General features: G+C 43.4%; 1 protein-coding gene across 3 annotated transcripts; it reads left to right on the top strand.

Annotated features, from left to right (window-relative positions):
• The first annotated feature begins 24,919 nt into the window (after positions 1-24,919).
• Positions 24,920-63,613, top strand: LOC116979626 (urea transporter 2-like). 3 transcript variants are annotated; one of them, XM_033031270.1, is made up of 9 exons: positions 24,920-25,222; positions 28,485-28,675; positions 35,924-36,113; positions 39,113-39,241; positions 53,214-53,403; positions 58,665-58,812; positions 59,203-59,337; positions 61,868-61,917; positions 63,197-63,613. In XM_033031270.1, exons 3-9 carry the CDS (start codon positions 35,980-35,982, stop codon positions 63,362-63,364), a joined length of 954 nt encoding a protein of 317 aa, XP_032887161.1. In that variant the 5' UTR covers positions 24,920-25,222; positions 28,485-28,675; positions 35,924-35,979; the 3' UTR covers positions 63,365-63,613. The 3 variants fall into 3 exon arrangements, with proteins under 3 accessions (XP_032887161.1, XP_032887142.1, XP_032887152.1); XM_033031251.1 differs by having other exon boundaries at positions 24,921-25,222; positions 28,528-28,675; XM_033031261.1 differs by lacking the exon at positions 61,868-61,917 and having other exon boundaries at positions 24,922-25,222; positions 28,528-28,675; positions 63,197-63,373.
• The last annotated feature ends 8,476 nt before the right edge of the window (positions 63,614-72,089 follow it).

Below are 72,089 nucleotides of genomic sequence, written 5' to 3'. Positions count from 1 at the left end.
TTCTTAACTGAATGTTTTATTCCTTTTTATTTTTGAGTTTGAGACCCCTGGTACTAGAATTTCCAGCTATGGCAAACATCAACTCAAGTGCTTTGAACATTTTGAAGAAACAAGATACTGCTAATGCTGATTTACAAAAGAAACTAGACCAAGTGCAGACCCGTTGGGTCTGTTCCCCGAACGTGCGGTTGTGGGGGGGGAGGCAGCATGCAGCGTCACACACACTAACTATCCCCCCCCCCGCACTCGCACTAATTACCCCCCTTGATATTATATTAATATTATTAATTTGCTCCTTTTACCCCATAACCACCCTATCTACTGACGCATAGCCCCCAACTTGCAGTCACATCTAGAGAGAGGGGGGTGGGGGTAGAGAGTGAGGGCAGAGAGAGAAGGGGCAGAGACAGAGAGAGAGAGAGACACAGAGAGAGAGGGGAGGAGGGGAGAGAGAGAGAGGGGGGGAGAGAGGGGGGAGAGAGGGGGGGAGAGAGGGAGAGAGAGGGTGTGCTGAGAGGGGGGTGAGGTGAGGGGAGGGGGAGAGGTGGGGAACAGGGAGTGGGAAGGAGGGTGGAGGGAAGGGGGTAGGGGTGTGTGGAGGGGAGGGGGTTTAGGGGAGGGATGGTGGGGGAGGGGATGGAGGGCAGGAGGGGGAAAAAAGAGGGGAGAGAGAGAGAGAGAGGGGGAGGGGAGAGGAGAGGAGAGGGGGGAGAGGAGAGGGGGGAGAGGAGAGGGGGGAGAGGAGAGGGGGGGGAGAGGAGAGGGGGGAGAGGAGAGGGGGGAGGAGAGGAGGGGGGGAGAGGAGAGGGGGGGAGAGGGGGGAGAGAGGAGGGGGGGAGAGAGGAGGGGGGGAGAGAGGAGAGGGGGAGAGGAGAGGGGGGGAGAGGAGAGGGGGGGGAGAGAGAGGAGGGGAGAGTGAGAGAGAAAGGGAGAGAGACAGGGGGGAGAGAGAGAGAAAGAGAGAGGGATAGGGAGAGAGAGAGGTGGGGAGAGAGAGGATGGGAGAGAGAGAGAGAGAGAGTGCCTTTTTACTTCCCCAAACCCAAACAACCATTTGCAGGCAGTGCTTTTTTACTTCAAACTAACCATATATTCATTTTCAAACCACATTAAGGGTACTCACAGTGGTGTAGACATTTGTTCAGTGTCATTCAGAGCTCAGAGTGACAGAGACTAATTGACAGAGCTCCATCTTGCAGAGACTAATTGAGGCACACCACTTCCTGGTTTTATAGTCCCTCCCCCTCCCTCCAGCAGGGGCAGCAGAGAGAATGTGAATTTTGTAAAAACATTAATATCTCTGTCATTTTACATCGACGGGAAAAATCATCGGCACACATGTGGCGGAGGGGGGCTCTGAGCGAGGTGGCCAAAAATGACGGCCGTAGGTGGCGGCGTTCTCTTGGAAATCGCAGCACAGACGGCCAAAAGCGGTCAAGAACAGAGATTTAGTTATATAGATGACACAAAGTGCTAGATTAATTCAGTGTGTCAGACTTTATGTATCGCTTGCCTTAAAAATGTGTTGGTTTCAATTAGACGAAACCAACACATTATATGACCATTCAGCGGTGCTGCTTCTTCCTGCACAGGCAGCAACTGACCACCCCAGAGTGCACCCCAGAGGTGGTCTGGGGAGGCTGAGGAACAAGTACAGGACTGCTTGGAGTCAGTAGACTGGGCAATGTTCAAGGACTCAGCAACGGACCTGAATGAATTCGCCACAGTCCTTAGAGACTTCATAAGGAAATGTATGGATGACTGTGTTCCAACAAGAATCTTCCGAGTGGTTCCTAACCAGAAGCCTTGGATGAATAAGGAGATCCACATACTTCTGAAGACATGATCCTGGGCAATCAGGTCTGGTGATGCAGAGGTCTATAAGAAGTCCAGATACGACCTTGACAAGGCCATCAAAAGGCCAAAAGGGACTTCTGCTCTAAGCTGGAGGATGAGGCGGATGTTCGGCAACTGTGGCAGGGTTGAATGCTGTCGCCTCCTACAAGGCAAAATCAGGAGGCAGCTCAAGCGACAGCGAAGCATCACTCCCTGTCGAGCTCAATGCATTCTACGCACGCTTTGATAGAGAGAACACTGATGTGCCTTCCCGAGCCCCCAATCGCCCTGATGGTATTACAGTCACAGTCACAGAAGCTGACGTCAGAAGATCCTTCAGGGGGGTGCACCTTCGGAAAGCACCTGGACCTGATGGTATACCCGGTCGATTTCTCAAAACCTGTGCGGACCAACTGGCTGGGGTTTTTGCAGACATTTTCAACCTCTCACTTCTGAGGTCTGAGGTTCCCACCTGCTTTCAGGGGGCATCAATAATACCGGTGCCCAAGAAAAGTAAGGTGACGTGCCTCAATGACTATCGACCAGTGGCACTAACGTCTGTGGTGATGAAGTGCTTTGAGAGGTTGGTTATGGTGGATATCAACTCCTACCTCGACAAAAACCTGGACCCACTACAGTTTGCCTACCGTCACAACAGGTCAACGGAGGATGCGATCTCACTGGCTCTCCACTCCACTGGGCCACTTGGACAATAAAAAAACTGGCTGGAGTTTGTTGACTACAGTTTGGTGTTCAATACCATCATCCCCTCCAAGCTAGTTACCAAACCCTCCATCAGATCCAAAAGGGCAAATCCCCTGGCCTGGACGAGCTGACAGCAGAGTTCCTCCGCACTTTCTGGGGGATCCTGGGGAGGGTGAGGACTACATCATGGTACTGAGGGAGAGCCTGGCGACCAGAGAGATCACCTTGTCTTGGCGGAGGGGTGTCGTGGTCTTTCTGCCCAAGAAGGGCGATCTCCGCCGTCTAAAAAACTGGCGCCGTGTCTCCCTCCTCTGAACCAACTACAAGGTCTTTGCCAAGGCAATGGCCAACCATCTGGGCCCAGTGCTGGCTCAAGTGATCCACCCTGACCAGTCTTACACGGTCCCGGGCCGGTCCATCCAGGACAATATCCATCTGGTCCGGGACCTGGTATACCTGGCTGTATCCACTGCCTTTCTCTCCCTCGACCAGGAGAAAGCTTTTGACAGGGTGGATCACGAGTATCTGTTGAGGACTCTGCTGGCGTTTGTGTTCGGACTGCACTTTGTGGCCCGCATCCAGCTTTTATACACCGCCAGGGAGTGTCAAAGTAAACGGATTCTTGATGGCCCCATTCCCTTCCGCAGAGGAGTACGTCAGGGCTGCCCCATGTCAGGCCAACTGTACGCCATATGCATGGAGCCATTCCTTAGTCTGCTTCGGACAAGGTTGACGGGCATGGTCCTACGCGAGCCGGACCTGGAGGTGGTCCTCTCTGTCTACGCCGATGGCCTGCTTCTCATGGTCACCAACCCCGTCGACCTGCAGAGGATACGTGAATGCCAACGAGTCTTCTCGGCCGCCAGGATCAACTGTGAGAAATGTTCTGGACTCTTGGTGGGTCCCTGGCAGGTGGACTCCCTCCCGGAGGAGATGAGGTCTTTCATGTGGGGGACCATGCACCCACTCTACTTGGGAGTCTACCTGAGTCCTGGTGCGGAGACCTGGCTGGCGAACTGGCAGGAGCAGGAGATGAAAATCGTCGCCCGGCTGGGGCGCTGGTCGGGTCTCCTCAGAGTACTTTCCTACAGGAGCAGGGTGTTGGTCATTAACCAACTCATGGCCTCCATGCTCTGGTACAGATTGACCACATTGGTCCCATCAGCCACCTTTGCTGGGATCATCCAGAAGAAGTTGGTGGACTTCTTCTGGGGTAACAGAAAGCACTGGGTCTCTGCAGTGGTCCTGAGTCTCCCAATCGAGGAGGGCGGTTAGTCGCTGGTGTGCATTCGCACCAAGTTGGCGGCTTTCCACCTCAGGACCCTGCAGAGATCCCGGTATTCAGGGTGTCCTCCCAGGTGGCACGTACATTTTTCCAACGGGGCCGCTGCCTTCAAGGTGGTACGCGGATCCCGATGGTGGGCGTCAGTCATGTCGTCCTGATGTGGATGCCCGGCTTCTACAGGGACTTGTTGAGAGTCTGGAACCTGGTTGCCATCGACCGGGCCCCCCCCCCCCCTCCGCCGGCGGAGGGCAACGGCCCGGACGCGAGAGCAGCCGGCCCTTGTCCCGCCCCACCGGGTGTCGGGGACCTCAAACGTGTGCAGTATTTGCAGTTGAGCAAACCCCCACTCAGCCAGAAGTATTCTTCAGACCCAGGCGCCGTAATCCTTCCCGGGAGCCGGTCCCACACAACTTGAGCCGTCTTTCCTCGAGACCCTTCACCTCCCACCGAGACGCAGGGAGGCGTGTCCTGTATGGGCTCCTGCTCCACACCCTGCACTTCTTCACCCTGGTCCACCATCCGGACACCAAGTGGTGGTCGGCGTTGCCTTCCGGTCGCGAGGGGGGCCCCCGCTGGGGGTCTGGGGTGGAGGGTGTTGCACCAAGAAGTTCCCTACAACCTGTTTCTCTCGTGGTTCACAGACTCGCCAGCCGCCTGCCACTTTTGCGGGCTGGAAGAGTCTGTGTACCACGTGTATATGCAGTGTATGAGGCTGCAGCCACTGTTTCAATACCTAAAGGGGCTGCTCCTTGCCTTCTGGCTGCATTTTTCACCCATCATCCTCATCTTTGGACACTCTGTGCATAGGGGAAAGGGTAGGGCTGAAGATGATCTCGACGAGGAAATTGAATGCAACATCACCTAGTTTGCGGATTACACGAAGCTGGGGGGCAGTGTTAGCTGTGAGGAGGATGGTAGGAGGCTGCAAGGTGACTTGGATAGGCTGGGTGAGTGGGCAAATGCATGGCAGATGCAGTATAATGTGGATAAATGTGAGGTTATCCACTTTGGTGGCAAAAACAGAAAAGTAGACTATTATCTGAATGGTGGCCGATTAGGAAAAGGGGAGACCTGGGTGTCATGGTACACCAGTCATTGAAAATAGGCATGCAGGTGCAGCAGGCAGTGAAGAAAGCGAATGGTATGTTAGCATTCATAACAAAAGGATTTGAGTATAGGAGCAGGGAGGTTCTACTGCAGTTATACAGGGTCTTGGTGAGACCACACCTGGAGTATTGCGTACAGTTTTGGTCTCCTAATCTGATGAAAGACATTCCTGCCATAGAGGGGGGACTTGATAGAGGTCTTTAAAATGCCAGACTGATTGCTGGGATGTCAGGACTTTCATATGAAGAAAGACTGGATAGACTCGGCTTGTACTCGCTAGAATTTAGAAGATTGAGGGGTGATCTTATAGAAACTTGGTTGGACAGGCTAGATGCAGGAAGATTGTTCCTGATGTTGGGGAAGTCCAGAACAAGGGGTCACAGTTTAAGGATAAGAGGAAGTCTTTTAGGACCGAGATGAGAAAAACAGTTTTCACACAGAGAGTGGTGAATCTGTGGAATTTTACTTCGGAGTCACGTGAGTGACTACGTGAAGAACCCCGCTTCCAACGCATGCGTGTCATATCGCTACACGCATTGCACGAGTCAACAGGAGGGGGGTGGACGTCCCCCAGTAGCGGGAGAAGACAAAAGATACAGCAAAAGGCAGGTAAGGCACTCTGCATTTTTATTCACAGCAAAATGGACAGAGTGAAAAGGAAGCGGGCTGCTAGAAAGCTGCCCGAGAAACGCGTTGAAAGCGTGGATGAAGGGCAGAGACAGCAGCCGTCGGCACTAGATGCCTCGGTAGAGGAATCAGCTGTGCCAGAAATCGTTCTGGCACCAACGAAAGCTACTTCCCGGCCGGGAGGCAAAGTGCAAAAGAAAACTCACCATCTAGAAGAGCCCGGCTTGGAGCAGCAGCGGGCGACCAGTCCGTATCAATATCGGACCAGGGCTGAGCGGGTGCGGGAGACAGAACAAACCCGCTATGAGTGGCTGCATACGGAGCAGCCAGGAGCAACAGCTGACCGGGAACAGCGGTGGACCTACAGACAGGACCGGTGTGGCCAGCGGCGGGACGAGGAAAGCCCGCAAACCAGCACCCGTGAGTACCGGGGACGGGAACAGCGGGATGCAGGAAAGAGCAGCACACTGCTGAAAGGCTGCAGGAATGGGAGCAGCCAAAAATGGCAAGTGCAGCTCAACATAAAGACCGTCTAAAGGAGCTGCTGGAGGAGCTCCTTCACAGTGGCAGTCCCATGAATGTGGAGACTAGCCACAGTGGGCAGGCAAGCCCCATATGGGTACCCCGTGAGGGACCCCCTGATATCTCAAACTCTTCGGAGGAGAGTGGGCAGGACCCTGATGGGCCAACCCTGATCATACAGCTTCACATGATCCTGAATCTGCAGAAAAAGATACACTGCTGCACATGGTGGCAGATTATTTCAAACCAAGTCAAACAGGGGCAGACTTGGATTCCAGGATGGCAGCCAGTATTAATTACATGTCTGGCCATCAACTCCAACAGCAAATATTCACAGAGACACTGGCCAGACATCAGCCACCTGGTAACTGTGATGCGTTACAAGTCCCCAGTGTCAACCAATGCATTTGGAAGCATATGGGGAGGGACATCAGGAACCATGATCTCAAAATCCAGAAAGCCTTAAAGGGGCTTACGGCAGGGATCACAGCTTACACCCGCACCCTGGACAAAACAGAGCTAACTAAAGACCACCAAGACGCACTAGCCCTGTTTTGTAATGTACAACATGAGCTGAATAGCATGCGGAAGGCTGCTATTCAGCCAGTACTGGATCCTAAATATGCAACAATTTGCAAACAAAGAGCCGTTAAAACCCCAACCCTTTTGTTTGGGCAAGACTTGTGCAAACAGGTCAAAAAACTGGACGAAGAAGCCAAGACACTGGGGCTCATCAAAGCCAGCGCAAAGGCTTATTTTGGATCACGGTACCAGCCACATGGAAGACCGAAAACTGTGGCTTATACCAGTGGCAGTGCCAGAACCCAATATAACCCGCAGCAGCCTTTTTTAGGGTATGGCCAGGGACGGCCACCCTGGAAGATGCGGAAGCCTCAACCTCCAGTACAACCACGAACACGATCAATAAAAACAGAACCCCCCTTTTTCAAGAAACAAAGAAAATAATACAACCACCAGTAACCATGGAGGTAGGTGGGTGTGGTTCTTTTGTAAAAAAAGGGACCCACGACGGTGGGGGGGAGGTTGCAATACTACAGTGACGAATGGTGTAAAATCACTACAGACTCGTATGTTCTAAGCAGTATTCAGGGTTATCTGATAGAATTTACTCATTCCAATAACCCCCCAGTACAACATACACCAGAAAGGCATTTCGTCCTTACAAAAAACGAACAATCTAAAGCCCACAGGGAGCTACAACGATTGTATACAAAAGGTGTAATTGAGCATACTATTCATGAACAATTAGAATTTGTATCAAACATATTTATTAAAAATAAAAAAGATGGGGGTTGCCGGATTATCATTGACCTTTCACCCCTAAACACATTCATTCAATATGTTCATTTTAAGATGGATACCTTTATCACTGCTAAAGAATTAGTGTCAGCTGGGTTCCATATGGCAAGCATTGACTTAAAAGATGCATACTATACAGTACCCATCAGAAGGGAACACAGACGGTATTTGAAATTTAACTGGATGGGGGAACTTTGGCAATTAGAGCCTTACCAAATGGGCTAACATCAGCCCCCAGATTATTTACTAAAATTCTGAAACCAGCTTTGGCATTGTTACGTAAACAAAGCCATAGGGTGATGGCATATTTAGACGACATTTTTATTGTTGGCACAACTTACAAATTGGCACATCAAACAGTACTTGCCACAAAACAATTGTTTGAACATGCTGAGGAGTTGGTCGCCCATAACAGCATTATCACTTCGGAAACTGACCATGAAGATGGTTATGCTCATGGCGTTAGTTACCGCACAACGAGTCCAGACATTAAACAAACTGAGCCTGGACTGCTTGATCATCTCACCCGAGAAACTGGTGTTTATCATACATGATTTAATAAAACAAAACAGACCAGGTTCATCGGGTCAAGTGATTGAATTTATGGCATATCCAAATGACGAACGCCTGTGTATAGCTAGACATATCCAATTATACATGGAATATACTAAGAGCATTCGAGGTCAGGAAATGGCTCTGTTAATTTCTTACAAGAAACCGCACAAAAGGGTCACGACCCAAACTATCTCAAGGTGGCTCAAATGTGTCCTAAAGATGGCAGGAATAGACACTAATGTTTTTAAATCTCATTCCACCAGGGCTGCAGCAACATCCGCAGCAAAAATTCTGGAGGTGCCAACAGACCAAATCCTCAGAATGGCAGGATGGTCATCGGAAAGGACTTTCCAAAGGTTTTATAACAAAGTTTTGGAGCCATCATCGTTTTCTGAAAGCATTTTACGTTCAATAATATAATTTGCCCGAAAGGTTACAGGGCTATGATTTCAATTTAATACATTTATTTTTCATTATATCACACAAGTCTTTGTATGAGTGTGTTTAAAATTGCTAATGATACTTTCTCCCAATACCCAAGGCAGTTGTGAAGCATGGACTCGTTCCACGGCATGAGGTCACAGAGCTTTGAAATCTTCACGTAGTCACTCACGTGACTCCGAAGTAAAATAGTAAGATTAAACGAGAACTTACCAGTTTGAAGTTTGATCTGTATTTTATGAGGAGGAACGTTGAGGGAATACGTGCCCTCCGCTCCCACCCTCCTATGATCATATCAAAAACTGGTAGCTCTTTGATAATCTTACTATGTTAGGTCATTATAGTTTTCTGTGACCTCACACCGCTGCTTTGAAGAATGACACACATGCGTTGGAAGCGGGGTTCTTCACGTATTCCCTCAACGTTCCTCCTCATAAAATACAGATCAAACTTCAAACTGGTAAGTTCTCGTTTAATCTTACTATTCTCTGCCACAGGAGGTAGTTGAGGCCAGTTCATTGGCTATATTTAAGAGGGAGTTAGATGTGGCCCTTGTGGTTAAAGGGATCAGGGGGTATGGAGAGAAGGCAGGAGTTGGATGATGGTGTGGTAAATTGGATTAGTAAGTATGCAGATGATACTAAGATAGGCGGGGTTGTGGATAATAAAGTAGATTTTCAAAGTCTACAGAGAGATTTATGCCAGTTGGAAGAGTGGGCTGAAAGATGGCAGATGGAGTTTAATGCTGATAAGTGTGAGGTGCTACATCTTGGCAAGACAAATCAAAATAGGACGTACATGGTAAATGGTAGGGAATTGAAGAATGCAGGTGAACAGAGGGATCTGGGAATAACTGTGCACAGTTCCCTGAAAGTAGAATCTCATGTAGATAGGGTGGTAAAGAAAGCTTTTGGTGTGCTGGCCTTTATAAATCAGAGCATTGAGTATAGAAGTTGGGATGTAATGTTAAAATTGTACAAGGCATTGGTGAGGCCAATTCTGGAGTATGGTGTACAATTTTGGTCACCTAATTATAGGAGGGATGTCACCAAAATAGAGAGAGTACAGAGGAGATTTACTAGAATGTTGCCTGGGTTTCAGCAACTAAGTTACAGAGAAAGGTTGAACAAGTTAGGACTTTATTCTTTGGAGCGCAGAAGGTTAAGGGGGGACTTGATAGAGGGCTTTAAAATGATGAGGGGGATAGACAGAGTTGACGTGGATAAGCTTTTCCCACTGAGAGTAGGGAAGATTCAAACAAGGGGACATGACTTGAGAATTAAGGGACAGAAGTTTAGGGGTAACATGAGGGGGAACTTCTTTACTCAGAGAGTGGTGGCTGTGTGGAATGAGCTTCCAGTGAAGGTGGTGGAGGCAGGTTCGTTTTTATCATTTAAAAATAAATTGGATAGTTATATGTACGGGAAAGGAATGGAGCGTTATGGTCTGAGCGCAGGTATATGGGACTAGGGGACTCGGCGCGGACTAGAAGGGTCGAGATGGCCTGTTTCCGTGCTGTAATTGTTATATGGTTATATGGTTATATGGTTATATGGATGATCAGCCATGATCAAATTGAATGGCGGTGCAGGGTCGAAGGGCCGAATGGCCTACTCCTGCGCCTATTTTCTATGTTTCTATGTTTCAATAAGGATTGTAACATAGTTGCAGAGTACTTTATTCAGGATATTTGTTTGTATTGTATTATGGTGGTGGGTTCTGGTTTGTTTTATTGTAATGTAAATATTATTTTTGATAATTGAATACATTTTTTGATTTAAAAAAAAGCTAGTTACCAAGCAAACGGAACTGGGTCACTGCACATCCCTCTGCACTTGGATCCTCGACACAGACCACAGTCTGCTCGAATTGGCAGAAATACTTCACCCTCATTAACAATCAGTACAGGAGCACCTCAAGGCTGCGTGCTCAGCTCCCTAATCTACTCACTCTATACTCATGACTGTGCAGCTGGACATAGTGCAAACTCCATCATCAAGTTCACTGATGACACCACCCTTGTGGGACAAATTAGAGATGACATTGTGTCAGAGTATAGAAGTGAGATTGACCTATTGACCAAATGGTGCCAGCACAACAACCTGGCTCTCAATATCAGTGAAACCAAGGAACTGATTGTGGACTTTGGAAGAGGAAGGATGAGGACCCACAATCCTGTTTATACGATGGTGGAGAGAGTCAAAAACTTCAAATTCCTGGGCGTGCTTATTTCCGAAGATCTTTCCTGGACCCAGTGTTAATCCTGGCTAATTTGGAGTAGCCATGGAATTAAAATTGAGTAAGGGCTTGTGTACTGCTAGGCCATTTTGTTCAGGTTAAATGTGCCTTTGCAGAACTGAGACAAGCTGCTGAATGGTGCCAGTTTGGCTGTGGCCCAGATAAGAGCTGCAGAGAAAGAATGGGACATCTGCAGAAGTCTGACAATGAGGTATAAAATGCATGGAACTGATTGGGTCAATGCAGACCAGATATACATAGTGTAAATAATGTTGCAAAGCCTTACTTGGTTAGTTGTTGATTGGTTGAAATGTTAAACTTTGTCTGGGTTGTCTGAATCCCAAAGAACATGTTGCATTATTCATCTTTGTGGGGTTCCTTCTAGAAGCTCCTTTCAAATACAATATAATAGTTACTATGTTATTGGGTTAGGGAACTGTCAATCATGTACTGTTGTAATTGATATATGTTATTGTACTGTACGAGACCACCTCCATGTAGTTTGGCCCCTCAAGGTTCGGGGACCTATAAAAGGTAGCCCCCACGAGGTCCGATGTCGATCTTCTGGAAGAACGCTTGGGACTGCGGTGACCTTTTGGAGTGTCTCTGCTTGCACGAGACTAGAAGGGCTTGGCCACACAGATACAAGGATCGAACCCGCGGTGGTTAGGTGTAGTAGTGGGGAATTTGTGTTGTGTTATCCAAAATAAAGTTTAGTTGCTCAAGTGCTTGATTTAGTATTTTATTGACTGACTGGGGGGAGCTTAGAACGAACTATTTACATCAGAACACTGATGCAATTATAAGGAAAGCACATCAGCGCCTCTACTATCTGAGAATCTTGAGATTAGTTTACAAACTTAAAGCACACGGCATTGGGGGTTCAGTATTGATGTGGATAGAGAACTGGCTGGCAAACAGGAAGCAAAGAGTAGGAGTAAACGGGTCCTTTTCACAATGGCAGGCAGTGACTAGTGGGGTACCGCAAGGCTCAGTGCTGGGACCCCAGCTATTTACAATATATATTAATGATCTGGATGAGGGAATTGAAGGCAATATCTCCAAGTTTGCGGATGACACTAAGCTGGGGGGCAGTGTTAGCTGTGAGGCGGATGCTAGGAGACTGCAAGGTGACTTGGATAGGCTGGGTGAGTGGGCAAATGTTTGGCAGATGCAGTATAATGTGGATAAATGTGAGGTTATTCATTTTGGTGGCAAAAACAGGAAAGCAGACTATTATCTAAATGGTGGCCGACTAGGAAAAGGGGAGATGCAGCGAGACCTGGGTGTCATGGTACACCAGTCATTGAAAGTGGGCATGCAGGTGCAGCAGGCAGTGAAGAAAGCGAATGGTATGTTAGCTTTCATAGCAAAAGGATTTGAGTATAGGAGCAGGGAGGTTCTACTGCAGTTGTACAGGGTCTTGGTGAGACCACACCTGGAGTATTGCGTACAGTTTTGGTCTCCAAATCTGAGGAAGGACATTATTGCCATAGAGGGAGTGGAGAGAAGGTTCACCAGACTGATTCCTGGGATGTCAGGACTGTCTTATGAAGAAAGACTGGATAGACTTGGTTTATACTCTCTAGAATTTAGGAGATTGAGAGGGGATCTTATAGAAACTTACAAAATTCTTAAGGGGTTGGACAGGCTAGATGCAGGAAGATTGCTCCCGATGTTGGGGAAGTCCAGGACAAGGGGTCACAGCTTAAGGATAAGGGGGAAATCCTTTAAAACCGAGATGAGAAGAACTTTTTTCACACAGAGAGTGGTGAATCTCTGGAACTCCCTGCCACAGAGGGTAGTCGAGGCCAGTTCATTGGCTATATTTAAGAGGGAGTTAGATGTGGCCCTTGTGGCTAAGGGGATCAGAGGGTATGGAGAGAAGGCAGGTACGGGATACTGAGTTGGATGATCAGCCATGATCATATTGAATGGCGGTGCAGGCTCGAAGGGCCGAATGGCCTACTCCTGCACCTAATTTCTATGTTTCTATGTTTCTAAGATTACGGAGATTCAGCATGTCAAAGAGGATTCTCCTGAACTTCTACAGGTGCACAGTAGAGAGCATATTGACTGGTTGCATCATGGCCTGTTTCGGCAACTTGAATGTCCGGGGGCGGAAAAGACTGCAAAAAGTTGTGAACACTGCCCAGTCCATCACCGGCTCTGACCTCCTCACCATCGAAGGGATTTATCGGAGTCACTGCCTCAAAAAGGCAGTCAACATCAAAAGAGATCCACACCATATACCCCCAATACCGTGTGCATATTCTGTTGTGCTGCAGCAAGTAAGAATTTAATTGTTCCATCTGGGACATATGACAATAAAACACTCTTGACTCTTGACTCTAGATCACTGTTCATGTTTGCATAATTAGAAGTGTACGGCTGTTTAATGTCTCCTTATAAAACAAACTTACCACCCCAGGAATCACTTTCGTGAGCCTTCACTGCATTCCCTCTATCGCAGGCGTACATGACCTCAGTAGTCAAAAACATGGAGAAGAGGGTACTCTTCATCATAGCAGTGGCAAGGACAAAAGGTAGAGACACAGGATATACTTTTTGAACCACAGAAAATGGTAGAACAATTATGCCCAACTCTCGTTCTTGTGTCTTATCTCCTTCTCATTCTCATTGACTTATCATATAAAAGATGTGGATGGTGAAGTATGTTTCTTCCCTCCCCCATCAATTCCATCCCAGTTGTTTCAATAGATTTAGGTATATTATTGTCACGTCTACTGAGGTACAGTGAAAAGCCTTGTTTTGCATGCTATCTAATGAAATCAACTAATTGATCAAGTTTTTTGAGGAGGTCATGGAGGTGAGTGAGGGGTTAGGAGGTAGTTGTCTACATTGATTTTAGTAAGGCATTTGATAGTGTCCCCATGATAGGTTGATCCAGAAGATTAAGATGCATAGGATTAACAGTAACTTGATCCTGTGGATTCAGAACTGGTTTACTGATAGAAGGTGGTGGTGTGGTGCAAGGACAATATTCAGGCTGGAGGTCTGTGACTAGTGGAGTTCCACAGGAATCCACTGGTCACAGTGATTTGGGACCTTTGCTGTTCGCAAAATATATAAATGACTTGGGTGTAAACCTAGACGGGTTGGTTAGTAAGTTTGCAGATGTCACCAAGATTATTGGGATCACGGACTATGAGGAAGGCTGTCAAAGTATGCAGTGGGATATAGATCAGCTATAGAAATTGGTGGAGAAATGGTAGATGCAGTTTAATTCGAGTAAGTGTGACGTGCTGATGATCATTGGATTCAAATCCATAATTCCCTGTATGTGGCAACACAAGAAGACAAGTTATGCTTGCCTTCAATGGTCAGGCATTGAGCATAAGAGTCGAGAAATCACCATGCAGCTTTATAAGACTTGGTTAGGACTCATTTGGAATATTGTTGCAATTCTGGCCACCTCATTACAGGCACGATCTGGATACATTGGAAAGCATTAGAGTTTTGAGTGTTAAGAAACTGCAAGGATAACAAGACCCTGATGGATGTTATATACCACCCTCTAAATACTAATCTGGATGAAAGGTGCAAATTACATCAGGAGATAGAAAAAGCAGTGATTGGCTGTAGCCCGAGTGGGAGGAGAGTTAGAAGTGAGTCAGAGGGGGAAAACAGTTCAAAAAGAGAGGCAAAGCAGACAGATTTAACTCAGAGCTTCCGTGGATTTTGAAGAGACAGCAGCAAAGAGAAGCAGGAAATAGCAGTGATTCCAGCTTCAGCTCCTGAAGGACTGTGTTGGGGCACTGGGAACGCAGCTGGATGACTTCAGGGCCATCCGGGAAAATGAGAGTTTCCTGGACAGGACCTACAGTGAGGTAGTCAAGCCGAGGATACGGGAAGAACCAAGGTGTGTGACGGAAAGAAAGGGAGGAAATTGTGGAGTGCAGATGACTCGGGTGGCTGTGCCTAATGAAAACAGGTACGCCCTCTTGGGAACTGTCCGGGGAGACGATGTTTCCAGTCCGAGCGGCGGACACGTCGATGGCTCCAATCCTAGAGATGGGACTCGACCAGCAAGGCCGACATCGGGCAGAGCCCTAGTGGTGGGTGACTCCATTGTCTGAGGAGCGGACAGGAGATTCTGTGGCAGCAGACGAGATGCGAGGATCGTCTGTTGCCTCCCTGGTGCCAGGGTTCAGGATGTCACGAGCCTAATTCAGAACATCCTCGAGAGAGAGAGAGAGAAGGTGAACAGCCGGCAGTAGTTGTGCACGTAGGCACAAACGACATCGGGAAAAAGAGGAAGGAGGTTCTCCAACATGAGTTCAGAGAGTTGGGAAGTAGACTGAAATGCTGGACTTCTACGGTGGTTATCTCTGGATTGCTTCCGGGTCCTCGTGCTAGTGAGGACAGGAACAGGGAGATAGGGGGTCTGAATGTGTGGCTGAGGGGCTGGTGCAGGGAGCAAGGATTTAGATTTATAGACCACTGGGATCTCTTCTGGGGTAGGGGTGACCTGTACAAAAGGGACGGGTTACACCTTAACTGGAGGGGGACTGACATTCTGGCAGGCAGGTTTGCTAGGGCTGCACGTGTGGGTTTAAACTAAATAGTGGGGGAGAGGGATTGACAAATTGGGAGTATAAAGATGGAGTTGAAGGGGAAGTGGCTACAGGAAAAATTACAAAATATTCTCGAATTAATGGGAAGGAAAGCTCGAGAAGGGACAACAGAGTAACGTCAGGGCCAATTGCGAGCGGTGCGAGGGGGGAAGTAAATACGGAGGTCAAAGGGCTGTATATGAAAGCGCGAAGTATAAACTAGAATTTGGGGGGGAGGGACTCAAATTGGGAAAGCTAGCAGTCAGTGTGTGAGGCAGGAGGCAGAGAATGGTAGCACTCTGACCCAAAATGTAGGGGAGAGAGAAGAAAAAGACAATAAACAGAGAATAAGAGAGGGTGGGTTTCTTAAATGTGTGTATTTTAATGCTAGGAGCATTGTAAGAAAGGTGGATGAACTTAGAGCCTGGATTGACACCTGGAAGTGTGATGTTGTGGCGATCAGTGAAACATGGTTGCAGGAGGGCTGTGATTGGAAACTAAATATTCCAGGATTTCGTTGCTTCAGGTGTGATAGAATTGGAGGGGCAAGAGGTGGAGCTGTTGCATTGCTTATCAGGGAAGATATTACAGCAGTGCTTTGGCAGGATAGATTAGAGGGCTCATCTCGGGAGGCTATTTGGGTGGAACTGAGAAATGGGAAAGGGGTAGCAACACTTATAGGGGTGTATTATAGACCGCCAAATGGGGAGCGAGAATTGGAAGAGCAAATATGTAAGGAGATTGCAGATATTAGTAGTAAGCACAAGGTAGTGATTGTGGGAGATTTCAATTTTCCACACATAGACTGGGAAACACATTCTGTAAATGGGCTGGATGGGTTGGAGTTTGTAAAATGTGTGCAGGATAGTTTTTTGCAGCAATACATAGAAGTACCTACTAGAGAAGGGGCGGTGCTGGACCTCCTGTTAGGAAATGAGACGGGTCAGGTGGCAGAGGTATGCGTTGGGGAACAGTTCGGGACCAGTGATCACATTACCATTAGTTTCAATATAATTATGGAGAGGGTCAGAACTGGACCTAGGGTTGAGATTTTTGATTGGAGAAAGGCTAACTTTGAGGAGATGCGAAAGGATTTAAAAGGAGTAAATTGGGACATTTTGTTTTATGGGAAAGATGTGGAAGAGTAATGGAGTACATTTAAAGGTGAAATTTTAAGAGTACAGAATCTTTATGTCCCTGTTCGGTTGAAAGGAAATAGTAAAAATCGGAAAGAGCCATGGTTTTCAAGGGAAATTGGACACTTGGTTCGGAAAAAGAGGGAGATCTACAATAATTATAGGCAGCATGGAGTAAATGAGGTGCTTGAGGAGTATAAAGAATGTAAAAAGAATCTTAAGAAAGAAATTAGAAAAGCTAAAAGAAGATATGAGGTTGCTTTGGCAAGTAAGGTGAAAGTAAACCCAAAGGGTTTCTACAGCTATATTAATAGCAAAAGGATAACGAGGGATACAATTGGTCCATTAGAGAGTCCGAGTGGACAGCTATCTGCAGAGCCAAAAGAGATGGGGGAGATATTGAACAATTTATTTTCTTCGGTATTCACCAAGGAGAAGGATATTGAATTATGTGAGGTAAGGGAAACAAGTAGAGTAGCTATGGAAACTATGAGATTCAAAGAAGAGGAAGTACTGACACTTTTGAGAAATATAAAAGTGGATGTCTCCAGGTCCGGAGAGGATATTCCCTAGGACATTGAGGGAAGTTAGTGTAGAAATAGCAGGGGCTATGACAGAAATATTTCAAAAGTCATTAGAAACGGGAATAGTACCGGAGGATTGGCGTACTGCGCATGTTGTTCCATTGTTTAAAAAGGGGTCTAAGAGTAAACCTAGCAATTATAGACATGTTAGTTTGACGTCAGTGGTGGGCAAATTAATGGAAAGGATACTTAGAGATAATATATATAAGCATCTGGATAAACAGGGTCTGATTAGGAACAGTCAACATGGATTTGTGCCTGGAAGGTCATGTTTGACTAATCTTCTTGAATTATTTGAAGAGGTTACTCGGGAAATTGATGAGGGTAAAGCAGTGGATGTTGTATATATGGACTTCAGTAAGGCCTTTGACAAGGTTCCTCATGGAAGGTTGGTTAAGAAGGTTCAATGGTTGGGTATTAATGGTGGAGTAGCAAGATGGATTCAACAGTGGCTGAATGGGAGATGCCAGAGAGTAATGGTGGATGGTGTTTGTCAGGTTGGAGGCCAGTGACTAGTGGGGTGCCACAGGGATCTGTGTTGGGTCCACTGTTGTTTGTCATGTACATCAATGATCTGGATGATGGTGTGGTAAATTGGATTAGTAAGTATGCAGATGATACTAAGATAGGTGGGGTTGTGGATAATGAAGTAGTTTTTCAAAGTCTACAGAGAGATTTATGCCAGTTGGAAGAGTGGACTGAAAGATGGCAGGTGGAGTTTAATGCTGATAAGTGTGAGGTGCTACATCTTGGCAGGACAAATCAAAATAGGACGTACATGGTAAATGGTAGGGAATTGAAGAATGCAGGTGAACAGAGGGATCTGGGAATAACTGTGCACAGTTCCCTGAAATTGGAATCTCATGTAGATAGGGTGGTAAAGAAAGCTTTTGGTGTGCTGGCCTTTATAAATCAGAGCATTGAGTATAGAAGTTGGGATGTAATGTTAAAATTGTACAAGGCATTGGTGAGGCCAATTCTGGAGTATGGTGTACAATTTTGGTCGCCTAATTATAGGAAGGATGTCAACAACATAGAGAGAGTACAGAGGAGTTTTACTAGAATGTTGCCTGGGTTTCAGCAACTAAGTTACAGAGAAAGGTTGAACAAGTTAGGGCTTTATTCTTTGGAGCGCAGAAGGTTAAGGGGGGACTTGATAGAGGTCTTTAAAATGATGAGAGGGATAGACAGAGTTGACGTGGATAAGCTTTTCCCACTGAGAGTAGGGAAGTTTCAAACATGGGACATGACTTGAGAATTAAGGGACAGAAGTTTAGGGGTAACATGAGGGGGAACTTCTTTACTCAGAGAGTGGTGGCTGTGTGGAATGAGCTTCCAGTGAAGGTTGTGGAGGCAGGTTCGTTTTTATCATTTAAAAATAAATTGGATAGTTATATGGACGGGAAAGGAATGGAGGGTTATGGTCTGAGCGCAGGTATATGGGACTAGGGGAGAATACGTGTTCGGCACGGACTAGAAGGGTCGAGATGGCCTGTTTCCGTGCTGTAATTGTTATATGGTTATATGGTATAAGGAATAAAGTGGACGAGCTTGAGGCTCAGTTAGAGACTGGCAAGTATGATGTTGTGGGAATTACTGAGACATGGCTGCAAGAGGGCCAGTGCTGGGAACTGAATATTCAAGGGTATACCTCCAATCGAAAAGACAGACAGGTGGGCAGTGGGGGTGGGGTTGCCTTGTTGGTGAGGAATGAAATTTAGTGCCTTGCAAGGGGTGACATTGAAACAGGAGATGTGGAGTCAGTATGGATAGAACTAAGGAACTGTAAGGGTAAAGAGACCCAAATGGGACTAATCTACAGGCCTCCAAACAGTAGCCTGGACATGGGGAGCAAGTTGAATCAGGAGTTAAAATTGGCATTTAGTAAAAGTAATGCTGTGGTTGTTATGGGAGATTTCTACATGCAGGTAGACTGGGAAAATCAGGTTGGTACTGGACCCCAAGAAAGGGACTTTGTTGAGTGCCTTTGTGATGGATTCTTAGAACATCTTGTGTTGGAGAAGGCAATTCTGGATTTAGTGTTATGTAATGAACCGATTTGATAAAGCACCTCGAGGTTAATGAGCCATGAGGAGGCAGTGACCATAACATGGTCAGATTTAATCTACAATTGGAGAGGGAGAAGGGTAGATCGGGGTCTCAGTCTTGCAGTTGAATAAAGGGGACTATGTGGCCATGAGGGAGGTGCTGGCCAAAGTTGACTGGAAAGACACACTAGCAGGGATGACAGTGGAACAAAAATGGCAGGTGTTTCTAGGAATAATACAGAAGGTGCGGGATCAGTTCATTCCTAGGAGGAAGAAAGATACCAAAGGGAGAAAGGGACGACCGTGGCTGACAAGGGACATCAGGGACAGTATAAAAATTAAAGCGAAGAAGTACAACGTAGCAAAGATGAGCGGGAAGCAAGAGGATTGGGTAATGTTTAAAGAACAACAGAAGATAACCAAAAAGACAATACGGGGAGAAAAGATGAGGTATGAAGGTAAGCTAGCCAAGAATATAAAGCAGGGTAGTAAAAGCTTCTTTAGGTATGTGAAGAGGAAAAAAATAGTTAAGACCAAAGTTGGACCCTTGAAGACCGAAAAAGGTGAATTTATTATGGGGAACAAGGAAATGGCAGATGAGTTGAACAGGTACTTTGGATCTGTCTTCACTAAGGAGGACACAAACAATCTTCCTGATATAGTAGTGGCCAGAGGATCTGGGGTGACGGAGAAACTGAAGGAAATCCACATTAGGCAGGAAATGGTGTTGGATAGACTTACGGGACTGAAGGCTGATAAATCCCAAGGGCCTGATGGTCTGCATCCCAGGGTACTTAAGGAAGTGACTCTAGAAATTGTGGATCAATTGGTGATAATTTTCCAATATTCTATTGAATCAAGATCAGTTCCTGTGGATTGGAGGGTAACTGATGTTATCCCACTTTTTAAGAAAGGCAGGAGAGAGAAAACAGGGAATTATAGACCAGTTAGCCTGACATCGGTGGTGGGGAAGATGCTGGAGTCAATTATAAAAGATGAGATAGCTAAACATTTGGATAGCAGTAACAGGATCGGTCCGAGTCAGCATGAATTTACGAAGGGGAAATCATGCTTGACTAATCTTCTGGCATTTTTTGAAGATGGAACTAGGAAAATGAACAAGGGAGAGCCAGTGGATGTAGTGTACCTGGACTTTCAGAAAGCATTTGATAAGGTCCCACATAGGAGATTAGTGAGCAAAATTAGGGCACATGGTATTGGGGGTAGAGTGCTGACATGGATAGAGAAGTGGCTGGCAGACAGGAAACAAAGAGTAGGGATTAACGGGTCCCTTTCAGAATGGCAGGCAGTGACTAGTGGAATATCACAAGGCTCGTTGCTGGGACCGCAGCTATTTACAATATACATCAATGATTTGGATGAAGGGATTCAAAGTAACATTAGCAAATTTGCAGATGACACAAAGCTGGGTGGCAGTGTGAACTGTGAGGAGGATGCTATGAGAGTGCAGGGTGACTTGGACAGGTTGGGGGACTGGGCAGATGCATGGCAGATGAAGTTTAATGCGGATAAATGTGAGGTTATCCACTTTGGTAGCAAAAACAGGAAGGCAGATTACTATCTAAATGGCGTCAAGTTGGGAATAAGGGGAAGTACAACGGGATTTGGGGGTCCTTGTACATCAGTCTATGAAAGTAAGCATGCAGGTACAGCAGGCAGTGAAGAAAGTGAATGGCATGTTGGCCTTTATAACAAGAGGAATCGAATATGGGACCAAAGAGGTCCTTCTGAAGTTGTACAGAGCCCGAGTGAGACCACACCTGGAGTATTGTGTACACTGGTCCCCTAATTTGAGGAAGGACATTCTTGCTATTGAGGGAGTGCAGCGTAGGTTTACAAGGTTAATTCCCGGGATGGCGGGTCTGTCATATGCTGAGAGAATGGAGTAGCTGGGCTTGTACACTGTGGAGTTTAGAAGGATGAGAGGATATATCATTGCAACATATAAGATTGTTAAGGGTTTGGACACGCTAGAGGGAGGAAACATGTTCCCGATGTTGGGGGAGTCCAGAACCAGGGGCCACAGTTTAAGAATAAGGAGTAAGCCATTTAGAACGGAGACGAGGAAACACATTTTCTCACAGAGTGGATAGTCTGTGGAATTCTCTGCCTCAGAGGGTAGTGGAGGCGGGTTCTCTGGATGCTTTCAAGAGAGAGCTAGATAGGGCTCTTAAAAATAGCTGAGTCAGGAGATATGGGGTGAAGGCAGGAACGGGGTACTGATTGGGGATGATCAGCCATGGTCACATTGAATGGCGGTGCTGGCTCGAAGGGCCGAATGGCCTACTCCTGCATCTATTGTCTATTGTCTATTGCATGTAAAAAAAAGTTAATGTTACAGTAGTCATGGGGGATTTTAATATGCAGGTTGAATGGGAAAATCAGATTGGTACTGATACTGAATCCCTACGAGATGGCTGTTTAGAGTAGGTCATATAGACCCCACTAGGGAAAAGATCATTCTGAATTTGGTGTTGTGTAACAAACCAGATTTGATTAGGGAGCTAAGGTGAAGTAATCCCGAGAAAGCAGTGATCATAGTGTGATAGAATTCAACCTGCAGATTGAGAGTTGGAAGCTGAAATGGGATGTGTCGGTATTACTGCTGAATATAGGTATCTACAGAGGCATGAAGGAGGAGCTGGATAAAGTTGATTGGAAGGGGACCTAGTAAAAATGACAGTGGAATAGCAAAGGCGTTTAATTCAAGCAAGTGTGAGGTGCTGATAAAACGAGGCGAGGAGAAAGGGCAGGGCAAGAGCTGGAGATTAATAGGCAGACCATGTAAGGAGGAACCTGTGGAAAACGCCACAAGATTTACCCATCTTGGCAGCATGTTCTCAGTAGATGGAGATGCAGAGGTTGACATCAACTCCTGAATTGGTAAAGCTGCATCAGGCTTCAGACAAATGCAGCCAATATGGTCTGGTGGTGGGATATCCAAAATGCTAAAAGTCAAGCTCTTCCAGTCCGTAGTCCTCCCTACAGCCCTCTATACCAGTGAGACATGGAAAATCAGTGTGAAGATGAAAAAGAAATTGGATGCATTCCAACAATGCTGCTTGAGGAAGATCCTGAAGACTAGCTACAGAGACCACATCACAAATGAGGAGATCTACCTTGAAACTGCAACAAAGCCTCTCAGCCAGGACATAGAGGTATGCAGGATGAAATTTGCAGGACATGTACTCAGAATGTCACCAGAATGTGCACCTAAGATAGCAATGACATGGCAACCTGACGGAAGAAGGAAAAGAGGCCGACCAAAACTCACATGGAGGCGAACATTCCAGAAGGATTTGGAAGCCCGGTACGCAAGCCTATCGAGGGTGGAAGACGTCGCACATAACCAAACAGAATGGCGAAAGCTTGCTGCCCAATGCACGCAACAGTGTGAAGGGATTAAGTCTAAGTAAGTCATGTAAGGAGGGGTTGATTGGCAGAAGAGTAAGACAGGGGAGTAAAGTTTGCCGATAGGAACTGAGGCTAGAAGTGATAAATTGATGTGAGAAGATAACAGGGTAGTCTGGCTCAGTTACTATTAACATAGAAACATAGAAACATAGACATTAGGTGCAGGAGTAGGCCATTCGGCCCTTCGAACCTGCACCGCCATTCAATATGATCATGGCTGATCATCGAACTCAGTATCCCGTACCTGCCTTCTCTCCATACCCTCTGATCCCCTTAGCCACAAGGGCCACATCTAACTCCCTCTTAAATATAGCCAATGAACTGGCCTCGACTACCCTCTGTGGCAGAGAGTTCCAGAGATTCACCACTCTCTGTGTGAAAAAAGTTCTTCTCATCTCGGTTTTAAAGGATTTCCCCCTTATCCTTAAGCTGTGACCCCTTGTCCTGGACTTCCTCAACATCGGGAGCAATCTTCCTGCATCTAGCCTGTCCAACCGCTTAAGAATTTTATAAGTTTCTATAAGATCCCCTCTCAATCTCCTAAATTCTAGAGAGTATAAACCAAGTCTATCCAGTCTTTCTTCATAAGACAGTCCTGACATCCCAGGAATCAGTCTGGTGAACCTTCTCTGCACTCCCTCTAGGGCAATAATGTCCTTCCTCAGATTTGGAGACCAAAACTGTACGCAATACTCCAGGTGTGGTCTCACCAAGACCCTGTACAACTGCAGTAGAACCTCCCTGCTCCTATACTCAAATCCTTTTGCTATGAAAGCTAACATACCATTCGCTTTCTTCACTGCCTGCTGCACCTGCATGCCTACTTTCAATGACTGGTGTACCATGACACCCAGGTCTCGCTGCATCTCCCCTTTTCCTAGTCGGCCACCATTTAGATAATAGTCTGCTTTCCTGTTTTTGACACCAAAATGGATAACCTCACATTTATCCACATTATACTGCATCTGCCAAACATTTGCCCACTCACCCAGCCTATCCAAGTCACCTTGCAGTCTCCTAGCATCCTCCTCACAGTTAACACTGCCCCCCAGCTTAGTGTCATCCGCAAACTTGGAGATATTGCCTTCAATTCCCTCATCCAGATCATTAATATATATTGTAAATAGCTGGGGTCCCAGCACTGAGCCTTGCGGTACCCCACTAGTCACTGCCTGCCATTGTGAAAAGGACCCGTTTACTCCTACTCTTTGCTTCCTGTTTGCCAGCCAGTTCTCTATCCACATCAATACTGAACCCCCAATGCCGTGTGCTTTAAGTTTGTATACTAATCTCTTATGTGGGACCTTGTCGGAAAGCCTTCTGGAAGTCCAGATACACCACATCCACTGGTTCTCCCCTATCCACGCTACTAGTTACATCCTTGAAGAATTCTATAAGATTCGTCAGACATGATTTACCTTTTGTAAATCCATGCTGACTTTGTCCAATGATTTCACCACTTTCCAAATGTGCTGCTATCCCATCTTTAATAACTGACTCTAGTAGTTTCCCCACTACTGATGTTAGACTAACTGGTCTGTAATTCCCCGTTTTTTCTCTCCCTCCCTTCTTAAAAAGTGGGGTTACGTTTGCTACCCGCCAATCCTCAGGAACTACTCCAGAATCTAAAGATTATTGACACCTAATCAGCCTTGGTTATTATTTCCATCATTCTATCCTCCAACTGATTCATTTGCCAATCAATCACTCCTTACCTGGACCTACCCATCACTTGCAAGCCCCTTCCTCTCACCTCTTTCACCACCTATCTCCCCTCCCATCAGTATGAAGAAGGCTCCCAATCCGAAATTCTGTTGATCCATTTTCCACTGCAGGTGCTGCCTGGTCCGTTGAGCTCCTCTAGCACTTTGTGTTGTGTTCAAAGCTTTTCATTGTCGCTGTTCACAGAGTTGTATTAGCTACTGCACAACAGTTTTGCACTGGACCAGGGTCTACACTTGGTTAATCCAGAACTTTAGGTAAACTGGTCAGAAATTATTCAATTGAGTTTGGATTCTGTTTGAGAGGGGAAGCAACGTGTACATTCAAAACAATAGAGAAAGAATAATTGATTCATCAAAACACAGCTTTAGACCGATGTGCACGGTCGAGATAAAGTTTGGGGAGAGGCAAAAATGGTGACAAGAAACTGAAATACGAATCTCACTAAAGAATCTCACTGAATGTTTTGCCATATTGAATATAGAACGAAACGGCTTTTAAAACAACTGTTAACTTCAAAGCACCAACAATGACAGGAAATGTAGCTTTGTGTTGGAAGAGTTGCTTTCATAATTTGTCTATGACCATTATTTGGAGGTTAAATGTTAACCACAATAACTGCACAAGCCAAACACGCCGATGACAATAATACATTGTCCTACTTTTCAAAGAGGCTTTATTTTCTCACAACAATTGCTACATCGAATCGTTGGGGTGGGAGAAACAACCCTTCCGCACCCGCGATTTCTCCATACCCACTCCTGTGGAATTCCAATCTGTCTCAACTGCAGGGGACCTGCCCAATCCATGTGTCCCACTCTTGCACGTACTGAACAATGGACTTCATTTTCCGCCAATTCTTGGCTTTTTTGTTCCTTCCCGCTACATGACTTTCAGCTATTTCCCAATTGGCTTTATGCAGAGTCATGTGGGTTGACGCGGTTCCACGTTAAGTATGTAACAGCCCCGCCAGATACTCTTTTGTTAAACTCTGGCAACTGATAGATTCCTCACCGAGCAGCGACTCCTTCTGCTCACTTCCAGCATGATCAAATGGGAAATGATTGACATCGGGCTGATCCAGGTACTTTGTGTTTTATGTCGATATATGTGAATGTATTTATTTAGATTACGTGTTTTGTGCCTCTTTAATGAAGAAGTATGATCGCTGTCCTGTTGGCCCAGCTCCTGCTGCCCGTTACCCTCCATATGTAGGTTGGACTGTGTTCCGCTCTGTCTCCCGTTAGCAGCGAGAGGCTGGCGTGTAACGGCACCGGCTGGAAATGGGCAGCGGAGGCGAGGGTGCCAGCATGCAAATCCTCAACTCACACAATAAAGCAATCGAGTCCGAAGTGTTCCGACCCGAAATATCACCTATTCATTCATTTCAGAGATGCTTCCCCGACCCGCTGAGTTACTCCAATACTTAGTGTTTTGCAGCATCCAGTTCATTGGGTCTCCTAACAACAAGGGATGCTGCTTATGATGACAATTGGATAAAGCATGAATTATTCGGACATAGACACAATAAGCTGGAGTAACTCAACAGGTCAGGCAACATCTCAGGAGAAAGGGAATAGGTGACGTTTCGGGTCGAAACCCTTCTTCAGACTGAAAGTCAGGGGTAAGGGAAACATGAGATATAGACGGTGATATGGAGAGATCGAATGAATGAAAGATATGCAAAAAGTAACGATGATCAATGAAAGGTGGAGCCCACAATGGTCCATTGTTGGCTGTGGGCTAGGTGAGACACATCGCTTACCTTGTATAGGCTGCATGGATGGAGCTCATGGAATTCAAGGCTTAGGGCTTTGGGGCAGAATAGCCAATTTTATCCCCCTGAGAAATCCTCAAACAGTTGATCAGTCTAAGTGGATCAAGATCCCATGGTACTGTAAAAATTCTGTACCAGGGTGATCTGTTTGCTGTGTGACGTTGTGAGGGGGGACGGGAAGGGAGTCATTAAGAGAGATGGGGTTAGAGATAGTAGGACTACGGGAAAGCTGTAGTCTCCCTCACACAAATATTCTTTAGGACAATTGAATCATACCATGTTCCCGTGGGCACCTGCCAGATGTATTTTGGATTATTTTGACAGCTACAACTATCAAATATCCTGGGTACACAAAATTGCTGGGGAAACTCAGCGGGTGCAGCAGCATCTATGGAGCGAAGGAAATAGGCGACGTTTCGGGCCGAAACCCTTCTTCAGACTGATGGTATCAAATATCCTGATCTGATTTCACTCACACCCGAAAAGATCCACACTGGAACCAGGTGCTGGATCTTTTCGTGTGTGAGTTAAATTATCTAACTGAGCATCATCCTGATGCCAAAGTAGAAAATGTGGCAATCAAATATGGCTTCAATTAGAGTCATAGAGTGATACAGTGTGGAACCAGGCCCTTCGGCCCAACGTGCCCACACCGGCCAACAAGTCCCAGTTACACTAGCCCCACCTGCTTGCGCTTGGTCCATATCCCTCCAAACCTGTCTAACTGTTTCTTAAACGATAAGATAGTCTCAGCCTCAACTACCTCCTCAGGCAGCTTATTCCATACACCCGCCACCCTTTGTATGAAAAGGTTACCCATCGGATTCCTATACAATCTTTTCCCCTTCACCTTGAACATATGTCCTCTGATCCTCAATTTGCCTACTCTGGGCAAGAGATTCTGTGTATCTACTTAATCTATTCCTCTCATGACCTTATACACCTCTGAGATCTCCCCTCATCCTCCTGCGCTCCAAGGAATAGAGCTCCCAGCCTACTCAACCTCTCCCTATAACTCAAACCCCTCTACTCTTCGCAACATCCTCGTGAATCTTTTCTGAACCTTTTCAAGCTTGACAATATCTTTCCTATATCATGGTCCCCAGAACTGAACACAATATTGTTGATGCAGTCTCACCAATGTCTTATACAATTGCAACATGACCTCCCAACTTCTATACTCTATACTCTGACTGATGATGGCCAATGTGCCAAAAGTCTTTTTGACCACCTTATCTACCTGCAACTCGACCATCAAGGAACCATGCACTTGCACTCCTGGATCCCTCTGCTCTACAACACTCCCCAGAAGCCTACCATTTATTGTGTAGATCCTGCCTGCTCATGCAGTACAAGAGCTTTTCAGTAGAGTTATCAAACAAGATTTTGATATCAGCACTAAGAAGGAAAGTATTGGGAGGAGTAACTAAAATCTCTTTCAAAGAGATCAATAGTGCCCAAAAGAGGGGCAAGAGGTAAAGTAGAAGAAAAGTTTGGATAGGGTGTAGGTAGTTGGTGAGACCACATTTGGTGAACGGTGAACATATTTGATCACCAAGATATGGAAAGAATGCCATTAAGCGGAAACAGATACAAAACATATTTATAAAGATATTACCGGGACTGGAACTTGAGTTAAAAGGATAGGTGGATGGGCTGGGTATATTTTCCTGATATTTAGCAGGATGAGGAGTGAACTTAAAGAGGGATGTAAAATTATGATGGAAGTAGTAAGGATCAGTCTTTTTATTTGGGAAGGAGTGTATAAAACTGGAAGGTATAGATTGAAGTTAAGAGGGAAAAAGGGTCTAAAGACAGGTACATGGATAGAACACAGTCAAACACAGGCTCAAATTGACATTTGATTGGCATGGACATGTTGGGCTAGAGGGCCTGTTTCCATGTGGTATAACTCTATGATTGTGACTCTCTGCTACATTACCAATATCTCCATGGCAGTGCTTACATCATAAACACAGTCTGCGCAACTTTAAATATCTCACTAAAAGTTATACTACCTGTTAATTGTAAAAAGAATTAGAAGGCAAATTAGCACACTCATTCATTGTATGAAAAATATTTGGGAAAGCTAAAATTTGAATAATTCAGCACTAAAAATGATTCAAAACTCAGTTAAATATGAAATCAATATCGCTTTTCTCTTAACACACGCAGCACATTTTATGACACATGCTGGAGGCACTCTGGAGAATATGGATAGGTGACGTTTCAGGTCAGGACCCTTCTTCAGAGTGAGTCCCGACTGGAAACATCACCTATCCTCGATCTCCAGAGATGCTGCCTGACGTGATGAGTTACTCCAGCACTTGGTGTCTTTATCTGGTAAACCAACATCTACGGTTCCTTGTTTCTGTAGCACATTTTATTCTATAAATTTGTCTAATAAAGATACTGTTTTGTGGTTGATTTTTCTTGAATGAGTCCTTTAAAATCACCCAAAGATAAAATAAGAGGACTATCCTATGCTGGCATAGGTAAGCCTATATCGAAGCTTTGCAATAAACTATATTTTGTAATTGCAATTTGTTTACTGTTCTTAATTATAAAGAGATTTTTTTAATGTAAATTCTTTCAATTAATATGATTTTTAGCTGGAGTCAAATGCATTCCTAAACCAAATTTCATTGGTATCCAAAGAACAGAATACAGCCATCAAGGAAACTGAGACCTTCAAATGTAATTGTGAAGCTTTCATTGATTACCCTAATAAGATCTACAATTTTGCCAATTGGCTTAAAGGTAAGAAACTGCAGAGTTGACTTTTTGTTCTGTCTTTATGAATTTTAGCAAAAAATATGGGTGTACACAAAACAATATTGCCAAAAACTGAGTACTAATAGTTTTATAAAGTACCATTTATATGGAACTCCCCATGTGAAACAATTGCTCAGTATGACAAACAAGTAAATGACAAGTAAACGGATCAAGAAAAAATGGGAGAGAGAGATCTGATTTATGGAAATCACAGTAATTAATAATGCATTTGAACATTGATGCATTTGAGCATTTGGGCTGGCAACAAATATGTGATTTACCTGAACTTGTGTGACCCCTAGGTAGGATGACACAAAATGGTTGTTCTAATCGCACTGACATAAGCCAAGACTAATTATGTTGTTGCTGTGAAACAAGAAGCACTCAACTGCAAATTTATCAAATTTAGCACCCATTCCTCATCAGCCACAACCTGTCCCAAAAAATGGGACAGACAATGCTTTTAACACACTAAAACTATCTTTATTAAATGTCAGGTCTTTGGCAGGAAAATAATTTGTAATCAACAATTTCATTATTAAGCACAATCTTGATTTTATGTTTTTAACTGAAACCTGGTTGGACCAAAATAAGTGCAGCTGTTCTTATTAAGTCAACCCCTCCCAACTTCAGTTTTATGAGTAAGGCTAGAGTGCATAAGAAAGGAGGTGGGTCGCCATAATATTTAATGACTCACTACAATGCAAGCAGATATCTTACGAAAATGTTGTGTCTTTTGAGCATGTGGCTCTTCAGCTGAATTCCTCTCAGGGAGCTATGTTCCTAAATATCTACAGGCCACCTAAATACTGTGCAAGCTTCTTTGATGAGTTTACTGAACTGCTGTCAATAATCTGTATTGACCTTGATTGTGTAGTTATTGTTGGTGATTTTAACATTCATGTTGACAACTCCCAGGGCAGAGGGACTAAAGAACTGTGTTGTGTTCTTTATAACTACGGACTGACTCAGCATGTGATGGAGCCCACACACAACAAGGAGCACACTCTGGACTTAATTATCTCCAAGGGTCTGAACATTTCCAAGAATGTGGTGACTGATGTTGCTCTCCGATCATTCCTGTGTTCTCTTTGACAGCACAAATGTTCAAAAAAAGATAGTCACTAAAGGTATATCACTGAAAGCACCAGTGAAGCACATAGAAACTTACAACATTCTTAAGGGGTTGGACAGGCTAGATGCAGGAAGATTGTTCCCGATGTTGGGGAAGTCCAGAACAAGGGGTCACAGTTTAAGGATAAGGGGGAAATCTTTTAGGACCGAGATGAGAAAAACATTTTTCACACAGAGAGTGGTGAATCTCTGGAATTCTCTGCCACAGAAGGTAGTTGAGGCCAGTTCATTGCCTATATTTAAGAGGGAGTTAGATGTGGCCCTTGTGGCTAAAGGGATCAGGGGGTATGGAGAGAAGGCAGGTGCAGGATACTGAGTTGGATGATCAGCCATGATCATATTGAATGGCGGTGCAGGCTCGAAGGGCCGAATGGCCTACTCCTGCACCTATTTTCTATGTTTCTATGAAACATTTATTCTGCTTTTCCCTTCCACACCCGCCCCCTCTTGGGTCTCAGTCAATGAGCTTGTAGATCATTTCAATTACAAAATTACAAATGTTATTGATGCCATTGCACCCATTAAGGTGAAGGTTGACTCCAGTAAGAAAAGATCACATGGAGAAATGCCATGCTGGTAAGAACAGAAAAATGAGAGTGTCGAAAAGCTGAATGCAGGTGGCGAAAATAAATCTCCAGGTTCACTATGACATCTATAGGGAAATACTTTGCATTTATGGCTTGGAGCTGAGAAATGCAAGACAGTCGTTCTACTCTGACATCATCGCCAAAAACAATAATAATGCACATGCCTTGTTTGCTACTGTCGACAGGCTAACAAACCCTCCTGTGTCAGTAGCCTCTGAACTTCTTTCCACCAGGGCCTGCAATGAATTTGCCTCCTTCAATGACAAAATTCAGCAAATTAGACAAGCAGTCAGTGCCTCCATATCAGGTACAGGATGTGTGTCATTCGTGTGTCCACGTAAAGCCAATTTAAATGCCATGACACAATTTTGTGCAATCAACTATAAAAACCTGGAGGACATTATACAACATCTGAAATCCTCCTTTGCTGCCTTGATATTCTGCCAACAGGATTTTTTTTTTAATATTTCAAATTATTTGACCTCAGATCTACTAAAAATCGTAAACACGCCCCTCCTCTCAGGTGTCTTCCCAAAGGCCCTGAAAACTGCAGTCATCAAGCCACGCTTAAAAAAGAACAATCTAGACACGTCACTAATGTGCAATTACAGGCCCATATTAAACCTTCCATTTTTGTAAAATCATTGAAAAAGCTGTTTTTCAACAGCTTAACAACTTTCTGTCACTAAACAACTGTTTTGATGCCTTCCAGTCAGGTTTTCGACCACACCACAGCACTGAGACTGCTCTTGTTAAGGTTTTCGATGACATCCACTTAAATACAGACAATGGCAAAATTTCAGTCTTAGTATTACTGGATCTCTGTGCTGCATTTGACACAGTCAACCACACCATATTACTAGACCGATTGGAAAGCTGGTTTGGACTTTCTGGCATAATACTAAACTGGTTTGAATCCTACTTAGAGAACAGGACTACTTTGTGTCTATAGGTAATTGCACATCAGAGTAGGCAAATATGACATAGAAACATAGAAAATAGGTGCAGGAGTAGGCCATTCGGCCCTTCGAGCCTGCACCGCCATTCAATATGATCATGGCTGATCATCCAACTCAGTATCCTGTACCTGCCTTCTCTCCATACCCCCTGATCCCTTTAGCCATAAGGGCCACATCTAACTCCCTCTTAAATATAGCCAATGAACTGTCCTCAATTACCTTGTGGAGTTCCCCAGGGCTCCATTCTGGGGCCTCTTCTGTTTAACATCTCCATGCTCCCACTGGCTCAGATTATGGAAAACAACAAAATAAGTTACCATAATTATGCAGACGACACACAAATATACATAACCATATCACCAGGACAAACTACCAGAAAAATGCAGGTCCACTCCAACTCTCAGTTCATTTAAATCGTGGCTGAAGACTTTTCTGTTTGACGCTGCTATTAATTACTTTTAATTTTAATGAAATTAAATAATTATTCATTTCTTACACTGCACTGTAATTTTTATTCTTGTATTTCATACATCTTATTCTATTTTAGCTTGTTTTTATTTTCTATTCTTTTTAATGACTGTTTTTAATTTCTTTCGATTGCTTTTTAGTGCTTTGTGTAAAGCACTTTGAATTGCCTTGTTGCTGAAATGTGCTGAAATGTGCAAAATAAATACACTTGCTTGCTTGCTTACTTGCTATCTATACCCCATAACCACAATGTTCAATTTTTAAGTAACTATCACCAATTCACCAGCCCCTCTAAAATGAAGATGCCCTAAGAGCAAAATCTAATTCTCTCTTGAAAACAAGAGACGTTTTGGGTCGGAACCCTTCTTCAGACTGAAAGTAGAGGAGAGGGCATTGGAGGTAAGAAAGGGCCAGAATTAAGCAGCACCGGCTCCAGCCTCTAATCTGACATCTGTCGTTGTGTGCAGGCTTTGGCAGAGTATGAGTTTTAAGAGGGTCCCTAGTTTTCCGACACACTTCTGGAGACCATGATAGTTGGAGAAACGTAGATACCGTAAGTCCTCCAAACACAAAGAGTTAGCAAGTCTTATTGGGGTATTAAACCTGCTCCACCATTCAACAAGATCATGGCTCATCTTCTAGATCAATTCCCCATATTCCTTGATTCCTCTAATATCCAGACATTTATTGATATCAGTTTTGAATCCAAGACATTGATGAGTTCACATCAGGAGTACAATGTTCAGTTCAGTTCAGTACTGTGTTCAGTTTTAGTCATCCTGTTATAGGAAGGATGTCATTAAGCTGGAAAGATTTCAGAGAAGGATGTTGCTAGGACTCGGGAGACTGAGCTATAGGGAGAGGTTGGGAAGATTTGGACTTCATTCCATTGAGTGGAAGAAGTTAATAGAGAATTTATAGAGATGTATAAAATCATGATGGGAATAGATAGGGCGAGTCTTTTTTCCCAGAGTAAAGGAATCAAGAACTAGAGGGCATAGATTTAAGGTGAGAGAGGAAAGATAAGAACCTGAAGGACAACCTTTTCACTCAGAGGGTGGAGGGTACAAAGAACAAACTGCCAGAAGAGGTAGTTGAGGCAGGTACTATAGCAGCATTTAACAGACACTTAGACAGGCACATGGATGGAAAAGGTTCAGAGGGATATGGGGCAAATGCAAGCAAATGGGTCTAGTTTAGATGGGGGCATCTTGGGTGTTAAGGGCAAGTTGGGCTGAAGGGCCTACTTCTGTGCTGTATGACACTATGACTATTACTCAAATTATCAGTTGATGCTCTTATATGAATTCAAAGCCAAATCTACCAGTGAGGTAAAGTTTGTGGAGCGTCAGGGCAACTTAGATTTAGGTCAAAAGACCATAAGACCATAGACATAGGAGCAGAATTAGGCCATTCATTCCATCGAGTTGACTCCATCATTCAATCCTGGCTGATCTATTTTTCCCTCTCAACACCATTCTCCTGCCTTTACACCGTAATCTTTGACGTCTTCATACTCAAGACGTCCTATGCCTTAAAAATACCCAATATCCTGGCCTATAATATATTTTTTTCTTTGCCACGATCCCTTCTTAAACAGTGGAGACATTTGTGATTTTCCAGTTCTCTGGAACCATTTTTTTGATTTTTAGTGATTCTTGAGACATCACTACTAATACCTCCACAATCTCAACAGCTACGTCTTTGTCAACCGTGGGGTGTAGTCCATCAGGTCCAGGTGACCTCCACTTTTTGACCTTTCAGCTTCCCACTTTTTGCACCTTTTCATCTGTACTGGCAGCTGCACTCTCCAGACTCTCTTGAATTTCTGACACATTGGTGATGTCTTCCATTGTGAAAATGGAAAAAACATATTCAGTTCATCCGCCATTTCTTTGTTTCCCCCATTACTACTTCTCCAGCATCTTATTCCAGTGGTCCCAATGTCCACCCCTGCCTCTCTTTTACTTTTTATATATCTGTTAAAAAAAAATTGGTAACCTCTTTTATATTGTTGGCTAACCTACCTTCATATTTCTGCATATAAACGTCTGAAGAACACTCCAGACCTGAAGCATCACCTATCATATCTGCTGACTTACTCCAGCACTTTATGTCTTCTTTTGTAAACCAGCAGCTGGAGTTCCTTGTTGCTACATAAAATTCTGCACATTCATTTCTAACCGTGGACTCCGATGTTACTGAATAATTTATTCCAGAATTATTATATGCTGAGGATTGTGCTCAATACAGAATCTATATAACCATTGTAAGAATAGGTTTGGAACATTATTAGAATGTTCAAGGCACATGGAAGTGATGACCATAATTGTTCAAAGAATAACAAGATAAACTGCGTATGACAAATGGCCTTCTTCTTTGTTATAATGGCCACATAATATTTATGCTCAGGCACCTTTAACAATAGTGAGAAGCAAAAACCATGGATAAACAAATCATGCAAATACCAAAGAAATAAAAAACAGTCAATATCAAAAATCATCAGCAAATCAAACATCATTTATGAATAGAGAAACACTTAGTATTTCCGATCGATTACTATTCATCAGAAAACCTTCATTCCTTACTCCATAATCAATTTGCTACCATTCAAGGAAGACTATTTGAAAAACAGCCTGTTAAGATAAGGAAAATAAAACTGGCTTATCAGACTTTAATTCAAATATTGAACAGAATGCAGATTTCAAAGAAAGAACACTGTATATGATAGAATAAAAATATTGCAGGCATTGAATATATGATACAAAACAGATAATCCTCAAATTACTCAGCTGACAAGCAGCATTTGTGGCACAAGTAGAATTAGCACTTAAATAACCTTTCAACAGTACTTGAATAAATAAAAAGTAAAAAGTAAATAAATGAGTGTTTTAAAATGGTGAGAAAAACTGGATGGAACCGGAACAAAAGGTTGGGCTGTAATATGCTGGAATGCAGGACAGATTGGATGACAATAAGGATGATGTTGCAAGCCAAAAGTGGGTGGAATGGTGCAAGTGTAGAAACAAAAGGTGATTTCAGAGAAAGTATAAATGGAATTAGCTGTATCATTATATGAGTTTGTCAAATTTTGAGTTGACTCTGGACAGCCATATGTGAAGTTGAAAAATGAGGACATTTTCCTCAGGCTATTGAACAAAAGAAGCCAAGAAGAGAATGAGTTGATTGAGTGTGGGTCGGTGAATTATTTAGTTTGGACATTGGAGGCACAGGGTCATGCTTGTGGTCTGAATTGGGGTTTTCCACAAAGTGCTCATCCAGCCTATATTAATCTTCCTTTGTGCAGAGCTGAAATACACCGTCAGCTCACTACTGACCTTAAATTAAATTTAAACTTGCATTATGTGTCGGAAGGAACTGCAGATTCTGGCTAAAAATGAATCTTGCATAAGACTGATCGTCCCAACTAGAAATTCCTGGTACTTCTGGGATGAACCTTTCATAGTGAACCAGAACAAGCCCACTAACAAAAAATGAGATAGCTAGCTAAATTACAGTCCTGATTTAGTTGGCTATAAGGTCAGTAAATACAATGACTGGGCACCACAGGTACATTTTATACTATTAATAAAGCTGGGACAGCGGTAACAACCACTACCACTGCCAACATCACCATCGCTGCCACTACTATGTGTCCCTTCCTTTTGAAATACACTGTTGACCTTCATACCTGAAAGCTTGCTGCAGTATTTGAGGGATAAATGCATACAGAGGCAAATGCACATCAAATGAATGATCAGTGGAGGTTGTATACTGTAAAACAAATCATCCGGTCTACATTATACAGATACAATGTATTCTCATATTATATCTGTGACTAATTGATGTTTTTTTAACCACACTTTCAACCACTCTCTGCTGAGTACTACCAAAGGGTTCAACCAAAGCTGCTCAGGCAATGTGGCCATTATTTGAGGAAACCAATATTTTTTGATTCAATTGTTCATAAGCATGTTAATTTCCAATTGAAATTTAACATCACATTGGAAGTCATGAAGATGAATAATGTGAATGTCATGTACACTGATTGTATACTCTTATTTATTTTTCAAAAATTCTTACAGAACAGAACATTCTCTTTCGTTTCATTGACTGGAACTTACGTGGAATTGCTCAGGTGATGTTTGTCAACAATTCATTCAGTGGTATTATTATCTTGGCCGGTTTAATTATGCAGAATCCATGGTGGGCACTGAATGGCATCGTGGGCACTATGTTCTCAACGCTGTCTGCAGTTTTGCTCGGTCAGAACAGGTAAATATACTATAGTAATATGTATCTGATCTTCAACAATTTTAAAACATTGAAGTGCTTTTAATTTTTGTGATCTATATTTATGCATGGGAGATTTAAGCTGTGAGATTTATTTGTGTGAACAACAACATTCATGGGGAAATCCAGCTTGATTCTGAAATTGTAGATTTGGTAAATAATAAATTTCACCACGCAGACATGGCAGACCAAAATACTTTTATCAATTCATTTATTTTATTCCTTTGTGCTCTATTGAGGAGGTTCATGAAAGACGGAATGAGTCAGATAGATCATGTGCAGGCAGATCAGCAGTTTAATTTGGAATTATGGTCGGCACAGACGACAGAGGTCAAAGAGCAGTGCTGTTTTACTTCCTGGGTGACAACTACTCATTGCAATTATTATATTACTTCACAATTATCCCACAATTTCCTGTAATGAATTCCATCTAACACTTGCCCACACATTTTACCAATAGATGTCCTGAAATGTCATCATTTTTTGCTAATTTTACCACCCTACAAAGTTTTGCTTCACTTACAGATATTTTAATTGGGCTGAAAATATATTATTTTGGATCAAAAATGGCAGAAGCCCAGAACTGAATACAGATGAACTGCTTTGTTTACCTCTCTTTACCTAACAAACATTCATTCACAACCACTCTATTTTAAATTTCAATTGCTAATTTAGTACCATAATGCTGCAGCCTCTTACATTCCATGGCCTTCTATTTTGCTTATAAGCTGGTAATAAAGTATTTTATAGGCAGATTTTGAAAGTCCATATTCACAGCAGCAAATGCATGGCCCTTGTCAACCATTGGTAAGGAATTGAGTTGGAGAGGAGGGATATGTTGAATAAGAAACTTCCATATTGTGACCTAGGAAGTTGAACACATGGCATTGAGCAAAGGGAGGATGGTCCATGAGTCTGTCAACGAAGCATGGATATGGGTCCAGCCAAGGTTGCAGAGATAGCGTGAAGATAACATCTTGGTGGAAGTTAAAAAGAGATTGAACAAGCTGTATATGGGGTATGGTGTTTATGCAGCAGTGATTAAATCACTTGACCTTTATTTCAAAATGCTCAAACGAAAAGCCTGAGGCCCAAACTGAAATCCCACTGCAGCACTTAATGATCTTGAATTTATACGGGCCTTGGCAACGATGAGCATAAAATTACCAGATTGTTAGAAAAAACCCATCAGGTTTACTAGTTTCCTTCAGGGGAGGAAATCTGCTGTCCTTCCTTGGTGTGGCCTGTAGCTTCAGACCCACTCAATCCACTCAGTTGAAAGGCAAGTATCAATGTGCCAGAAGTGTTAGTCTTGCCATTCATGCCAAGATCCCATAAAAAAAACTGTTGCCTATTAGCAGCAAAGACCCGGATTTGATCCTGACCTCGGATGCTGTTTGTGCTGAGTTTATAACATTCTCCCTGTGAGCACATATGTTTCCTCCGGGTGCTCCAGTTTCTTCCCACACCCCAAATACTTGTAGGTTTGTGGGTTAATTGGCCACTGTAAATTGTTCCTAATGTGTAGGGAGTTATGCGAAAGTCGGATACCATAGAACTAACATGAACAGATGATCGAAGGACGGTGTGGACGCGGAGGGCCAGAGGGCCTGTGTCCATGCTGTACCACTCATTCAATCAATTAATCAAGTTGATGATGACAAGAGATGTGTAAATGGGAATTGTGTATCCATGGGTGGTGTTATAAACTGTTATGATGGTGGTGTTAAGAAGGTTTTAGATATACGCACAGGCATATGTAGGGAATGGAGGGTTATGAATTACATGCAGGCAGATGAGATTAGTTTAACTTGGCATCATGTTGTTCGGGATAGAAATTGTGGGATAAAGGGCCTGTTTCTGTGCTATACTGTTCTATGTTCTATGAGAAGGGCAGCTATATTTTGCCCTAGCTCGCATTTCTGAAAAATGGGACAGGATATCTCTGGCAACCTGACAGGAATAATTTTGGGTAATGGGGTGATATTGCTGAAGAGGCAATGGTAGTCCTCCAGTAAAGTAACTAAGAAAAGAAGAATTCCTGAGCATGCTATAGGTGGATAGCAATAGAATGGTGGTGGAGAAGCAATCTAGGTTTTAACATTGGGCCACCAGAGCTCTCCGCTGGCTTCAGTTGCAAGTTTTGCTGTGAATCGTGCAAAGAGGAGAAAGGTAAAGTTCTGAGGGATGTGAAGTTATCGGCCTGAAACATTAACTCTGATTCCTTTTCCACAAATGCAGCCTGACCTGCTGAGCATTTCCAGCATTTTCTGCTTTTATAATAAATCTTCAAACACTGCAATCTTCGAAGTGCTAGTGCTTCATAAAGGTTGTTTGTAAAACTGAACATTTTGCTAAGCTGCTTTAGGACATTGGGAATCAAACATAACCATACCAGTAAACCTACCAAAATAGGCTTGCATTTATATTTGCCTTTTATAATCTCGGAGCCACCAAAGTACTTAACAGTCAATTAATTCCTTTTCAAAACAGAAACAGAAAATGCCTGAAACACTCAACCGATGAGGCAGTACAGTGGGGAGACGAAAAGTGTAAATGCAAAAGAAACAGCACAGAAACAAGCCCTTCCCCAAGTCTGTGCCAAGCATAAAACATCCATTCACACTAATCGCACGTTGATCTCATTTTTTTATTCTCCACACATTCTTATCAATTCCACCCAGATTCTACCACTCAGCTACGTTCTAGGGGCAATTTGCCGCATCCAATTAATCTACCATAAATCTTTAAGATATGGGAAGAAACCAGAGCAACTGGAACAAACCCACACATGATGTAAAACCTCCACACAGATAGCACCCAAGCTGTGAACACAATCTCTACCCACTATGCCACTGTACCGCCATTCAGTTCAGGTCAACAACTTTTCATCTAAATTGTTCAGAAGCATTACTTTCCTAAAAATAAATTGCTTTGGTGATTTGGGATTACAAAGTATGAATTATATTGTTGTGTTTCAGATCCCAAATTGCAACAGGACTTCATGGCTACAATGGCAACTTGGTTGGCCTTCTGCTGGCTGTTTTTTCTAATAAAGGAGATTGGTATTGGTGGCTGCTTCTGCCTGTGTTTGTCATGTCAGTTGTCTGGTACGTGAAGCTATCCTTTATTTATAAACTTAGAGCATTTGATACACATATTCTTCATTCAAACTTCTATTTTTAGAAACTAAAATAATTTTGTTATGCTATTACTGATTGTTAAGAAATATATATGTTTTTAAGGACATGTGAACTTAGAATTTAAACAATAGGAACACAAAAAGGTTGTAAATTCTCAGCACCTTGGGGCATATTGCTGCTGTCTGTTCAACGGGAGTGAGATGGAAGGACTGAGATCTGTTGAAGCCTCTGTTTATACAAAATAAGTTCACTTATTTTCCAGCTGTCAAATTAGGTAACAACTGCCTCAGGGGAAATTTTCATTGATCTTGTTGGGAATACAATGTGATATTTCATATCCACCAGAAAGAACTGGTTGAAAATGTAATTAGAAATTCAAAACCTCCAACATTCCACCAGTACAACTGAAATAGTAACCATGATCCTGTGCTCAGGGTTCTGGACAGGACTCAAATCAACAGCCTTGTGACTCAAAGCTAAGGCTGGTATGGTTAAACCATGAAACGTATCATTCAGACTAATAGGCCCTGAGGTATCAGGTTGTGAATGAGGCTAAAAATGGCCAAAGAACACGGGATGGTTATAGATCCAAGAACACTGTTCAATTTTATTCTTTTAAGTTTCACTTCACCGCTTGAGTACCTGATACCACTGAAAAGACAAAAGGCTAATGAGCAATGCAGGAGGATTAATTTTGATATCAAAATATCAATGAAATCAATAGCTGACTAGATATACAATACAATACCGTTTATATGTATTTATAGATAAGTTGTACAGTGTGTAGAATTTAATATATGAAACAATATGTGAGAGATCCATCCACCAAAATGATCTGTTTTCTTTTTTTTGTTTGCAGCTTTTAATTTTCCTTTCCACATCCTTGCTTAATCCATGCATGCCATGACACCTTTGAAGTTTGCCTTGTTATTATTTGAAGTGACAGGAATATTTTGCCACATGAACGAATCACTGTAATGTCTCACTTGATAGACATTCTGTTGGAGAGCGAACAAAAGAACAAAAGATCTAGAATGAACATCCTTAGATTGAATCATAACATTTTAAGGGTACTTGCAACAGAAATATGGCAGTGGTCTTTAACATTGCAACATGCTAAACATTTTTAAAGGAGTTTAGAACTTTACCAGAAGTACAATCAGGCTGAAAATGGAATCTAATTGTGCCCAAAAGTGCCTCCAGAAATAGAGCTGCACTTAATTCACTTGAGTCTGAAGAAGGGTCTCGACCCAAAACGTCACCCCTCCTTCTCTCCTGAGAGACTGCCTGTCCAGCTGAGTTACTCAAGCATTTTGTGTCTATCTTCACTTACTCTCTTCTTTGCAGTATGGAATCGATGGAATGGTCTATCATGTGATAGGAGCAGAATTAGGCCATTCGGCCTATCAAGTCTACTCCGCCATTCAATCATGGCTGATCTATTTCTCCCTCTCAAACCATTCTTGTGCCTTCTCCCCATAGCCCCTGACACCTGTACTAATCAATTTGGAGCTGACAGCTTTTTTTGAAAGTTGGTATATGACCGCTCACTTGGTGCAGCTGCTGGGACACAACCAGATGGCTTGTTCAAACATCAGGAGAGACACTAGTAGATTGTAAGGAAGCCAGGAAGTTCCAGGAAATTATCCTTTCATTTTCTCTACCAATTTTACGCGAAAGTGATTGCATTCTGAGAATTTTGAGGGCCAGGGGTGCACCGTTATTATTTGCATGGTGACTTTTGCCTCAGATTTTGTGGGCCTTGATCCTTCTTTTTGTTAACTGATGGCCATCAGCTGACAACCGAGAGTTTGTGGATCGAGTGGGAACACATTTAATTGCATGAAGTATGTAGGACTTCTTGCATCTGCAATATCAGTTAACCAATAATCCGTGGAAAATGCAACATCTTATTTCCATTTGGTGGTAACTGGCCAGAGGGGTTGGTTCTTATATAATTCCCAAAGTCATAGGAGTATGTCTCCATCAATTTTACACAAAGCATCACATTTCCAACAGTTTCAGCAGATACAGGTGTTGCTTATGTTCTGCATGAATATCCCCCAACCCATTTTCAGCTGATCACATCACTTTTTCCCCAAATTCCTTTCCCCCCTCAAATACTCAACTAATTTAAAAAGTTGATAATTTTCCAATATTCTCTCGACTCTGGATCAGTTTCTGTGGACTGGAGGGTAGCCAATGTAACCCCACTTTTTAAGAAAGGAGGGAGAGAGAAAACGGGGAATTATAGACCGGGTAGCCTTAAGGGGCTGTCCCACTGCGGCGACCTAATCCGCGAGTTCTGGCGAGTTTGCCCTCGACTCATACTCGCAGCATGGTCGACACGAGGTCCTAGGAGGTCTTTGTAACTCTCCTTCATGCTCGAGGGTAGTCCCCGCATACTCGAGGCCTCAGCTAGGTTGTGCCGTATTTTTCAACATGTTGAAAAATGCCCCTGAGTAAAAAAAGATCGCTAAGGAAAAAATCAATACTTTTTTTACTCGTAGGTTTAGTCGAAGTAGGTCAGAGAAACATAGAAACATAGGAAATAGGTGCAGGAGTAGGCCATTCGGCCCTTCGAGCCTGCATCGCCATTCAATTTGATCATGGCTGATCATCCAACTCAGTATCCCATACCTGCCTTCTCTCCATACCCCCTGATCCCTTTAGCCACAAGGGCCACATTTAACTCCCCCTTAAATATAGCCAATGAACTGGCCTCAACTACCTTCTGTGGCAGAGAATTCCACAGATTCACCACTCTCTGTGTAAAAAATTATTTTCTCATCTCGGTCCTAAAAGACTTCCCTCTAATCCTTAAACTGTGACCCCTTGTTCTGGACTTCCCCAACATCGGGAATAATCTTCCTGCATCTAGCCTGTCCAACCCCTTAAGAATTTTGTAAGTTTCAATAAGATCCCCCCTCAATCTTCTAAATTCTAGCGAGTACAAGCCGAGTCTATCCAGTCTTTCTTCATATGAAAGTCCTGCCATCCCAGGAATCAGTCTGGTGAATTCTCTGTACTCCCTCTATTGGAAGAAGGTCGTAGTAGGTCGGCATGTTATTCGTAGGTAATTGAGGGTAGCCGAAGGTAGTCTTCAACATAGTCGAAGGAGGTCTTCTACATAGTCGAAGGAGGTCTTCAACATGACATTTTTTCAAACTCTCCTAAAGTCTTCTAAACTTGCGAATTAGGTCGCCGCAGTGGGACAGCCCATTAGCATCGGTGGTGGGAAAAATGCTGAAGTCAATTATTAAAGATGTTATAGCAGCGCATTTGGAAAGCAGTGACAGGATCGGCCAAAGTCAGCATGGATTTATGAAGGGAAAATCATGCTTGACTACTTTTTTAGAGGATGTAACAATTAGAATGGATAAGGGAGAGCCAGTGGATGTGGTGTATCTGTACTTTCAAAAAGCATTTGACAAGGTCCCATACAAGAGATTAGTGTGCAAAATTAGAGCACATGGTATTGGGGGTAAGGTATTGACAGGGACAGAAAACTGGTTGGCAGACAGGAAGCAAAGAGTAGGAATTAACGGATCCTTTTCAAAATGGCAGGAAGTGACTAGTGGGGTGTCGCAAGGCTTGGTACTGGGACCACAGTTGTTTACAATATATATTAACGATTTAGATGAGGGAATTAAATGTAACATCTCCAAGTTTGTGGATGACACAAAGCTGGGTGGCAGAGTGAGCTGAGAGGAGGATGCTATGAGGCTGCAGGGTGTCTTGGATAGGTTGGGTGAGTGGGCAGATGCATGGCAGATGCAGGACAATGTGGATAAATTTGAGGTTATCCACTTTGGTGGCAAGAACAGGAAGGCAGATTATTATCTGAATGGTGTCAGATTAGGAAATGGGAAAGTTCAACGAGACCTGTGTGTCCTTGTTCATCAGTCACTGAAAGTAAGCATGCAGGTACAGCAGGCAGTGAAAAAAGCTAATAGCCTTCATGTTGGCCTTCATTGCGAGAGGATTTGAGTTTAGGAGCAAGGTGGTCCTACTGCAGTTGTACAGGGCCCTGGTGAGACCATACCTGGTGTATTGTGTGCAGTTTTGGTCTAATTTGAGAAATGACATTATTGCTATTGATGGAGTGCAGCGTAGGTTTACCAGGTTCATTCCCGGGATGGCGCGACTGGCATATGAGGAAATAATGTGTCGACTGGGCTTGTATTCACTGGAATTTAGGATGTGATAGGATCTTGTTGAAACATATAAAATTCTTAGGCATTGGACAGGCTCGATGCAGGAAAAATATTCCCCATGTTGGGGGAGTCCAAAACCAGGGGTCACAGTTTAAGAATAAGGGTTAGGGTTAGGTCTGAGATGAAGAAAAATCTTTTCACTCAGAGAGTATTGAATCTGTGGAATTCTCTGCCACAGAAGGCAGTGGAGGACAATTCACTGGATATTTTCAAGGGAGATGTAGATTTAGCTCTTAGGGCTAACGTAATCAAGGGATATGGGAAAAAGCAGGAACGGGGTACTGATTTTGGATGATCATATTGAATGGCGGTGCTGGCTCAAAGGGCCGAATGGACTACTCCTGCACCTATTTCTATGTTTCTCTCAGGGCATTTTACTGTTTGTATTGATCACTGCACGTAGCAAGTTCCACATTTTCATTCTTTTGGAAAAAACAATCTGCTTTTCTGATCCTATGATTTGGATTCACCTATAAATGGAAATATCTTATCTCCCTTATCTGATTTTTTGATAATCTAAACGTCTCTATATGATCACTTTCAGGCGTCATGTTCCAGCTGGTATTGTTTTTTTAGGCATCCTTAATCTGTCAGGCGGGCTCTTGTAAATGCCAGTCTATCATTAAATAACTCAGCAGGTCATAGATGCTGCCCGACCCACTGAGTTACTCCTGCACATTGTGTTCTAAGCAAGATTCTAGCATCTGTAGTTCCTGTGTCACCTCTCCATCCTTTCTAGAATGTCGGAGCCAAAACTGCACACAATCCTCCATAAAATCAAAAGAAATAATGAATACATTATTTGTCTGCCGTTAAATTCTGCTCCTCTGGAAATCAACCCCAGTACTTGATTTGGAATTTTGGACCTTGTTTTCCTACTTCTAATGATGTCAAACATGTATTCCATTTATGTGAGAAATAGAAACAAGTTAGGGCCTGGTGCCTGCTCCAACATTAAATAAAATTATGATCTTTTACTTCAGCACTACTTTCCTGCAAAACCCAAATCGCATAGAACATAGAATGGACAACAGTACAGTACAGGTTTAGGCCCTAACTGTGATGCCAAGTTCAACTCTTATCTGCCCACGCATTATTCATATCCATTCCCATGTGCCTGGCTAAAAGCCCATTAAATGCCACTATCGTATCTGCCTACACCGTTACCCCCAGCAGTGTGTTCGAGGCACGCACCACCCTCTGTGTAAAAAATCTGTCCTAAAAAACTTGTCCCACACTTCTCCTCTTACCTTAATGCTGGGTCCTCTAAACATTGATATTTATACCCTCGGAAAAAGGTTCTGACTGTCTATCCTATCTATGCTTTACATAATTTTATATATTTCTATCAGGTCTCCTCTCAACTCGAGCTTTCAAAGAAAACAATCCAAGTCTGTCCAACCTCTCCTTGTAGCTAATATCCCCTAAACGAGGCACCAAAACATGGCGGCGCCTGCATGTGTAAATATGCAAAAGGAATTTCACTATGTACTTTGCACATGTGACAAATAAGGAACCATTGAACCATTGGACTTTGGACTAATTAGTACTTTTAGTACCTTTAGTACTAATTAGTACTAATTAGGTCACATTCTGGTAAACCTCTCTGCACCCTTTCCAAAGCCTCTACATGCTTCTTGTATTGGGGCGACCAGAATTGCAACATTAACTGTAAAAAACTACAGCCTTGACGAGAGCCTTGAAATCATGGTATATGTTCTATGGGAACTGGGAATCGAACTAAGTACATTTTGCGAAATGTCTTAAAATGATGGTTTTGATGAAGTGAAGGGCACACTCCCCTTCTGTGATTCTTCCTTCCTGCTGACTCTACGACCACATCTTAACCCAGACCTGTTACCACAGCCATGTTTGTTTTCTCGAGACTTGCCTGCGCCTCCATCTTTACCTCGTAGATTCCAGCAAAACTTCAAATAGCCCTTGCTTTCCCACTCTCTCCATCCCCTCTCCTTTCCCAGTTCTCCTACCAGTCTCACTCTCTCCGACTACATTCTATCTCTGTACCACCCACTCCCCTGACATTAGTCTAAAGAAGGGTCTCGACCCGAAACATCACCCATTCCTTCTCTCCAGAGATGCTGCCTGTCCCACTGAGTTACTCCAGCATTTTGTGTCTAGCAGCACAACTACTGTACAGTATATTCTCTTCTTGATTGATGATGAAAAATGTATTTCTAGTGAATGGTTGATCTACATGCAATTGATTATCATGGTAAATTATGGTATGAATATGGTTATTGACATAGCCAATGATAAATGCAAAGAAGATAGATCTGCACATTAGTAACTAATATCAATAGAAATAAAATATTTGTTTTGATTAAACTATATAATCGACTAATAATTGGCATAACTAATGTTTCCATTATTACATGATAATATGTCATGGATCTGTTATAACTTTGGCAAATGCCAGCATGCAGCTGGTTTGCAATGAACACAATGCCACAATTTTACTTCGGAGTCACGTGAGTGATTACGTGAAGAACCCGTTCAGCACGCATGCGCGGCATTACGTCCAGCAGAGCAACAGCAGCACAGCGGGAGTCGGGCTCTCCCGCTATGGAGGTGAAAGAACGCACCGTCAGGTAAGCTGACGTCGGTTTCCTTCACAGGGAGCCTTCTGCTGTCCGGCAGAGAAGAAAGGCTCTGCAACAAACCTGTCCCCCGCTCGACTCCACGGAGGAGCCTTCCATCTGGGGGGGGGGGGCAGCAACGGAACAGACCTGTCCCCCGCTCGACTACACGGAGGAGCCTTCCTTCAGGGGGGGCAGCAACAGAACAGACCTGTCCCCGCTCGACTCCATGGAGGAGCATTCCTTCAGGGGGGGCAGCAACAGAACAGACCTGTCCCCGCTCGACTACACGGAGGAGCCTTCCTTCAGGGGGGGGCAGCAACAGAACAGACCTGTCCCCGCTCGACTCCACGGAGGAGCGTTTCCATCTCGCGGGGGCAGCATCAAGGCGGTAGGACCACTTACCCAGCGTTCCGCTATCCCGACACCGCGCCAAGCCCAGCCCCGCTAGCGCCTCAGCAGCGGGCTGGAAGTACCGCCACGGGAGAGGCGTCCGGCCGGTGGCTCCGACTTATCGGACGGGACGTCTTTCCACCCGCACGAGAGGAAAGACAGCCGCCTGAACAGACCTGCCCCACGCTCGACTCCATGGAGGAGCGTTTCATCTCGCAGGGGCAGCAACAAGGCGGTAGGACCGCTTACCGGGCGGTCCGCTACCCCGATACCGCCACCGAGCCCAGCCCCGCTAGCGCCTGAGCAGCGGGCTGGATGTAAAAGCCAAGGAAGAGGCGTTCCGGCCGGTGGCTCCGACTTATCGGACGGGGACGTCTCTCCACCCAGGCGGGGGAGAGACAGCCGCCTGAGCCGCCTGGAGCGGCTCTTGGAGCAGGAGCTCCAGCGAGGTGCACCCCAGGAGGGGCGCTCTCGCAGAGGGAGGTCAGGCACTCCCTCCACAGTGCCTTGTGCACTGTCCATTGCTTCCTTCTTTCCAGAGGATAGCTTTGGTGACCAGGACTGGGCTGGTCAAGAACAGGGGCAATGGCTGAAGATCTTGGGAGTATGCAAGGGGTGCAGGAACAGGAAGAGCTGCTAGGTGTGATGGACAGCTACGTGGAAACCCCACGTGCAGGAGGCCGTTAAAAGCCTGACGACAGCCATCACATCGTTTTTTCCTCGTTCCATGGACAAATACGGAGATGACCACAACCTTCGTAAACATCATAAGACCCCAGCCACTGAGCCAGACCCACTGCTCTTTGGCAAAAACCTCACAAAGCATATGAAGGACATGCAAGAGGTTTTACAAAACTTTCGGCTCATGAGGGCAGGGCCGGGACGAGTAACCAAAAAACAGTAATTCCTACGCAGCAGCACCCCATCGCATCCATCAGTCAACGTCTACCATATCGGACTGATGAAAGCTCGGGGTCCGCATCTATCACCGAAAGTCTTATTTAGACCAGGGCCCAGAGCGGACCCCATGGAAAATGTGCCGCCTCCCCAACGTCACCGCCACGTCAGACGACGTGCAACACTCGTTGGACCGGCAGGAAACAGAAGAATACCCATAACCATGGAGGTAGGTGGGTCTGGTTCCTACCAGTATATAGAGCATACTAACACATGGGAGTCGATCACGAGTGATCAGTATATACTCAATGGCATTAGTGAATACAATTCATACTAGAAAAATTGCCACCAGGTCAACATTCACCCCAGAGGGTATTTTTCCCTCTCTCCGTTAAAGAAACAAGAGGGACAAGCTGAACTGGTGAGAATAATTACAAAGGGTGTCATGGGGAAACCTGAACCCTTGCAATTTGTATCAAATATATTCACTAAACCCTAAAAAGATGGTGGATGTCGCATCATCATTGACTTAACTTCACTAAATATGTTTGTTAAGTATATACATTTCAAAATGGAACCGGTTGTTACTGCCAAACAACTAAATTCCAAAGGATACTTCATGGCAAGCATTCATCTTAATGATGTTTACCATTTAGTACCATTCACAAGGATCATCGCAGATACCTGATATTTACCTGGATGGGGCAGCTATAGCAGTTTAAAGCGTTACCCAATGGGCTCACATCAGCCCAAGAGTGTCACCCAGACACTAAAACCAGCTCTGGCAATATTCAGAAGACAAAAACATATTGTCATGGCATATCTTGATGATATCCTAAATGGTAGGCAAGACCATGAATTTGACTATGTTAGCTGTTCAGCTACCAAACAGTTATTCGAAACCCTGGGGTTGTCTTACATCCAGATAAATCTAAGTTGAAGCCATCCTCTATCATGGACTACTTGGGCTTCACAATTAATTCAGTCTACGTGACTGTAACATTGCCTAGAGACAACATAGTTAAATTGGCACAATCGTACAACAATTTAATGGCCAACAAACTACCAACTACTCGACAAGTAACAGAGTAATTGGGAAAATGGTAGCAGCATTTCCGGCTACATAATTCGGACCTTTGTACCAAAAACGACATACAGGTCATTATGATCATTTCATGAAGTTACCCACTGAAGTAATATCAGAACTACAGTGGTGGGCAAAAAAACGTTTGACATAGTTTCAGCCTATTATCATCACTAACCCTACGTCAGTTATCCAAACAGATGCCAGTGCAACTGGGGAGCAACTAACTCTATATCCAGCACAAGTAGTAGATGGACTAACCCAGAATCATCGTTACCACTTACACTGGGCATTAATTATCTAGAGATGTTTGGGTGACTTTTTATGTTTTAAAAGCATATGCATAAATATGCATCACTTGCATGTACGGTTATACATAGATAATACTACGGTGGTGGCCTACATTAACCATATGGGCGGCATAAAATCGGCATCATGCGACAAGTTGGTCAATACAATTTGGCAATGGTGTGTCCAAAGACATATTTGGCTATCAGTAACTTACCTGCCAGGTAAGCTAAATACAGTGGCAGACACCAGATCACGTAAATTTAATGGCAACATCGAATGCATGTTAAAACCCCAAAAATATTTTTTTTTTCACAAAAGTTATCAAGCAATATGGCACGCCAGATATCGATTTATTTGCATCTAGGCGAAATCACCAGGTACCTATGTATGTCGCTTGGGAACCAGACCCTGAGGCAGCAGCGGTAGATGCGTTCGCACTGGATTGGGGAAATTTTTCTTCTATGCATTTCCTCCCTTCTGCCTCAACAGTCGGGGGCTACGCACAGTACAAATGGACTCTGCTTCAGGTATTTTGATAGTACCCGACTGGCCTGACATGGTTCCCAATACTCCATGACATGGTTGTTGAAACTCCGATGGTATTCCCCAGTGACCCAGAGTTATTAACACCCAGTGTTGGGCACAAGCCACCCGTGCCATGAGAAAATCAAACTCCTGGGTTGCAGATGCTGCACAAACCACTTCTGGGACTGGGATTATCATAACAAACCATCGACACCATGTCAGCATCCCTCCGAACATCCACTAAAAAACAGCACTTGTCCAGCATCAAAAAATGGGAGAAGTACTGCTTGGATACAAGGACCACCTACTCAACCGCTACAGTTACCAACGTACTGGAATTCCTGGCGAACCTTCACCACGATGAAGGACTTCAGCTACAGAGCCATCAACACAGCTAGAATTGCCCTGCCTGTCTATTCAAAACCAGCTCCAGGACAACAGGCCATGGGGTCCCACCAGCTGGTGGTCAAACTAATGAAGGGTATTTACAACTCTAAACCCCTAGACCAAGGTACACCCATATATGGGATGTCAGTGTGGTCCTGACATACTTCAGGGGATGCCCACCAGCCAGATCCCTCAACCTGAAACCATCTATGCTCAAAACACTCATGTTGATGGCACTTGTAGCTGCACAGAGGGTCCAGTCACTACACCTATTGCGACTGGACACCATGCTCACAGCTCCAGACCAGATCTCTGTCATTGTCCAGGGAATGGTCAAACAGAGCAGTCCAGGAACACCTAATCCAGTCTTACCCGCCAGAAACACGGTTATGTGCCATGACCCTATTATCCTACATAGACACAACCAAAATATTCGAGGGAGATGAAAAGCCTTGTGGGTCAGTCATAAAAAACCTTATGGTCGGGTGACGAGCCATTTCGGGATGGCTCAAGCAGGTGCTAAAAGCTGCTGGGATAAATACTAACATGTACAAAGTTCATTCCACCAGGGCAGCATCCACGTCGACGGCTAAAAGAATGGACGTGCCTATAAACCACATCCTGGCTACAGCAGGATGGTGGGGGGAAAAACCGTTCAGAAATTTATAATAAGCCGTTGGCAAAACCTGTTTTATTTGCAGGAAAGATTTTACAGACTGCAAATATTTAATTTAAGCCCAGTGGAACAATTTAATTTCTTTGTTGTTATTGTTAAAAAATACCATTGTGTTTTTCTACAAACAGATTCATTGGTTGATTACGATAACACACATCCTCCCTCAAAGACTTCGGCAGTGATGTAGTAATAACTGTTACACGGTTTGAAATCACAGAGCTTTGAAATCTTCACGGAATCACTCACGTGACTCCGAAGTAAAATAGTAAGATTAAACGAGAACTTACCAGTTTGAAGTTTGATCTGTATTTTATGAGGAGTTACGATGAGGGATTACGTGCCCTCCGCTCCCACCCTCAATAATATGGGTCAAATTCATAAACTGATGTCTCCTTATCTTTACTATGTTTACTTCAATAACTGTGTCTATCTGTGATTCCACACCGCTGCTTTGAAGTATGCCGCGCATGCGTGCCGAACGGGTTCTTCACGTAATCCCTCATCGTAACTCCTCATAAAATACAGATCAAACTTCAAACTGGTAAGTTCTCGTTTAATCTTACTATTAATGTGCGTACCACATGCTCAGCATCATAACTCCATTACACTTTTCCTTTCCATTATGCCAAGAATGTTCAGGAGATAGACAGAATGCAAGGAGGGATTATTGGAGATCATAGATATGTCAATGCAGATTACTCTATTTCACATTTCCCCAAGTCCTTCAGAGCATAGATACAGTGAGGCCTATGAAACACGAAGCTTGTAACAGAAAGAGTATCTTGAATATTAAAAGTACATTTCCGCACTTTGGACCTACTGTTCCCTGTATCGTGTTTCTTAAGATTATCAAACTAACAGTTTTATGGATAATTTAGCTTTGGACTGCAGTATTAGGCTAGATCTTTCAAAGAATGAACACCTCAGCATTAGATTTGTTAGGCATGACCTACCTACCATAATCCCTGTGTTGGCTTGGTTTTATTTTGTTTTTTCTTGTTAAATACACTTGAACAGCTTCCTTTGTGATTGACTTTATTGCCGCTCCATTTGCTCAATAATGCATAGGATTTTTAATCTAACTGGAATGCTTCTTTTCTAATCTTCTGTTGGTTTCCTTATTAGCGTAGCTTATTTTTAGCAATAGTTCACCCTTCCACTGCTTTCCTTTAATCAAGCATTATATGATGCATTTCATCTGGCCTAATCAGTTTATTCAAAGTTAATCACTCAATTTTTATATTTTCTATTACTAATCATTTTCTCCATGAATTGAGATGGCAAGTATAAGAGAATTTTATGACCATATTGAAAATTTCCATTAGTAAAAATGCCATAATACTTGCATGCTAAAAACATGAAAAACAAAATCTTGCGTCCTTTGAATTTTTTTTAAATTATTTTTCAATTGAGAAATCTCTATTTAATTAGATCTTAGGTGAATTCTAACCAAAACAATCAATTTTCAAAAATAACCTTTTTTCCTATGCCATCCACCTACTGCCCTACAGTTCCCATTGTAGTTAGTATGGTCTCTGAATCTGTAACTTGTGGCCCATCACCACGTGCTCATGATGATGGAGACAACATCTAATTTGCTCTAGTGAAATGATCAGTAACCTCCCTAAGACTGCATTTGAACACCGAATCAACCAGTCTGGGGGAGCATAAAATCTACTCCTGCTGCTAGTTTCTTATGTACATTCAGCAAGACCAACATTCATTTAATTTGCAATAGAAAGAGGGTGGGGGGCAACTTGTTGTTTGGACAAGGTGAATCCTTTGGACTGCCTCCAATGCCTCTATGTAATTTTTTAGGTATTGGACAAAATCTGCTTTCAGTATTCCAGGCATGGCGTTACCCACATCTTGTACAGCTGTAACTAAACCTCCATATTCTTAAACTTCCCTATTCTTAAACGTAATAATAGCTAACATGTTATTTTCCTTCTTACTTAAGTTGGACCTGTCTTCTAACATGTTGCACGACAAGATCCCTCAGAACTTCAATTATTTGCAGTCTCACTCCATTCAAATAATAATCTGAATTATGTTACTGCAAGGATGTTACTTGCAGTTATCTGCCTAAAGGTTAATACAGGAGACAATAGGGCATCGTGATTCCACATCCAGTTAAATTGCAATGTAAAGGGCCTGTCCCACTGTATGAGCTAATTCAAGAGTTCTCCCGAGTTTCCCCTGATTCGAACTCGGAGAATTACAGTAATAATCGTAGGTACTCGGGGCTCTCGTGGACATTTTTCAACATGTTGAAAAATCTTCACGAATCTTCACAAGCTTACCACGTTTCCCAGGTACCTACCATTAGCGTTACGAGCCGCTGAGAGACGTCCCGAGCTCCGACGTAGCCGCTACATACATTCTACGTGCTTACCACGAGTTTGATTTTTTTTAAATCTCGGGTTAGCTCCTGAATTACCTCGTATAGTGGGACAGGCCCTTAACTCTTTTTAACAATTCCATCCCAATTATGCCCCATTCGTGCTCCCTTACGGAATGTCTGGAGTAAATGCCAAATCTATTCAGTTCATTGCGCTGTTCATCTGTGTATGATATAATATCTATGATGCAATGATGATCATCAGTTCTACTCTTTGAAAATGTTTACCATAATTTCTCCACACTGGGTAATGCATTCATATGCCAATGATTGTTCCATTTTATATTTTTGCAATCTGTCTGGGGGATAAAATCTGAAGTTTTTGTCCTAAGCTACTTTTGGGTCTCCTTGATTTTAGAAAATCTTTATCTACCATTAGCAATTGACGTTCTAATTATTAATGATTTCATGGCATTTATATTTAAATGCAATCAGCTTTATATTTGCATTGAAACCTATTTCTTTTTACAGTCCTGTGCTTTCTAGTGCATTAACCTCCGTGATGAAAAATTGGGACCTGCCAGTTTTCACTCTGCCGTTCAATATTGCTGTATGGATGTATTTGGCTGCTACAAGACACAATATTTATCTTCCCCAGAATTTTATTCAACCCATAAATCCATCACCAAACTACACATGGTCAGAGCTCAATGTTCCAATGGTAAGCTAAGTGGTAGTGTGGAATCTTATTATGTAATTGTTGATTCAGTATACAAGGTTGGCGAGTTGCTATCACAATTACCTACATGAAATTGTGATCTTGCAGTAATAGAGCTCTGGCTAAGAAGAAAATAATAAAGTGTTTTAAATATTCCTGAATATAAGTTTTAAAGATACAGTTTTAGTCCTGATTTTGTTTTAGAGATACAGCAGGGAAGCAGGCACCTCAGCCTACTGACTCCGCGCAGACCAATAAATCAATGATTTCATCCTTCAGTCTGAGGAAGGGTCTCGACCCGAAATGTCACCCATTCCTTCTCTCCAGAGATGCCGCTTGTCCCACTGAGTTACTCCGACATTTTGTGTCTATCTTCGGTTTAAACCAGCATCTGCAGTTCCTTCCTACACCTTTGCACTAGTTCTATCCTGCACATTAGGGACAATTTATTGAAGTCAATTTACCTACAAATCTGCACATCTTTGGAATGTGGGAGGAAACCAGAGCACCCGGAGGACACTCTCGCAGGTAGAACGTACAATCTCTGTACAGATAGCACCTGTAGTCAGGATTGAACCCGGTTCTCTGGAGCTGCAAGGCAGCAGGTCTACCGCTGCGTCACTGTGTCACCCCTTTATCTCTTCTACATTGGGCTTCAAGAAGGTGTTCAACAAGGACAAGAATAGGAAGATGGTGTAGATTGGTAGCTTTGATTGATGACATTATTGCCTTGTTGAAGAGAGATGTGGTCGTGTGAGGTGAGAGGCGGCATGTTCAGGGTCGACGTGCCCAGATCATCACGTTGGAGTGGGTCGTTGGAGACCCAGCGGCAGCCTGAAGCTCAATTAGATTGGGCACCATACCAGGTGTTTGAGCACTTGGATTGGACGGTAAATTGAATTGTCAATATGGCCTAGCCTGGCTGACCCTGGACGACCCTGCAACCCCATCCCAGTGCTACCTCCAGGACAAAGGGTATTATGGTCAAGTTAAGATTCGGACATTTCTAAAAACTTTAAACTTGAAAGGTACAAGATGGCACCGAGGTACAACATCTACTGTTCTTACACTCATATAGTTGAGTATGATTATGCCTATTTATAGTAAGGTGTGTTTACTGAATTGGATTCAAAAAAGGAATTACATGTGAAAATGAAGTACCATTGAACCATTTAATATGGTTTATTAAATTGAAACAAATCTTGATCAGGAATTCAAGGATCCAGTTGCAGAGATGAGTGCTAACATGATGTCCATCGAGTTTGGTGATAAGCTTGGATGGTATAATGGCATTAAAGGCAGAGCTGTAGTCTATGAAGAGAGTCTGACATAGGTGTCTCTGTTATCCAGCTGTTCTAGCGATGAATGCAGGACGAGGACAATGGCACCGTTTGTGGACCTGTTGTGGCGGTAGGCAAACTAAAGGCAAACAAGGCCACTGGGTAGACTGGATTTAATGCGTTCCATAACGAGCCTCTCAAAACATTTCATGATGATGGATGTCAAGACCACTGGACGGTAGTCATTTAGGCCTTGCTTTTCTTTTGCACTAGGATGATGGTGGTCTTCTTGAAGCAGGTGGATACCTCTGAATGGAGTAGGGAGAGATTAAAGATGTCCGCGAATACTCACGCAAGCTGGTCCATGCAGCTACTAATGGGCCTGCCCCACAGGCAACTTTTTAGGTGACTGCAGGAGACCATGCAGTTGCCACAAGTTCATGGGTAGTTGCCGAGGAGTCGCCTTCATGGTCGTGAGGAGTTCCCGCATTCTGGCAACTAGTCGCGACCTCATTATGTTTGTCGCAAATTTTTCAACAAGTTGAAAAAATAGCGGTGACTAGAATGAAGCCGCCATGGAGAGTAGCGAGAATTCTCGTGCCAGGAGGTCCTAGTAGGTTGCCAGGAGGTCGAAGGTTCTCATAGGTTCTTGTAGGTTATAGCCGATGCTGACTGGTGAATTCCATTGGCTCATTGGGAAAAAAAAATGGAAGCAGTAGTATTTAGAACCAAGGATAACCGACCGGTAATGTTAATGTCCGCCGAGCTTCACAGCCGTGTATCTCTGGCTGCAAAAGCTTTTATAGATATGTGAAGAGAAAAAGATTAGTTAAAACAAATGTAGGTCCCTTGCAGTCAGAAACGGGTGAATTGATCATGGGGAACAAGGACATGGCAGACCAATTGAATAACTACTTTGGTTCTGTCTTCACTGAGGAAGACATAAATAATCTGCCAGAAATAGCAGGGGACCGGGGGTCAATTGAGATGGAGGAACTGAGTGAAATCCAGGTTAGCCGGGAAGTGGTGTTAGGTAAATTGAATGGATTAAAGGCCGATAAATCCCCAGGGCCAGATAGGCTGCATCCCAGAGTACTTAAGGAAGTAGCCCCAGAAATAGTGGATGCATTAGTGATAATTTTTCAAAACTCTTTAGATTCTGGAGTAGTTCCTGAGGATTGGAGGGTAGCTAATGTAACACCAATTTTTAAAAAGGGAGGGAGAGAGAAAACGGGGAATTACAGACAAGTTAGTCTAACGTCGGTAGTGGGGAAACTGCTAGAATCAGTTATTAAAGATGGGATAGCAGCACATTTGGAAAGTGGTGAAATCATTGGACAAAGTCAGCATGGATTTATGAAGGGTAAATCATGTCTGACGAATCTTATAGAATTTTTCGAGGATGTAACTAGTAGAGTGGATAAGGGAGAACCAGTGGATGTGTTATATCTGGACTTTCAGAAGGCTTTCGACAAGGTCCCACATAAGAGATTAGTATACAAACTTAAAGCACACGGTATTGATGTGGATAGAGAACTGGCTGGCAGACAGGAAGCAAAGAGTAGGAGTAAACGGGTCCTTTTCACAATGGCAGGCAGTGACTAGTGGGGTACCGCAAGGCTCAGTTCTGGGACCCCAGCTATTTACGATATATATTAATGATTTGGACGAGGGAATTGAATGCAACATCTCCAAGTTTGCGGATGACACGAAGCTGGGGGACAGTGTTAGCTGTGAGGAGGATGCTAGGAGGCTGCAAGGTGACTTGGATAGGCTGGGTGAGTGGGCAAATGCATGGCAGATGCAGTATAATGTGGATAAATGTGAGGTTAACCACTTTGGTGGCAAAAACAGGAAAGTAGATTATTATCTGAATGGTGGCCGATTAGGAAAGGGGGAGATGCAACGAGACCTGGGTGTCATGGTACACCAGTCATTAAGAGTAGGCATGCAGGTGCAGCAGGCAGTGAAGAAGGCGAATGGTATGTTAGCATTCATAGCAAAAGGATTTGAGTATAGGAGCAGGGAGGTTCTACTGCAGTTGTACAGGGTCTTGGTGAGACCACACCTGGAGTATTGCATACAGTTTTGGTCTCCTAATCTGAGGAAAGACATTCTTGCCATAGAGGGAGTACAGAGAAGGTTCACCAGACTGATTCCTGGGATGTCAGGAATTTCATATGAAGAAAGACTGGATAGACTCGGTTTGTACTCGCTAGAATTTAGAAGATTGAGGGGGGATCTTATAGAAACGTACAAAATTCTTAAGGGGTTGGACAGGCTAGATGCAGGAAGATTGTTCCCGATGTTGGGGAAGTCTAGAACAAGGGGTCACAGTTTAAGGATAAGGGGGAAATCTTTTAGGACCGAGATGAGGAAAACTTTTTTCACACAGAGAGTGGTGAATCTCTGGAATTCTCTCCCGCAGAAGGTAGTCGAGGCCAGTTCATTGGCTATATTTAAGAGGGAGTTAGATGTGGCCCTTGTGGCTAAAGGGATCAGGGGGTATGGAGAGAAGGCAGGTACAGGGTACTGAGTTGGATGATCAGCCATGATCATATTGAATGGCGGTGCAGGCTCGAAGGGCCGAATGGCCTACTCCTGCATCTATTTTCTATGTTTCTATGTTTCTATGTTTATTAAAAGTTGTCTGGCTTCTTAAAAGTTGTCTCCACTCCTTCTCCCTCCCTCTCCCCCCCCCCCCCTTCTCCTCCCCTCTTTTAAAGGATTTACCATACACTGTGCTTTAGCCGTCTTAATTACACGCCCAACCTTCCTGTTCATCGTGGTGTGTGTCTGTATCACCTTGGCTTTGCACCGTGTGAATTTCACTCAGACAGCGATTTGCCCCGCTTGCCCTGTCCCCCGCCTGCATAACGGGCTGGTAAATGAAGCGGTGTGTGTGTGTGTGTCTGTCTGTCTGTCTGTCTGTCTGTCTGTCTGTCTGTCTGTCTGTCTGTCTGTCTGTCTGTCTTACGGTTGCTGGTTTTTGGCGCTTGTGGGACAGGCCCCTAAGGACACAGCCAGGAACTCTGTCTGGGCCCGTTACGTTTTGTGTCTTTACCCTCAGGAAGGCTGATCTAACCTCTGCTACAGTTACCCTGGGGAGAGGCACACTGGAGTGTGAAGGACCAGGTGTAACCGCCCTGTTGGCCTTCTGCTCGAAGCGAGCATAGAAAGCATTCAATTCATCGGGTATGGTCGCACTATCACCAATGATGTTGCCTGACCTTGTTTTGCAGCCAATTATCTTATTCACACCTTGCCGCATTCTCCCTGTGTCCGAGTGATGATACTGGGACTTATGTTTGCCCTGTCAATGTACCTCTCAGTTTATCCATGGTAGTGAACACTCGGATTGACTTTGTCAGCACACGGTCTTCCACGCACTTGCCGATGAAGTCAGTCACAGCAGTGGTGTACTCATTCAGGTTAGTCGCAGAATCCCTGAATATGGACCAGTCCACTGACTCAAAGTAAGATGTCATCCACATCCGTTGACCAGCATTTCACTACTCTCTGTACTGGATCCTCCTGCTTCAAAGATCATTTCCTGTGGTTAAAGACTCAGCAATTGGAAAGTTTCTTTATTCGCTTTGTCCAGATCCTTGCTGATCATGAATAACTCCAACAAGCATTTCTCATCGATCATTGCACCATGGAAAATAATCCCATTTGTGGGATTCTTCAATCCGTCCAAATAACAGAAGCACTTCTTTGTTACAACCTCCCTAATTAATCTTTACTACACCGTAATGACATCCTTTTAACATTCCTTGAGAGAGGATGTAGAAATGACAGTAAACAACTAAGGAAGGAAAAGAGATGTGCAGCAAAACAAAGTTCTGAGGTAAACATTGTAGTAACACAGTGTCATATGGTAAACAAAACTTTAAAATGTTATATTTCCATGACAGCTTCCATGTCGTTTGCTCTTATAGATTACATTAATTAAAACATGAATTTTAATCAATTTTCTTTTAGCTTCTGAGAGCTATTCCAGTGGGAGTTGGGCAGGTTTACGGCTGCAACAATCCCTGGGCTGGCGCCATTTTCCTTGTTGCATTGGTTATCGCATCTCCTATCATCTGCCTGCATGCTGTAATCGGATCGTCTCTTGGTATATTGGCAGGTAAGATCATAATATTTTACATCTGGAAATACTGGAATCAAAAACATATGAAGAATATTGAGAGCTCTTGGTTTTGATAGTAAAGTGGGAATCATCTTGAGTAATGAAATGCAACTGTCCCTGCCGTGGAAGTATTTGTTACAAAGCAACAGAGGGTGATTTTAACTCCTGTTGCTTGTGATTCAACTAGTTACTTAAGTTTACTCAAATTGTACATAAAGTACATTTGTACATAAAGCATTCAATGGAAAATGTAATGCACTTTATCATGTTACTTTACAGTAGTAATTACGTAACAGAGATACTTATACATAAGCAAAATAAAAAGATACTTCTGATATGGAGCTGAATAGTTACATGTTTTGTTTTGGTATTTAACTTGTCTTTTAGGATTATCCCTGGATTCACCATTTCAGAAAATCTACGATGGATTGTGGAGCTGCAACAGTGTCCTGGGTTGTATTGCAGTGGGTGGAATGTTCTATGCCCTGACATGGCAGACCCATCTTTTGGCAATACTATGCGGTACATATCAATCTATCATGAAAGGTTTTACATAAGATCCATGGTTCCAGTCTATGAATATCAATCACATCCTGTAATTCTATCAGAATTTAGAATAGATAAATGAAAGAATCATATATAAACATGATAATTTAATGTTAATATTTTATTATTGTGATTCTTTTTGATAAAGAAATCATATTCTCACAATACTTTTCACAAAATAGCTTGTTGTCATTCTTTCTCTCTATATTAAAGTTCCATGTCAAAACAAGGTTTCAAACAAAGAAATTGGCTAGATTTTCCAGAGAAATACCAACAGTTTCACACAGATCTATTATTTTCACTAAATGTATTCCAAACTTGCTAACAGTTGTTCAGCAACATTTTCACAACCACATTCCATGCTCGTCCAGCACCAGAGTGCAGAGATTTCGCATCTTCCTGGGCAACTCACTCCAACAACATGTGCCAAGTGAGACGGTGCAAGCTGCTCTCCATTAAGTTCACAAAATGACTGAGAGGAATTAAGGTGTCTATATAATTAGACACATAATCATTTACATACATTTGCAACTTTTTAACTGTTAAATATTTTAATTTTATCATAACATTTAGAAATATTTGTGACATTTTAACAATTTTGACAGTCAAGGAAATTGGACTTGTGGCTTCAATGTTTGTAGATGTTTATTCCACAGTGTTTGTGGGCAGGGCTTGTTCTATTCTTCCACCAACCCCACCATTATGAGATATATGTGCAAAAGATCCTGCAGTTGGCACAGAGCTTGCCGCTGATGTTGGATCTGGTTTTATCCAGCAAATTCTCACAAAAGATTCAAAATAAATTAGTGGGAACTTTGTCTAGAGGGCAAAATCCAGGCCATTGAACTCAAATAATAAGACATATGCAACTTCAATTTTTTTTTAATATTGTGATCTACTTGGTACATTACCATGTTATTCCTTGAATGCACGATGTTCCCAAATGATATATATTCATGATGCCCTAAATGTTATGCATCATGGATATCTCATCTGATGGCATTGTGGTCAATGCAACCAAGTAAACAAACAATGGTGGTGGCCAACATTAATGGTGTAGGGGATACTACACTAAATATTCTACCACAAATCTATTTGGCCACCAGTTTTTGGAGCAGGAAGTATTAGTTTTTGAGCTGGCAAACTTTTCAAGAATAATGGAGAAGAAAGGGGAAATTGTGATTGGCTGGTAGTTTGCAAACACAGTCTTATGAGGAGTGCATGATAACCTGAAATTGATTGACAAGGAAATGAGGAGAGGGAACAACATGATCTCAGTTTGAAAGTCTGCAATTCAACCAAAAAATGAGGAAACATTTACAACTTCAAAAGCAAGATGGCAAAGTTCCATCAGTTAAAAATATTCTAGACTACCATTTAAGAAATATAAACTTTGACTTATTCAGTTACTGGCAAGGGTTGGATTCTTGAGCAGGAATGCGGGTGGTTGGGTTCAATCCTTCAAACTGAGATTGCAGATCCAATCCCTCAAAAAAGGATCCTAATTGTCAAATGGGGGTGATAAGCATTGTTGGATTGTTTTCGCGGATTGCTTTCATGGGAATGTTATAGGATGAGGGGACACCTGATGGAAGTATAAAAATATTATGAAAGGCCTTTTTAACAGGGTGGAAATGTCGATGGCGAGTGGGCATAGCTTTAAGTTAAAATGGGTTTAAAGAAATGCGTGGAGTGCATTTTTTAAATAGAAGCAGAGGCTGCCGAGAATACTTCCCAGGGATGGTGGTGGTGTCAAATACAATAGTAATATTTAAGAGTCTGTTAGATAGACTCATAAAGATTCACGGAGTGGATGAATATGGATCACCTCTGCAGGCAGAGGAGATTGGTTTAACTTGGCATCATGTTCGCCACAGACATTGTGGCTTCAACTTCCAAGATTCCAATTTCTGAAAGTCCTCCATGAAACCTCTCTACATTTCAACCTGACTATTTCTTTATGATGCTTAAAACCAAAATTTTGGTCATCTATCCTATTGGGCCAGAACACGCAGCCACGTCATTGAGAACCAATGGCTGGCAGGGGGTCCGACCTCAATTCAATATGGACTTCCATCACTGAGCACAAGAATGGAATTCTGGAATACACAGGAGCATTGAATTGCTGTCTGCAACCTTGAACACTATATTAAGTCCAGGGTGTTCCATAGATTGCTGAAACTGGGGATTTAATAACGAGGAATTTTTAAAAACATTTTTACATTTTATTCATGTTTGTCCGGCTTTTTCTGAATGTGTCTACTCTAATCAGTAAAAAGAACTTTGGCAGCATGATTCAGCCTATAATGTTTGTTCCTGTTTGGTATCAAATTTTGTTTGGTAATATTCTTAGAAGGCACGTTGTGACATTTTTATTTAGATAGAGGTATTATCAAAGTATTATCGCTATATAATTGGTATAGCTTAAAGAAATTCTCTAATAGAATGCTCTATTATAAAATTAATCATTATCTCATATTTACAAAACAATGTTTTCCTCCATTAGCAATTTTCTGTGCATATTTAGGCGAAGCGCTGATGAATACAATATCTGTGGTAAGTTGTGATCATTAAACATCAAAAACAATATTAAAGTAGTGGTGTTTTACATAAAGTTGATCTAAGCTTGAGCCTGAAATTATCTTCCAATTTTTATTTACAGATCCACTTTTTAAGGCTATTTTGCTCACCAGTAATACTTTCACTTTGAACAAATCCTGAAATCGCTGATGTGTCAGGAAGTTCGCCTCGTTTGTAAAACGGGAAACATTTGGGGTTTCTAATTACACACTTGCAAATTTGGAAACATTTTCTCATTATCAAACAGCCTGCCCATTTTCAAGAACCTATTTTTTATTATTAGCATCCTCCTGACACATCAGAGACCTAGAAACAAGGAACTGCAGATGCTGGAATCTTGTGTACAGCACAAGGCAGCATGGTGGCATAGCAGTAGAGCTGCTGCCTTACAGCCCCAAGAGACCCGTGTTTGAACCTGACTATGGGTGCTTGTCTGTATGGAGTTTTTTATGTTCTCCCCATGACCTGTGTGAGTTTTCCCCCTAATTCTTTGATTTCCTCCCACACTCCAAAGACATGCAGATTTATAAGTTAATTGGCTTGGTATAAAAGATAAAATGTGTAGGATAGTGTTAGTGTGCAGGGATCGCTGGTTGGTGCGGACTCAGTGGGCCTGTTTCTGCGCTGTATCTCTAAACTAAACTAAACTAAACTAAACACAAAGTGCTGGAGTAACTCAGCGAGTCGGGCAACATCTCTAGAGGACATGGATAGGCCTGACCTGCTGAGGTACTCCCGCACTTTGTCATCAAATTCTGCATCAGAAACCTATATTAATGGCTGCTGCAAAATGAAACACTGCCTACAACAGCATTGAAAGTCAATTTTCAGTCCATGGCATGATGTATACATAAGAAAGTATACAACTTGTGACATTAACCAAAACAACCAGTTGGTTTTAAGAAGTAAACATTCATCACTTTCTTTGAGGAAAGAGGATGTAAGACACCAAGCACAGGACATTTTAGAGTTGCAGATCCAAATAGCGCAGAGCATGAAAATGCTGCATATTCATAAATTGTATAATTTGGCTAAATGCTGAACAATGCTCGTTTGAGAACATGTGACATTTTTCACATGGCAGATCGAGGAATCAGCCTCACTGACAGTCAACCTTTAATACGCCCAGTTCTCTGACTATTCTTTCATAAATCAGCCTGTGCACAAAATTGGTTAATGCATTGGAATGCATGGCTTTTTGCTGGAACCTTTTTGAAAGAGCTTTACTTCACCGTTATGGTTTGCTGTTTTGCAGATTGGATTACCTGTATGTACTTGGCCGTTCTGCCTTTCTACAATTATTTTTCTTCTGATGACCAGTAACAACAGAGCAATTTATAAATTGCCACTCATCAAAGTCACCTGCCCTGAGGAGAACAGAAAGTTTTACAAGGATATGCGTAAACATCAACAACCCGAATGAATTGATGCATAATTTAAAAATCTTAATGGATTATCTATGTTTTATACCTGTGCAAACTACATTGTTTACCTCGTTCTTTCATGCTATTTGATATTTTCAATAGTACAAGTTAAAGCTTTATTTAATTTTTGATTATCAAGAAGTCAATGAAGATGCTACCATTTTGGGGTACCTTTTCATGTTAACTGATAACATTATGCCAAAGAGACCAACATATGAAATAGTAAAATAGTCACTTTAGAACAAAAATTCGAAAGCAGTTCATTATACAAAGAATGTTCTACTTGTCTATGTTCTACGTTAAACCTGAAACAGTCATTTCACTATGATCTACCGATCACACAGAAAAACAATACTAAGACCAACCATTTCTAACTTGCTAACATTGCTTGACTCAACCCCCAGTATAGTCATAAAGCTATATAGCAGGGAAACAGGCCTTTTGGCCCAACTCATCCAATTAGTTCCACTTGCCTGCTCCTGGACCATACGCCTCTAAACCTTTCCTATCCATGTACCTGTCTAAGTGTTTTTTAATGTAATTGTACGCACCTCTGCTGGTTCTTCTGGCATCTCGTTCCATGTACAGTATGCACCACCCTTTGTGTGAAAAACTGAAATCAGTTCTTTATACAAAGAATGTTTAACATTCTACTGATATGAATGTCATCTGGATGTGAAAATAGAGCAGTTGGTTTTATTGATTCAAAAGTTACCGAATTGTTTTGATGGGAATGGATGGAAATCATGGATTGATGAGCTACATGGATAATCAGAGCAACAAACAAACTGAAGAAGAACCTCAGCAAGTCCGGCAGCATCCATGAAGAGCAATGGACAGTCGACATCTCAGGTTGAGATCCTTCCTCTGGACTGAAAGAGTGGAGAGGGGATAAACAATATTGAGAGGTGGGGGAAATTTTTGGCATGGTTCATGGTAGTTAAATCGAGATGAGGAGGGATGGATTGGTAAAAGGAGTTACGTGGGGGAAAAAGGAGTGGAGTTAACAACAATCGCTGGGGCATGATTAGTAGAGGTAACAGGGCTCTGCAGATGATGGAAAAGAAGGTGGAGTATGGGAGTAGCTAAGGAATGTTAGTAGCTAAGCTACTAACTCTCTCCTCATTTAACCAACTTCTCTTTCAACTCCTCCAAATTTATACGAATCAAAAGCATAGCCATGGACATGGCCAAGGGCTCCTGCCATTCCCTGCCTCTTCCTTGGCTACATTGAATGTTCCCTGCTCCAAATCCATTCTGGCACCACTCTCCAACTCTTTCTCCACAACTACATTGGTGCTGCCTTCTGCAGCCATGCAGAACTCATCAATGTCATTAACCTTGCCAGTAACTTCCAGCCTGCCCTCAAATGCACTTGGACCATTTCCAGAACCTCCCTCCCCCTTTCTTGATCTCTTTGTCTCCATCAAGGAGACGAAGCATCCACGCAGATTTACTATAAACTCACTGACTCTCACAGCTATCTAGACTACATCCCTTCTTACTAGCTTCTTGTAAGGACACAATCCCTTTCTTAAGCAAAGCAAAAAGTGCTTGAGGAATTCAGTACGTCAGGCAGCTTCTGCGGAGCGAATGAATATCCAATGTTAGAGGTCGGGACCCTTCTCAGGCTGATTCAATTGTATTATAACAATCTGAAGAACAGTGTTGATTTGAAACGTCGTCTACCCATTCACTCCAGAAATGCTTTGGCCTTAAATACAAGAGAAGTGCCGAAAGACTGGAGGGTGGCAAAATGTTGTGCCTCTTTTCATGAAGGGCTGTAGGGAAAATGGCTGTGAGCTTAAGCTGGTGAGCTTAACATCTGTAGTTGGAAAGTTACTAGAGAGTATTCTGAGGGATAGGTTATACAGGCATTTGGCTGGGCAAGGGCTGATTAGGGATGTACGTGGGAGGTCGTGTCTCAGAAATCTGATTGATTTTTTTGAAGACGTGACTAAAAAGGTCAATGAGGGCAGAGCTGTAGATGTTGTGTACATGGTCTTCAGTAAGGTGTTCGACAAGGTTCTGCATGGTTGGCTGCTCTGGAAGGTTAGATGGCATGGGACCCAAGGAGAGATAACTGAATGGATAGCAAATTGGCTCCATGGAAGGAAGCGGAGGGTAATGGTGGAAGGTTGCTTCTCAGACTGGAGGCCTGTGACTAGTGGTGTGCCTCAAGGTTTGGTGCTGAGCCTGTTACTGTTTGTCATCTACATCAATGATTTGGATGAGAACATACAGGGCAAGATTAGCAAGTTTGCTGATAATACAAAAGTTAGTGGCTTTGCAGGCAGTGAAGATGGTTGTGAATGACTGCAGGAGGATCTGGATCGATTGGCCAGGTGGGCGGAGGAATGGTTGATGGAATATAACCGAGAAGTGTGAGGTTGCATTTTGGAACGTCTAACAAGGGAAGGACCTACACAGTAAATGGTAGGCCTTTGGGTGGTGTTGTAGAGCAGAATGATCTTGGAGTACAAATGCATGGTTCCTTGAAGGTCGATTCGATGGTAGATAAGGTGGTCAAAAAGGCTTTTGGCACATTGGCCATCATTAGCCATGATGAGTATGAGGCCATGTTGCAGTTGTGTAGGACATTGACGAGATCGCATTTAGAATATTGTGCTCAGTTCTGGGCACCATGTTATAGGAAAGATATTGTCAAGCTTGAAAGGGTTCAGAAAAGATTTACGAGGATGTTGCCAGGACTAGAGGGTGTGAGCTATAGGGAGAGGTTGAGTAGGCTGGGTCTGTATTCCATGGAATGCAGGAGGATGAGGGGTGATCTTATAGAGGTGTACAAAATCATGAGAGGAATAGATCAGGTAGATGCACAGAGTCTCTTGCCCAGAGGAGGGGAATCGAGGACCAGTGGACATAGGTTCAAGGTGACGGGGAAAAGATTTAATAGGAATCTGAGGGGTAACTTTTTCACACAAAGGGTGGTGGGCGTATGGAACAAGCTGCCAGAGGAGGTAGTTGAGACTGGGACTAACCCATTGTTTAAGAAATAGACATGTACATGGATAGGACAGGTTTGTAGGGATATGGACCAAGCGCCGGCAAGTGGGACTAGTGTAGCTGGGACATTGTTGGCAAGTGTGGGGAAGTTGGGTCGAAGGGCCTGTATCCAGAATGTATCACTCTATGACTCTGCTGCCAGACCCACTGAGTTCTTCAAGCACAGAGCAGTGTTTTGCTCATGATTCCAGTATCTGCAGTTACTTCCTGAGTATCTGCAGTTACTTCACAATTGTTCCTGAGATGAGGCTTTCCATTCCAGAATGTTGGAGATATCCTCTTCCTTTAAGAAATGGGCTTTAACCTCACTGTTATTTATGGTGCTCTCAAGCACATCTCTGCACATCTGCTCTCGCCCTGCCTCCTCTCCTGACTGAATGGGGATCCCATTGTCCTCACCATTCACCTCACCAGCCATTGTACCCAGCACGTCATTCTTCAACATTACGGCAGCTACAACATGATCCCACCAACTGTCACATTTTCACATCCTCACCTCTTTCTGTTTTCCATGGGGACCACTTTCTCCGTGACACTCTGGTTTGCTCATCCCAACCCTCCTCAGGTGTTTTCCCCATGCAAATGTAGGGGATGTGATACCTGTCCCTACTCCTCCACCCTCGCTACAATCCAGGAACCCAAGCACCCCATCCAGATGAGACAGAGATTCACGTGCACCTCCTCTAACCCTGTCTATTGCGCTCTCGATGCAGCCTCCTGTACAGTGTGAAAAAGAAGCACTGGTGAGGTGACCGTTTTGCTGAGCTTCAGTCCATAAAAGCCATCCTGAGCTGTTGTCAGCCAATTCAATTCCCTTCCACATTGACCTGACTGTCCTAGACCTCCCCCACTACCAAGGTGCAAACAAATACAAAGTAGAGGAACAGCACTTCATATTCTGCTTCCTTAATCTACAAAATGATGGCATGAACATCAAACCCTCTAATTTTAGGTAGCCTGCTCCCCTTCCATCCGTTCTTCCATTCATACTCTTCTTTTCCACAAAACCCTGCCCCGTCTCACCAGCTTCTTACCCACCCACCCCATCTGCCCATCACTCCCACACTCCTCCCATTAAGACCCTCCCCCATCTGCCCATCCCTTCTCTCTTATTTGGTTACACACTCCGCCTTCCTTTCCCCTCAGATTCAATCATCTGCAGCCCCTGGTTACTACCATCAATTATGTCTCAGCCTCTGCTGCTCTCTCCACCCCTCTCTCCCCCACCTGACACGGTTCACCAATCCACCCCTCCTCAACTGGATCCACCTATCATGTGCTAGCTCTTGTTCTCTCCCCACGTCTTTATACTGGCCTTCTTCCCTCCACTCTTTCAGTCCAGCAGAAGGATCTCAAACCAAAACATCAACTGTCCATTTCTCTCCACAGATGATCCTTGACCTGGTGAGTTCTTCCAGTAGTTTGTTCTTTGTAGTCGTTTGTAGCTACGTACATAACTAGCCTTCCTCATCTATACTTACAGTAGCTTGAATTTATATTCAACATACTGCACTTAGCATTATACGATCTGTGCTAGTACTGTGGAAGCAGTTAACTAAATTAGCATTGCAATAAACAAATTGATGTCCGTTCAAAGAAACTTAGTCATTTGTGTCTTATACATTGTATTGCTCTGTCATCTATGTGTTAAGCTGTTTTTGTACTAACAAAGGAAGATGGATGTATATTTTGAAAGGAAAGGGAAGCGTAATAGAATGAATGGGATAGCTCTGTCACTAAACCTAATGCCCTTTCATTGTGTGTTAAAATTACCAGTTTTAATCGTCATGGTCAATAGGCCAACCAGCTTGAAACATTAGATGTGATAACTTCCAGTATGAGCTTGAAATAAATGGACATAAATCTGTCTGATTTTGTTTACTTCCATTTAGACCCGTTTAGGAGAATATGCAATTAAAAGGTGGCGTCACATTCACCATTCCCCCCTTCCATATATCCAGGGCTTCAGTGCTGGCGATGATGATTTGGCAAAGACATTGATGCTGGTTTGCTTATCCTGAAGCATATGTGGAATTTTCCCAACCCACTCCCCCGGCCAGACTGAATGACAACAACAGTCGGCAAGTTCCCTTCCAAGTCACGCATCTTACAAAGTTCACTGAATTTAACTCTTTCAATGCCTTGAGCAAAAAAAAACAAAGTGGTGGAGGAATTCAGCAGTTTATGCAGCATCTGTGGAGGGAAATAGACAGACGGTGTTTTGGGTCGGAATTTTTCTTCGGACTGTATCAGGGTCCTGACCCAAAACATCATCCCCTCCACGGATGCTGACTGACCTGCTCATTCCTCCAGCAGTTTGTATTTTGCTCAAGATTCCAGCATCTGCAGTCCCTTGTGCACCCCCCTTTTCTCTTTTAATGCCTTGCCCAATGGCAATGTGGGTGCGGTTTCATCACATGGACAGAGCAGTTCTGGGAAATGGCTCACTATCTTCTCAAGGAAAATTAGAGATCTGCAATAAGTACTAACCTTGCCATTGATGTCCATATCCATATCCTATGAAAGAAAAATAGTCACCCAATAAATAACAGCCCTATTTATGAGCACAAATCCACATTAGATTAGTACAGATTATTTGAGTAAAACAACTGATATTTCTGTCTAATTTTCAGTTTTAGCCTCACAATCTCATGCAGCATAGCCATGATAATATTGTGACCAGGATGCATAGATGTACCAAGATTGATAAACAGAGCAATCACACAGCACAGCTTCCATAAGTAGTTTAGCGCAATCCTCATTATATTCTGAGATGTTGTCTACAAATATATCCGTGCAAACTCAAAGGATATTGCAAATGTCACCCGCACATTAATACTATCCAACACCCACTAGGGACATTTTTTACATTTACCAAGCCAATTAATCTACACACCTGTACGTTTTTGGAGTGTGGGAGGAAACCGAAGATCTTGTAGGCAACCCACGCAGGTCACAGGGAGAACGTACAAACTCCATACCGACAGCACCCATAGGTTTACACGGTTAATTCCCGGGATGGCGGAACTGTCATATGCTGAGAGAATGGAGCGGCTGGGCTTGTACACTCTGGAGTTTAGAAGGATGAGAGGGCATCTTATTGAAACATATAAGATTATTAAGGGTTTGGACATGCTAGAGGCAGGAAACAAGTTCCCGATGTTGGGGGAGTCCAGAACCAGGGGCCACTGTTTAAGAATAAGGGGTAAGCCATTTAGAACAGAGATGAGGAAACACTTTTTCACACAGAGAGTTGTGAGTCTGTGTAATTCTCTGCCTCAGAGGGTGGTGGAGGCAGGTTCACTGGATGCTTTCAAGAGCGAGCTAGATAGGGCTCTTAAAGATAGCGGAGTCAGGGGATATGGGGAGAAGGCAGGAACGGGATACTGATTTGAGATGATCAGCCATGATCAAATTGAATGGCGGTGCTGGCGCGAAGGCCCAAATGGCCTACTGCTGCACCTATTGTCACAATATAATTGAATAAATAACTGTATATTGCCATAAATATTAAATCAAATTCAACAAAGAGCATAATATCTACTACAAGTATTACCCAAATCCCTATTAATATCCCAACAAATACCCCATAAATATCACAGCAGATAACCTAATAAAAATAAAAATGTAACTAAGATTAACTATGCTTCATTAATTACCCTGATATTCCACAGAAAGAATGAGAATGCTACACTGTTAAATGTCACAGCACAGCACACATCATAGTGATCCGGATGGGACTTTATAATCTGCTGGTTTCATGGTCACCCCTAAAAATATCACTAGACTAAGTGTCACATGGGACGCCTGGTCCCCCAACGCAACCCGTTCCCCCAATGCGATATTCCACCACTCACCCATTCCCCCAATGCAACCCATCCCCCCAATGCAATATTGCGCCACTCACGCAAAGCCCCCGACTACGCAGGCAAGGCTCATTTCCCCTCATCCCACAGCACTTCCTCCCCCTCCACCCTCCTTCTTCTTTCCCCTCTCCTCCTCCCCTCCCCCAATCCCCCCTCACCTCTCCCTCCACCTCCTTTCCTCTACCCTCAGTCACTCCCTCCCACCCTCCATAACTCCTCTCCCCCCGACCTCCCTCCTATCACTCTATCGCCCAATCCTCACCTCCCCCCACTATCCTTCCTGACCTCCCCCACTGCCGTCCTCTCCCTCTATTCCCCACTCCCTACCTCCCCTTCTCCCCCCTCCTCTCCCTCTATTCCCCCTCCTCCCCTACTCTCCTCACCTCCCCACGTCCCCCCTCTCCCTCCCAACCCCTGTCTCTCCCTCAATCCCCCCACCCTCCCTCCTCACCTCCCCAGGATCTTTACCCTCTCCCCCTCCCCCAATCACTCCCACAGCACTCCCTACCGTTCCTTTCTCCTACTCTCAGTCAGTCCCTCCCCCCTCCCTCCATCTATTAAAAGCAATATCTGCAGTACCTTCCTGCACAGGTCAATCATCATTCGCTGTGGTTTAGATCCCGTTGCCTTGACAATTGGACCGGTTTGCATCATGTGTGTGTGTGAGATACTGAAACCGTGCAAACTGCTCGGCCACCTTGCAACCCGACTCTCCCTCCCTCCCTCTGCCAACTCCGACACAGCCGCTGCTCAGCCCGTCCCCATCCTGTCCGATCACCCAATGCTGCCACTCGGCTCATCCCCCCCCCCCCGCCCGCCCGCCTCAATAATATACTATAGAATATATAGAACATACTACCAATTGGAACAAAACTTGTTGCACTCGCAGCACAGGAGAACGGTGAGTAACCTGGCGAAAAATCGTAGCGCTAACGTGCACCGTTTTTGCGCAAATAGAAAACCCCGCAAAGCGTAAGAGCACAAGATCAGAGATAGATAGATAGATAGATAGATAGATAGATAGATAGATAGATAGATAGATAGATAGATAGATAGATAGATAGATAGATAGATAGATAGATAGATAGATAGATAGATTATTTCTCAATTTTAATCTTGCAAAATCCTTGGTAAATATGATCCATACATAACGCCATACAATTCTTAGGATATCCAATCATCAAAGAACAAAGAAACAAATATCATAAACATTAGTCAACATAAATTCAACTATGAGCAAAAACACAAAGTGATGGAGTAAGAGGTGATTTTTCCGGTTAGAACCCTTTTTCAAACTAAGAAGTCTGAAGAAATCTGCTAACCCAAAACAATCATCTATTCATTCCCTCCATAGATCTGTTTGACCCACTGAGTTACTCCAGCACTTTATGTTTTATGTGACTCCAAGTTTAAATATATATCATAGTAGAGAATACATAAAAATCACAGCAAAAATTAATCTTGCATCTTGCAAGCACAATCTCGTAAGCATAATCTTATGAATTCAATGCAACGCTCAATCTGTCTGTGATCAATCTGTCTGCCATAAAACTCATTGTGTTTATATTCATTATAGGACAGTTACAATCAGTAAATATCTCAGCAAATACCACGTGCATATCGTAGCTGCCTCATCAAAAATATCAGGGGACTTTCTCTGTAAATTACATTTCGTGGGAGATATAAAACACCTGCAAATCAATATATATTGCTATCCCTGATTTCCTTGGCAATATAGTATTGTAACTAATGAAGTACATACGGGTAAGCATAGTGCACATGCTATACAAATGTTCTAGAACAATCCAGAATAAATACAAAAATCTATCCCATG

The sequence above is a fragment of the Amblyraja radiata genome, chromosome 1 (genome assembly GCF_010909765.2).
Source record: "Amblyraja radiata isolate CabotCenter1 chromosome 1, sAmbRad1.1.pri, whole genome shotgun sequence".
In the NCBI taxonomy this organism is placed as follows: Eukaryota; Metazoa; Chordata; class Chondrichthyes; order Rajiformes; family Rajidae; genus Amblyraja; species Amblyraja radiata.
This window is presented reverse-complemented; position numbering and strand designations above follow the sequence as displayed.

What these genes read in the sequence shown, in the direction of transcription:
- LOC116979626 (XM_033031251.1), top strand. Translation starts at nt 25,184, where the DNA reads ATGATCAAATGGGAAATGATTGACATCGGGCTGATCCAG. An exon ending in TTTGTCATGTCAGTTGTCTG is followed by an intron (nt 39,242 to 53,213) that starts GTACGTGAAGCT and finishes TTCTTTTTACAG; the next exon opens with TCCTGTGCTTTCTAGTGCAT. An exon ending in GTCTCTTGGTATATTGGCAG is followed by an intron (nt 58,813 to 59,202) that starts GTAAGATCATAA and finishes CTTGTCTTTTAG; the next exon opens with GATTATCCCTGGATTCACCA.